General features: G+C 34.9%; 1 long non-coding RNA gene across 1 annotated transcript; it reads left to right on the forward strand.

Annotated features, from left to right (window-relative positions):
- The first annotated feature begins 26,972 nt into the window (after positions 1–26,972).
- LOC141523741 (uncharacterized) lies at positions 26,973–55,604 on the forward strand. Its single transcript, XR_012478575.1, has 3 exons — positions 26,973–27,104; positions 51,223–51,392; positions 52,708–55,604. It is a non-coding gene; the product is annotated as an uncharacterized LOC141523741 (long non-coding RNA).
- The last annotated feature ends 16,485 nt before the right edge of the window (positions 55,605–72,089 follow it).

Consider the following 72,089-nt stretch of genomic DNA (forward strand, 5'->3'; position numbering starts at 1 on the left):
CGATAATTCAGAGTTTTGCAGCTATGATATTTTGTCCATTTCTAGATTTAGTACTATAGAGTTTTGTACCTTGGCACCCCCAATATCAACAGATTAAACATTTGCCATCTGGTGCCACAGGGTTGTGACCCCTGCTAGACTTTTGCTTCCAAGGGGATAAGTCTGCCTGGCTACCTATTGCAGCCAGGGTAAGTTTCTGTAGCCTTACAGCTATGATTTCCAAAGTCTTAGAAAGATGAAGAGGGCACTATGTTTTGGGATGGGTATTATTGTAAGTCTTGGTTGCTCACCTTGATCTGACAAATGGAGCCTTGTTGCTGGTAGCATAGGTGATGGGTAGAAGGTGTGCTGAGTGAGCTCAGGATTAGGTTAGCAATGTTAGTTTATGGTTTTTTTTTGTAAACTTTCCTTTGGATTCTTGATATTCTAGATCAGGAGTGGGGAATCTGTTTTCTGCCACAAGTCTTTTAAATATATCATTTGCTGGCTATGTTTGGTCAAACATTTAAATAACTCACTTCTTAAAAAAACTTCTAGATGTATTGAATTAAGAGTCCCACCTGCGTTTACCTTGTCATGCCACATTCTTACTGCTGCAGGTTGGACATCCCACTCCTGTATTCTTAAACAGGAAGAAAGCTGAAGTTGCTTTATCTTTATTGAATAATTTCTATTTGGGAAAGATTTAAGCAGTTATTGGGAACAGAGAAACTGTCCAGGCTTTTTATTGCTTATATGACCAGGAAGACTGATATATTTATTTTATTTTATGATAACAAAGGAGTTCTTTATCTAGTGTCCATATTTTAAAAAATATACCTTAACATAACTTGTTTCCTTTTAAATTCTATTTATTTTATTTTGTGTAATAAAGTAGAATTTTGAACAATGGTCCATAGGCTTGTGAATTTCCAAAGCAGTTCATTCAACAACAATCTCAGGAACTCTTGTTCCTAAATCTACCACAGTGCATTATATTTCATATACATACAAACATACATACATACATACATTTTATTTCATAAAGATGTATATATATATAATCATATATTTACACATACAAAAACATGCATATGAACGTACACATGTATAATGAAATCACTAAATTCTATAACCCCCCATTTCCTCCAAAAGCAAAATGTTATGTGATATTTATTCAAAGAAGATGAGAGCAAATGAGAAATTCCTTAAAATAAGATTGTTGGGGATTAATTATTCAAGAAAGGGGAATTCTTCCATAGGAATCTCCCCTGCTCTAATGAGATTTCCACTGCTTTTTCCCCCTTTTTAAAATTCATTCATTTATTTATTTTCATCCATATGCACATAGATGTTTTTAAGTTACAAAATTTCCTTCCTACCTCCCTACCCAACCCCATCCCCCTAGAAGGGAACAATCAGATTAGCATTGTACATGCATATTTTGATAACCATGTTTAATAATTAGAAATTTTTGATATGAGGAGTTAGGATTAAGGGAAAGAGATACATAAGAGATGATTTTTATAAGATTCAGAAGGGTTGGTTTTGTGTGTGTGTGTGTGTGTGTGTGTGTGTGTGTATGTGTGTGTGTGTGTGTGTGTATTTTGTGTTATTTTGTTTTTCTTCCTCTGGAGGGGGATAATATAGTCCATAGCCTGTCTAATACAATTGTCCTAGTTCTCTGGACTGCTGAGAGGAGCTGCTTCCATCAAGGGTTGTTCATCTCACAATATTATTGATGTGTACATTGTTCTCTTGGTTCTTACTCCGTTTACTCAGCATTAGATCACATAAGTCATTCCATTCTTCTCTAGAGTCTGACAATTTATGGTTTCTTATAGAACAATAGTATTCCATAGTATTCACGTACATAACTTGTTTAGTCATTTCCTAAATGATGAGCATCCCTTTAATTTCCAATTCTTTACCACTATAAAAATCCTACTTTGAATATTTTGGATATAGGACTTTTCCTATTTTATATAGTTTCTCCTGTATATAGATGTAGAATTGGAATAGCTAGGTCAAAGGCTATGAACAGTTTTATTGCTCTTTGGGCATAGTTCCTTATTGTTCTCCAGAAAGATTAGATCCATTCACAATTCCACCAGCAACACATCAATGTAGCAATCCTCCCACAACCTCTCCAACATTTTTCCTTTTTCTCATCTTGGCTAATCTAACAGCTGTGAGATGATATTTCATTGTTGTTTTAATTTGCATTTCTCTAAACAATAATTATTTGGAACATTTTTTCATATGACTACATATATATAGCTTTAATTTCTTCATTTGAAAACTGTCTATTCATATCCTTTGACCATTTATAAATTGGGAAATGACTTGTGATCTTATAAATTTGATGCAATTCACTATATATATATAGTAGAAATGAGACCTTTATCAGAACTTCTAGTTATGAATTTTGTTTCTCAGTTTTCTGTTTTACTTCTAATTTTGTCAGCATTGATTTTATTACTGCAAAACCTTTTAAACTTAATATATTTAAAATCATTCATTTTGCAGTTTATAATGTGCTATAATTCTTGTTTTGTCATAAATTTATCCCCTTTCCATAGATCAGATAGAGTATCGTTGGTCTATTAATTTATCTATGGCTCTTTATGTCTAAATCCTGTATCCATTTTGGCCTTATTTTGGTATAGGATGTAAGATGTGGGTCTACACTTAATTTTTGCCATATTTTCCATTTTTCCTAATAATTTTAGTCAAATAGTGAGTTCTTATCCTAGAAGATGATGTCTTTGGGTTTCTCAAATAGTATCTTGCTGTAGTCATTTACTGCAGTTTCTTTTGAGCCTTTCCTAAGCCAGAGATCCATTATTCTATTTCTTAGCCAACATCAGGCAGTTTTGATGATTGCTACTTTATGGTATGGTTTTAGATCTGGTAGAGCTAGGCCACCTTCCTTTACATTTCTTTTCAACAATTCCCTTGACATTCTTGCCCTTTTGTTGCCCTAGATGAATTTTGTTACTATTTTATTCTAGCTCAGTAAAGTAGTTATTTGGTAGTTTAATTGGTATGGTGCTGAATAAATAATTTAATTTGGGTAGAATTGTCATTTTTATTATATTAGCTTGACCTAGTCATGAGCATTTGATATTGTTCCTAATATTTAGATCCAATTTTATTTGGGTGAGGAGTGCTTTATAATTATGCTCATACAGTTTCTGGGTTTGTCTTGGGAGGTAGATTTCCAAGTATTTAATGTTGTCTAAAGTAATTTTAAATGGAATTTATCTTTCTATCTCTTGTTCTTGGGCTTTGTTGTTCATACATATAAATCCTGATGATTTATGTGGGTTCATTTTATATCCTGCGACTTTGCTGAATTTGTTAATTGTTTCAAGGAATTTTTTTAGATGATTTTCTTGGGTTCTCTAGGTCATCATCTCATCTGCAAAAAGTCAAAGTTTTGCTTCCTCATTGCCAATTCTGATTCCTTAATTTTTTTTTCTTCTCTTATTGCTACTGCTTTCATTTCCATTACTATATTGAATAGTAATGGTGATAATGGACTTCCTTGTTTCACCCCGATTTTATTGGAAATTCTCTGAGTTTATTCCCATTACATATAATATTTGTTGATGGTTTTACATAAATACTATTTATTATTTCAAGAAAAACTCCATTTATCCCTAAACTTGCCAGTGTTTTTCATAGGAATGGATGTTGTATTTGATCAAAGGCTTTTTCATCATCTAATGAGATAATCATATGATTTCTGTTGGTTTTGCTACTGATGTGTTTAATTATGTTGAGTTTTCCTAATGAAGCATCACTGCTTGCCTGGTTTAAATCCAACCTAATCATGATTTATTATCCTGGTAACAAATTGCTGGAGTCTCATTGCTAAAATTTTATTTAAGATTTTTGTATCAATATTCATTAGGAGATTGGTCTATAAATTTCTTTTTCTGTTTTGGTTCTTCCTGGTTTAGGTATCAGCACCATGCTGATGTCATAAAAGGTGTTTGGCAGAACTTCTTCCTCTCTTATTTTTTTTAAGGTTTTTGCAAGGCAAATGGGGTTAGGTGGCTTGCCCAAGGCCACACAGCTATGTAGTTATCAAGTGTCTAAGACTGGATTTGAACCCAGGTACTCCTGACTCCAGGGCGGGTGCTTTATCCACTGTGCCACTTAGCTGCCCCCTCTCTTATTTTTTAAAATAGTTTATGTAGAATAGGAATTAATTGTTCCTTAAATGTTTAATTGAATTCACTAGTAAATCTATCTGGACCTGGAGACTTTTTCTTAGGGAGTTTATTGATGGTTTCTTCAATTTATTTTTTTTTTTTTGAAATGGGGTTATTTAAGAAATTTATTTCCTCTTCTGATAATCTGGGCAGATTGTATTTTTGTAAATATCCTCCATTCCCCTCAAGTTATCCAATTTATTAGCATACAGCTAGGCAAAGAAGTTCCAAATTATCTCTTCATTTTCCCCAGATTGGTGGTTAGTTCACCCTTTTCTTTTTTGATACTGGCAATTTGGTTATCGTCTTTCTTTTTTTTTAAATCAGATTAACCAAAGACTTTTCTATTTTATTGGCTTTTTCATAAAACCAGCTCTCAGTTTTATTTTAGATTAGTGATTTTCTTGCTTTAAATTTTTTTAATCTTTCTCGTGATTTTCAGACTTTCTAATTTGGTATTTAATTAGGGATGTTTAATCTGTTCTTTTTGCAACTTTTTTTAGTTACATGCCCAATTCATTGAACTCCTCTTTCTCTATTTTATTCATATGGGCATTTAGAGATATAAAGTTTCCCATCAAAACTGTATTGGCTACATCCCATAAATTTTGGTAAGACGTTTCTTTAGTATCATTTTCTTGGATATAATTATTGATTATTTCTATTATTTGCTGTTGATCCACCCATTATTTAAGAAAAAATTATTTAATTTCCAATTAGTGCTTGCTTTATCTTTCCTTTACCTTACTTACATTTAATGGTCTGAGAAGTGTATATTTATTATTTCTGTCTTTCTGCATTTGATCATAAGTTTTTTTTAAATAAGGCTCTATTACATGGTCATTTTTGGTTTAGATGCCATGTCTGCAGAGACAAAAATATATTCATTTCTATCCCCATTAACTTTTCTCTGGAGTATATTTTAGATAAGTTTTTAAAGATTTTGTTAACCTTCTTAACTTCGTTATTGTTTATTTTTTTTTTGTTAGATTTATCTAATTCTGAGAGAGGGAGATTGAGGTCTCCCATTATTAAAATTTTACTGTCTATGTCTCCTTGTAATTCACTCAGCTTTTCTTCTAGGAATGTGGATGCTATACCACTAGGTGCATACATGTTTAGTAATGATATAACTTCAGTACCAATGGTGCCTTTTAAGAAGATAACCTTTGACCTTTCTTTTAATAATTTAACTTTCAGTTTATTTTCATTTATACCTTCACTTCCCTTTTATCAGTCACTTCTTCCCTTATCTTTCCCTTTCCCAGTCCTACCTTGACTGTAGATTAAGTTAGATTTTTAAACCCAAGGGAGAATGTATCTTATCCCCTTGGTGGGCTAAATTTACTGAATAGAATTTACTCAGCATTCACATTCTCCCTCCTTTTCCACTAAAATTTTACATCATTGTTCCTCTTCTCTTGGTGTCATTTATCACTCTAATGCTATTTATTAGGTAGATCAATCACATTTTTGTTATTCAATTGCTTGATAAGTTTGCTTGATTAGCAGCACTCACTCAAATTGCATCAAATTATAATTATAATCATTTTTTACCTTACCTTCTTTTCAATTATCTTTCTTTTTTTTGGTTTATTTATTTTATATTACAAAAATCTTGTTATGAGAGTAAAAATAACCCCCCCACACACAAGGAGATGAGATACCTCAAGAATAGTGAGACAGAAAAAATATACTTCAGTCTGTATTCAGAGACCTTCTTTATAAGTCCACCAAAGAACTTGCTTCAATATTTTCCCCACAGTTACTATACTAGCTGTATTTCCCTCCACTCTATTCCTTTCCACTCTCATTTATTCTATTCTTTCTTTCCTTTCACCCTGTCCTTGTTCAAAAGTGTGTTGTAACTGAATACCCTCTCCCATAATCTTCCCTCTCTTCTATCACCTACTCCCCCCTTCCCTCCCCCCATTCCCCGTTATGCCATCCCTTTCTTCTCATTTTTCACTAGCATAAGATAGATTTCTATATCCTATTTAGTGTGTATGATATTTCTTCTCTGAGCCATTTCTGATGAGAATAAAGGCTCATCTGTTCCCCCTTGCCTCCCCCTATTCCATTCCATTGAAAAAGCTTTACTTGACTCTTATGTGAAATATCTTAGCTCCTACTTCCTCTTCTTTTTCTTTCTCCCAATACTTTCCTTTATCACCCATTGACTCCATCTTTTACTATTTTATACCATTATATTCAGCTCCTTCCTATGCCTTATTTATATATGCTTTTTTTAACTGCTCTTATAAATGAGAAAGTTCATATGAGTTATCAGTATCTTCTTTCCATGCGGGAAAACAAACAGTTCAACATCATTAAGCTCCTCATAATTAGTCCTTCTAATCCATCCTCCTCTATGGACCACCTGAGTCCTGTACTTGGAGATGAAACTTTCTGTTCTGCTCTGGTTTTTTCGATAGGAAAGTTTGAAAGTCCCCTGTTTCATTGAAAGTCCACCTTTTCCCCTGAAAGAGGATGTTCAGTTTTGCTGGGTAGTTGATTCTCAGTTGTAAACCAAGATCTTTTACCTTCTAGAATATCATATTCCAAGCTCTATGAGCCCTTAATATCGATGCTGCCAGATTCTGTATAATTCTGACTGTAGAGTCATGGTAGTTGAATTGTTTGATTCAGTCAGCTTTTAACATTTTCTCTTTGACTTGGAAGTTTTGGAATTTGGCTATAATATTCCTGGAGGTTTTTCTTTAGGGATCTCTTTCAGGAGCTGATCAGTAAATTCCCTCAATTTCCATTTTACTCTCTGCTTCTAGAATCACAGGGCAATTTTGCTGTATTGTTTCTTGAAAAATGAAGTCTAGGCTCTTTCCAGGTTGTTACTTTCGGGTTGCCCAATGATTTTTAAATTATCTCTTCTGGATCTCTTTTCGAAGTCATTTGTTTTTACACTGAGATATTTCACATTTTCTTCTAATTTGGAGGGGGTGGGGTTGAATAGTTTTATTTCTTCCTGATTTCTTTCAAGGTCATCAGCTTCCTTTAGTTCCATTCTGCATTTGAAGGAGTTATTTTCTTCAGAGAGCTTTTTTACCTCCTTTTCCAGCTGGCCAGTTTTGCTTTTTAAGGCATTCTTCTCCTCATTTGCCTTTTGTGTTGCTTTTTCAATTTGGCCTAAACTGGCTTTTAACATACTATTTTCTTCAATATTTTTGGTCTTTCTTTCAACAAGCTGCTGATTTGGTTTTCATGATTTATCTGTATCATTCTCATTTCTTCTCCCAATTTTTCCTCTCCCTCCCTTAATTGCCTTTCAAAGTCTTTTTGAGCTCATCCATAGCCTGAACCCATTTTCTATTTCTCTTGGAGCTTTTTGGATATAGAAGCTTTGATTTTGTCATCTTCTGAATCTTCCATGGGACCAAAGTAATTTTCTATGGTCAGATTCTTTTTTATTGTTTGTGCATTTCCTCAACCTATGACTAATTTACTGCTCTTCCAAGGCTTTGGAGTGGTTTTGGGACACCCTAGGAACCTTAATTCCTCCAAGGTCTTATGAGAGGCTCTGACTTCTTTCTTGTCTCTTCTTTGATATGTGGATGACAACAGGTGCTCCCCTCTGCCCTTGAACTGTGAGGAAAGTCTCAATTCAGCTATGGTAGGATGGAAACCCAAACTGCAACCTGGAGTGTGGGCAAACAGCAGAATCCTGCCCCAGAGAGATCAAAGAGACCTCTTAAGTCTCCCCCAATCCCCTTACCATCTGTGGGCTGTGTTTTGGAGGTACAGGATGGCTTCCTTGATTCCTGCTGCAGTTTCTCTCTGTATGGATGCTCTGAGGCCTGCACTCACTCTGTACTCACTCTGGTGTGGCAGAGGTCTTACACCACCCCTTCAAGTTGTTTCCAGTGATCCCTGGGCTGCACTGCACTGTGGATGCACTGGGAAATGAATTTTTGGGAATTCCTGCCTTCACACCACCATCCTGGCTCCATCAAGTATCTTTCAAATACACACAATCTTTCTCACAAGCCTCATCATCCAAGCCATCATCCAAAGTCATTCATTTCTTGAACTTTTTGTACCCCTCCCCCAGCCTATTTTCTTTCACACTTTACTCCTCTCCTTCCCATCCAGGGTATTTAACACCTTGTTAAGTGAAACAAGACCTATCCTCTCTCCCACATTGCCCTCTCCCCGAAGGGGACTTAACCCTTGTTAATTGTTAAACATTGTTTAAGTCAAATACTTATCTAATTAACTAAAAGAATTTTAAAGATCTCTGGGAGGCTCTGGAGGTTTCACCTGAGAACTTTACAAATGATTGTAAATTACAGAGACACTGACTCAGGTCCTCACAGTTTATGAAGCCCTTATTAGACAAGGTGCTAAACAAAGTTGGATTAAAGTGGGTTAAAGGATAATGAGACACAAATTTAAACTTAACACCCCTTCTTTTCTTCAGGGCTTTTTATCTGAAGCATATTGATGTCATCTTGAACCTATTCAATTGAGAGATAAGATCCAATTATAGCCATATCCTTTAGATTCATTCTCTTCAATTATAATCTACCCTTTATTAATTTAGGAGAAGAACTAAACAATTAGAAGTGTTATATCTTCCCCTTTAGAGTTGTATACAATTTGATGATCTTGACTATCATGTGTTTTGTTTTGTTTTATTTTTCCCTTCCCCTTTACATTCACCTTTTTTAATGCAAATATTGAGCTATATATTTGACAGTTGAATCCTCTGTTCACTTCTGAAGCCCTCTATTTCATTGAACACATCTTTTTTTCCCTGACAGTATATGCTGAATTTTGCAGACTAGTACATTCTAGGTTGTAATCCTAGGTCCTTTGCTCTCCAAAATATGCTATTCCAGTTCTGATACTTCAGTGTTGAGGCTGATAGGCTCTGTATTAGTCTGACTGGGTTTCCTTTGTATTTGAATTGTTTTCTTTTTTGTTGTTTGCAATATTCTCTCCTTTATTTGAGAGTTCTGGAATTTGGCTATGACAACCCTTGAAGTTTTTATCTTGGGGTCTCTTTATGGAGAGGTTCTGTAGATTCTTTAAAGGGTTATATTATTATCTTGTTTTAGTATATTTATTTATTTATTTATTTATTTATTTATTGCTCTTATTTTGCAAGGAGATGGGGTTAAATGACTTGCCCAAGGTCACACAGCTAGGTAATTACTAAGTGTCTGAGCCCACATTTGAACTCAGGTCCTCCTGACTCCAGGGTCAATGCTCTATCCACTCAGCAACCTAACTGTCCTTTTTCTAGTAAATTTACCCTTTTAATTTCTTGCATGATGTTTTCCAGGTTCTTTTCTTGATCGCTGCTTTCTGGCATTCTGATGATTTGTAGATTGTCTTTCCTGAATCTATTTTCCAGGTCATTCATTTTCCCCAAAATGTAGTTTATATTTTCTTCATTTTTTTTCAGGCATTTTATTTTGTTTGACAGAATCTTATAGTCTTGTAGATGTATTGGTTTCCACTTGTTCAATTCTAAATTTTAGGTTTGTATTTTCTTCAGTTAGCTTCTGTGTTTCCTTTGCCAATTGGTTCTTTTTACTTTTAATGGTATTGATAGCTTTGGTCAGTTTTATTAATTTTCCTACAAGACTGTCATTTCTTTTTTCCATTTTTCTTCTTCCTCTCTTTGGTTTTTAAATTCTTTTTTTATACTCATCGATGAACTTTTGTATTTGAGTCCAATTTATAGACTGTTTTGATATTTCCCCTGTGAGTGATTTTTCACTGCTTTCTTCTTCAGACTTGGCATTGCTGTTATCTTTGTCTTTGTCTGTAAGGTAGTTTTCTATAGTGAGCTTTAGCTTTTTTTGTTCTTTGTTGTTTTAACTATGCTCCTAGGATACAGGAAGTATAGATCCAAGTTTTTGTTTTGCTGGAAGTGGGGTCTGATCCCTGACTTGACTGTTGGCCAAGATTTTAATGATTCAGTCCAGGTCTTGCCTTTGCAGAGGGCTTTTTTCTTTATTGTCAGCTTCTGACTTAACTGAGGCTTGTTCCCACCCCAATCCTGTCTTTTACCCCGGTGTTGTCAGAGTTCAGACTTTGTTTGGTTCTGGAGTCCTCCCCTGCTCTCTTGCTCTCTATATGCCAGGACTTCTGCTGTTGTTAAGCTGTCAGTACATTGATTGCACTGTGGCTAAAAGATTCCTGATGACTTTTCCACTCTTCCTTCTCCTGGAATTTACTTCCTCTTTACCCCAAAAGAGATACAGAACTTCATTGAAGATCCTCCATGATACAGTTGAAAGCTTCTCTGAATCTTCTTTTTTTTTCTTTTTGAGTTCTGTAGTGTGAATGTCAGAGTAGAGGATTTATTTATCTTTGCTAGAGAAAAGCTCTGAGATCATGGTAGCTTCATGCACCATCTTGGCTTTGCTCTGGAAGTCTCTTCCATTGCTTTTTAAAAATCTTTTTTGTTATTGTTAATGTTTTTCTATTTCCTATTAAATACAATCCATCATATGTTTGTTGAGGAAATGGGAATTCATGGAAAGAATTTTGCTCCTGGATTAGGAATATCTGAGTTTAAAACCTAATTGTGGTACTTACCAGCTATTTGAACTAAGTAATTTATATGTTTTTGTCCTTCACTTTTTTCATCTAAAAATCAAATGATAATACTTGTGTAGCTTAAGTCCCCCAAATCCATGGTTATGAGATTATTTCCTCTCTGCTGGAGATCTATGCCCTACACTTATGTGAAGTTTAAATGAAATTAATAAGAGCAGGAAAGAAAATACAACTTGTCTCTTGATCATTTGGGCTGTTCTCGTCCTGACAGATGAGATACATGGAAACCTAATATTTTTTCATGCCTATAAATGGAGAAAAATGCTCTTCAAAATGAAATAGTTCCCAGAAAAAAGATCAGATTTCTCTTTCTTACTCTCACCAATTGTAAATCCAGTACAAATTCTGTGAGTCCTTAGCTAATAAAAGGGAGCAAGATGTTTCAAAAGCAATACATCCAGGGCGGCTAGGTGGCATAGTGGATTAAAGCACTGGCCCTGAGTTCAAATCCGGTCTCAGACATTTAATAATTACCTAGCTGTGTGGCTTTGGGCATGCCACTTAACTTCATTTGCCTTGCAAAAAAAAAGAAATACATCTTTATTGTTTTCTAGGTTTTTTATTCAGAGAGAGTAAAGAAATCCTGAGGAAGTTTGGAGAGAGGCTGCTGAAATCTTCAGGGTCAATCAGGGGACTTGTCCTATTTCCTCTCCCCACCTTCCAGGTAAAGAAAGACCCCTTGAAATTTGGCTGTCACACCTGTAGGACCTGATGATGAATTTTCCCCATTGAAATGGGAGATGGAAAGCCTTATAATAGCCACTATGCATCTTGTTGGGTGCTGGAACTTTAAAGGGTTGGATTTGGTGGACTGTGAGCCAACATAATCTATCTGCATAACCCAAGTTTACTTATCAGTTTCCAAAGTTCCTTCTCCACTTCTTCCCCTTGTTTGGTATTCTCCATGGCTGCCATTGCCTATTGTCTTCACATGCTAGCTCTCCACTCCTGTCTCTAACATGGCAAGGTCTGACTGCTCACCTCACCACACCATACCATATGGTCTGCCCCTTCTCCTGTACATTTATGGGGGTAGAGAACAAAGCCAGAATAATGCTAAGACTTTTATAAGTATGATCAATTATAAGAAAGATGTGTAAATGGCCCCCAAATTCCATGCCCAAATAGGCCATCAGCCTAATTTTATAACCAATCTCCTAATGTGTACCTTTTCTGATCAGGTTGTTGCTGGTGGGATTTAGGGTCACCAGGTAAGCATAAAAATTTGGGGGCCACTGAAAAGGTTAATGAATTCCCACACTCTCTCTGGGATGTTAAAACTTCTCAGAATTTTATTTTGAAATATAGCAAAGTAAACTGGTTAAAAACATTTTCTTCCTGAAAGGTCAACAAGTACTTAAGACACAATGAATACCAAAATCCTAGGCTCAGGTGCCTGGTAGGTAGTGAGTGATACAGAAAGAGAGGGAGATAGGTAAAGAGAGACAGAGATAAGGAACAGTCAAACAGAGTTGACTGGGCTAGGTAAGCGGACTACCCTGAGCAGTGGTTCAGCTCAGATTGCATAGCACTTCCCCTTATCTGGGCACTGAGGGCAAAAGGGGAAATCCCTTCCTCTTACATGACTAGAATCGGGTAGAGGGTTGAAGTCTTGGGGGTTGATAATGAAAAGATCAGTATACAAATTTTACATTAGACAGTGAAACAATGGGGGTCAATTTACAACTCTTGAATGAGGAATCTCTAACCATTGAACAAGATTTAACAACATTTAAGATTACAGAAATTTTTTCTGCTACATTAATAATTCTCTCATAAGTTTCTACATTAAGGTTGGACCACTGTTATTAAGGGAGTTTCTTACATATCCCAATTCCTGCCAAATGGTTTGCCTGACACTGCATCTCTGAATCAACATTAGTTCACAAATTAGAATAAAGAACAATATTATGCCCAACATCCACAAACAGCAAATAGTAATAATCAAAATTAAAGTGAGCAAGGACATTTGATATCTAGATGCATAATTGAGATAAGCACAAACTTAGCAGTCAGCTGTTTTATACTTATTGGGAAATAGCCAAAGACATAAATTCTGGTAGCAACTTGGCTGCTGCATCTCTTTGAAGCCTCAGGAAGACTTCCATGTGCCTTTTCCACAGGGGCAGACATTCTGGGCACCAAGTTCAGTCCTGGCCAACAAAATGGTAGTCACCCATATACTAGTTACTGGTCTCAAAAGAATGCCACAGAGAGATTTTTTGGGGGAACAGATTCTTAGTCCTTATTTTTCCATACTGGTCTCGAAGAAATCCTGGGAATACTACAATTGCAAGTCCAATTCAAATCCTGTAAATACTTTTCCTATAAGTCTCTAGGGAAAAATAGATGTTTCAGACAAATCCAGTCCTCATTGCTTTCTAGGTTCTTTATTCAGAGAGAACAAAGAAATGCTGAGGAGGCTTGGAGGGATAAACATCTTTATTGTAGTCTTGATTGTGGAAGGCTGCAGGGTTAAATCCATACATACATCTATCTGCATAGCCCAAAGTAACTTTTAAGTTTACAAAGTTCCAAGTCCACTTCTCCCCCTTGTCTAGTACACTCCATGTCTGCCATTGCCTGCAGTCCATTCTGTATGGTAGCCACTCTTGTTTCTAGTATGGCAAGGTCTGACTGCTCACCTCACCAGACCACATCATCTGCCTCCTAGCCTGATCAGTTATTGGTGCAGAGAATAAAACCAACATCAGGCCAAATCTTAGACTTACATAAATATCAACAAGATGTGTAACTGGCCTCCCAAATTCCATGCCCAAATAAAGACTGAGAGTCCAGCTTAATTATATAATCATAATCTCCTATTGTATGCTTTTTCCAATCAGGCTTAATCACTGTGATGAAGAGAGATTTATATTTGAATTCCTGCCAAATATTTTATATTACACCAGTATTGTCCAACCTTCATGGAAGTAAAGGGCATTAAAAAAGTTAACATGTAGAGGAGTTGCCAATTTATATTTTGTCAGCTTCTTCTCAGTAGCTATAGGTTCCTTTCAGCCTTAAAAGAGAGGTTGAATTCCCACACAACTTTTCTCTTAGGCTGGAGGTCAGATCTCTCTTCTCCCAGTTTTCACCAACTCAGCTCAGCCCCTACACAGGTATGGAAAATTATTTCCCTCAGATGAGGAGAGATTTCCATAATAAACTTTGGGCTCCATTTACATTATTTGGGTAACAGGCTGAACTTTTTCTATAAGTTTTGACTTGACATTAAGACGAGAGATATTTGGAATCCCATATCTAATACTTATTAAATTTTGTGACTATAGGCAAAAGACAACTTCTTCTGGGCTCAAATTGTTTATCTATAAAAGGTAATAAAAATACCTTTGGTAACTTCCTCATATAGGTATTGTGAGGAATATATATACATATATATATATATATATATATATACATATATATATATATGAGATAATTCATGAAAAGGTTGAAAGTCATAAAAAAATGTAAATATTAGATAATATTTCTAAAGTGCTATGTAAAATTGAGTTTTTTGTTATGTATTCAGTTGATAGATCACTGAGATTAGTCAAGAATACTACTCATCTTCCTGAGTTCAAATCTGTTCAGATATTTTATACTTGTGTGACCTTGAGCAAGTCATTTAACCTTGTTTCCTTCAGTTTTTCTCATCCATAAAATGGGCTGCAGAAGGAAAGGACAAACCACTTCAAGATTCCTGCTATGAAAATCTTAAATGGACACACAAATGGTTAGATATGATTGAAATTACTAAATTACAGTAGCAAAATTAAAATCCCAAGAGACTGTCATATAACTAGTTAAGAGTTAGAATCATGAACAGAATGTAGGTGACATTGATTAGCCAAGGGTTTTTTTGGTTTTTATTTCTTTCCCCCCCTTAGTAGTTAAAACTACCATATTACTTCCCATTTATTGGGAACAAAATTCTTTTTGAAAATTCATTTTTTTCCCTTTCTAGCCTTAAGAGAGAGGGGAAATAATCCATCATATTACTTTCTTTTGGCTTATGTATTTATTTATTTTTTTCTGCTCAGATATACTTCAACTAAAGTCAAATAAAGGATTAAACCTAACTGCATTTAGGGATCAGTACAAGATAGAGATAGACAAGCTGCTAATGTTTGTGTTAGTAAGTAGGAAGTATCTGTAAACACAGTGTGCTACAGCACTGTTAACCTTGGATGATAATATATTTCTTATGGTGATAGAAGCTCTGAGGAAGACAATCATTACTTCTGTAAGCATAGAATCTTTTAGGCTATCATCTCTACTATAATTCAATAAACCCAATCATATTGTCTCTTATATGTCAGAATCACCAATAGAAGTGAATGGGAGCTTTGTTCACTAAAGGGTATTTCAACCTTTCTTTTTTGTTTCTTTTGTATCAGGATACAATTATACAGTTGTGGAGTGCAAATGTGGATCCCCACACGTTAAGAAATGTCTGGATGCAAATAAAACCCCAAAACACTAATATCCAGAGTGATCAGCCCTCTTGAATTCCCACTGTCTTTTATGTCATCACTAAACCCTTCATACTAAAAGCATAATGAAGTGAAAAAAGAAATTTTTGTTCCCTCTTTCTTTACATTTTTTGTTTTCTAGCATTATATATCATTTAAACTTCTTGCATCTGTTCCCTCCTCATCTATAAAATAGAAATGTTAATAATTGTTAAATATACCTATTATTTTTATAAGATCATCACTGTGTAGTTTTTAAGGTCTATATAAATGTGAACCATTATAATAGCTAAATTAATTTAATTAATGATCATGAACTATATGTAGTTAGATAATAACATAACCATGTTTGATAATTGATATACAGATGAATATCTTGATCATATTTCATGTAAAATAATTATATATAAACATTATTCCTAATTTGATTAGATTGATAATATTTCTACATAATACTGATTAAGCAACATAATTTTATATGCTTCTTTATACTGATCCACACCTAATATCTTCTATTTGAGTCATCCTATTCTCCTCATAATTTCCTAGTTGACAAATCCTACTGCTTCTACTTCTATATCTCACAATAGTCAATCAAGTAATATTAATACTAAACTTAGATACATCAAAGAACATAGCATCCAAACTATTAAATGAACTAAAGGAACAAATACAAAGCAAACCTATACTAGTGAGGAACCTCAATTTTTTTCCTTCTCAGAACTAGATAAAACTTGAAATATATAAGGAAATCAATAGAATTTTAGAAAATCTAAATAAGAAAAATCTGTAGAGAAAACTTAATGGGGATAAAAAGTAGTATGCATTTTTCTCAGTTATACATGTCACCTTCACAAAAGAACCATATATTCATGCTCATAAAGTATCATAATAACATGCAGAAAGTCATAAATGTTAAATGTATCTTTTTCAGACTAAAATTAATTAATATTACATTCAGAAAAAGTCAAATGAGGCATATATATTTAAAAATAATCCTAAAGAATATGTCAAAGAACAAATCACAGAAATGATAAATAATTTCCTTAAAGGAAATGGCAAACATGAGGCAATATACTAAAACTTGTAGGATGCCACCAAAGCAATAGTTAGAAGAAATTTTTTCTGTCACTAAACGCATATAGCAATAAAAGAGAGAAAGGGTAGATCAGTAAATTGGGGCATACAAGTACAAAAAAGAACAAGAAGAAATTAAAATTTCCATCTTTGGACTGATTTAAATAAAAGAGTTCAAACAATGACTCCCTAACTCCTTTCCAACATTTCTCTCTACAATCTAAAAGTTCTTCCTTGCATGTCTATTATGTGAGAAAATATCTCCCATTCTTCTTCTCCCTCCCTTCTCTCTGGGAATCCCTCTTTCTTTCACTCCCCCAATCTGTGACCATATAAAATCATCCTAATTATACTAGTAAGAATAAAGTTCTTAGAAATTATCTTCTAAATATGTATCATCCTCCTATTAAGGAATATCTATAGTCCAACTTTATTGGGAGCCTTATGATTTCTCTTTCCTTTTTATGAATTGCTTAAATTTTGCCTTTAAAAATTAAATTTTCTATTTGAATGTATTATCATCAGGACAGGTTGAAATAAGTCTATTTCATCAAATATTCATTTATTTTTCCTCTTAAAAATTATTTTTAGTTGCCCTTTTTCTTTGTTATGATCCTAACTCCTTTGCTCTCTGAAATATCATATTCTATTCCTTCAACTCCTTTATGACTGTAAATTTCATATTGTCCAATAATACTTAAATAACTTCTCCTTGTTCTATTTTCTAAGTTATTTGTTTTTATTTTAATTAATTAATTTATTTACACATTACTAAAGTAGTCTTGTTTTAAAAGTAAAGATTATACTCTCCCCCCACAAAGGTGTTAAACGGTAAAGAGGTAAAGAGAAAGCACATGAAAAATGAGAGGAAAAAATAAAAAAAAATACTTCATTCTATATTCAGATAGCATCAACTCTGTATTCTGAGATGGCTCACATTCTTTATCATAAGTCCCTCAGAAAAGTTGTTTTATTATTTTTTCCCATAGTTGTTATTGCTAGCTGTATTTCCCTCCATCTATTCCTCCCCACTCCGATTTATTCAATTCTATCTCTCATTTCACTTTGTCCCTCCTCAAAAGCATGTTGTGGGACAGCCAAGTGACACAATGGACAGAGCACTGGTCCTAGAATCAGGAGAACCCAAGCCCAAATCCAACTTCAGGCACCCAACAGTCATCCAGCTTTGTGACCCCAGGTAAGCCAACTCCACTGCCCTGCCAAAAAAAACAAGCAAACATAAAGTGTGCCATATCTGACTATGCTCTCCTGAGATATTCCCTCTCTTGTATAATCTATAACCACCCTCCCCTCCCTCTGTCCCTTTTCCTCTCCTTTTCCTCTATTGAGTATATCTGTTGTTTCCTCTGTGAGCCATTTCTGATGAGAATGAAGGCTCACTCATTCCCCCCCTTCAAGTTTCTCCTTTCTACACCATTGAAAAAGCTTTTACTTGACTCTGTTATGTGAAATATCTTAACCTATTCTACCTCTCCTTTCCCTTTCTCCAGTACATTCCTTTTTTGTAACCCACTGACTCCATATTTATATATTATACTTTCATATTCAGATCCCTCCTGTGCCTTTTCTATATATGCTCCTGACTGCTCTAATAAATGAGAAAGTTCATGTGAGCTATCAGTATCATCTTTCCATGCTGGAATACAAGCAGTTAAACATCATTAAATCCCTCATAATTTTCCCTTCCTGTCCACCCTCTCTATGCTTTACCTGGTTATTTCAACAGTAAAGTTTGAAAGTCCCCTATTTCATTGAACATCCATCTTTTCCTCTGAAAGATTTTCAGTTTTGCTGGGTGGTTAATTCTGAGTTGTAATCAAAACTCTTTTGCCTTCTGGAATATTAAATTCCAAGCCCTAAGACCCCTTAATGTAGATGCTGCTAAGTCTTATATAGTCCTGACTGCAATGCCATGATTGCCAGAATTGTTTCTTTTTGGCTGTTTGTAATATTTTTCTTCTTGATCTGGAAGTTCTGGAATTTGGCTATAATAATCCTATGAGGAGGTGATTGGTGACTCCCTCTTCAGGAGGTGATTGATGATCCAAAATTTCTATTCTACCTCTGCTTCTAGGATATCAGAGCAATTTTTGTAGAGGAATTCTTTAAAACGAAGTCAAATGAAGTCAGTTATTTTTTCAATGAGATAGTTCACATCTTCTAGTTTTTCATTCTTTTGTTTTTGTTTTATTGTTTCTTGATTTCTCAAAAAGTTGTCATCTTCCCTTAATTCTAAAAATACATTTGAAGGAGTTGATTTCTTCAGAAAATTTTATCTCCTTTTCCACCTGGCCAATTCTGCTTTTTAAGGCATTCTTCTCCTCATTGGCCTTGCACTATTTTTTTCCCATTTGACCTAGACTGTTTTTAATATGTTGTTTTCTTTGACTTTTTATCTCCTTTACCATGGTTTTCATGACTTTCCTGCATTGCTCTCATTTCTCATCCCAATTTTTCCTCTACCTCCCTTACTTGATTTTCAAAATCTCTTTTGAGCTCTTCCATAGCTTGAAACCAATTCTTATTTTTCTTGGAGGTTTTGGGTACAGAGCTTTATCTTTATCATATTCTGAGTGTGTATTTTGATCCTCCATGGGACCAAAGTAATTACCTATGGTCAGATTCTTTTTTTTTCTGTTTACTCATCTCCCCAGCCTATGATATGGTTTTAAAGTGCTTCCCATGCTTTTGAGCATTTTGGGGACACCTCCCCTGCAATGACTTCAATTCCTTCAAGGTCTTATGAGAGGCTCTTACTGCTCTTCTAGCCTGTGCTCTGGTCTGACCCCAAGCACTCCTCTCTGCCCTGGAGCTGTGAGGAGAGTCCCTGCTCTACTGTGGCAATAGGGGGCCCCAGACTATGATCAGGGTCTGAATATGACCCAAGCACAAAAGTGCTGTACCAGGAATAACAGAAAGATCTTGCTAGTTTTCCCCCACCCCACTTGCTGTCTGTGGGCTGAGCACTATTGAAATAGCTGCCCAGTGGTTCCCTGCTGGGTGGTTCAAACAGGTCTGTTACCAGACCAGGTTTGCACTGAGGCTTAAGCTATACTGGGCTCTGTACTCACTCTGGCAGAGTTTTCTCTCTGACCTTCCAAATTGTCCTTGGTGGTCCCTGGGTTGGGAGATCTGGAAACTGCTTCTGCTGTCAGGAACCCTGGTGGTCCCCCACCCCTCGAAGGACCTAGGTGCCCAGAGGGCTGTTCTTGAAAGGCTAGATCTCATTTACTTTTACAGGCTGGGCCATGGCTTGCACCGTGGCTTTTTCCAACCCCGGTGAAATGGAGCCTTTCCTTGACTCTTCCAAGTAATCTTGGGCTGGGAAATTGTTTCACTTAGTCTTTCTGTGGGTTTTGCCACTCTAAAATTGGTTAGAGTCATAATTTTAAGGTATTTAGAGTGGTTTTGGGAATTCCTGCCTCCATCCTGTCATCTTGGCTCCACCCTCTAGTTTTTTTCTGATATTTCACATTTTCTTATTTTTTTAATGTTCCTTTATTTTATTGTTTCTTGATATCTCATTCCTTCATTAGCTTATACTTGACCAATTCTAATTTGCCTAATTCTAATTTTCCTAATTATAATGTGGTGATGATTCAAAAATGATGTCTAAGTTCTTTTTCTTAATGAAGTTCCAAGATATAAAAGAAGCTCACATAAATCATCAGCATTTCTATATTCTACCGTCAAATCTCAGAAGGAAGAGCTAGAAAAATAAATTCTATTTAAAATAATTCCAGACAATTTAAAATGGGAGTCTACCTATCAAGGCAAACTCAGAAACTATATGAAGACATTTATAAGAAACTTTTAGCATGAATGCAGATATAAAAATTGGAGAAATTGAATTGTTTATGTGTAGGCAGAACCAAGTAATAAAAAAATCAATTTTGTTAAAGTTAATTTACTTATTCAGTACTACACCAATCAAACTACTGAAAAAATTTATACAGGTAGAAAAAAAACAATAATAAAATTCATCTGGAAGAATAGTTCAACTATATGAAGGTAATCAATGAAAAAACGTAAAGGCAACTTAGTAACACAGTTCAAATTTTTTTAATAATTGATAATCATCAAAGTGATTTGATAGTGACAAAGAAATAAAGTAATGTAATAGAGAAATATATTAGATACACAATATACTGTAGTAAATGAATGGAATAATTTGTACTTGATAAACACAAAATTCCAAATTTGGGGGGTAATGTTTGGCTATTTAACAAAAATTACTGGGGAAATGGAAAGCAGTTTAGAAGAAATTAGGCATAGACCAACATATCATATCTTATACCAAGATAAATCAAAATGATTGAGCTTTGAGAGGTGTTAATATATGCAAGTTAAGGGAACATGGAAAATCGCATTTCTCAGGTGTATGAATAAAAGTAGAGTTTGTTACCAAACAAGAGACAGTGTATCACAAAAATTAAAATGAATAAATCTGACTTACATAAATTGCTTTTGGTAGAAACAAAACTAATATAACCAAAATAAAAAGAAAGGGCAATTGGGATAGAAAATTTACATTTTTTTCTGATAAAAGCATCATATCTCAAATATAGAAGGAACTGAGAAAAAATTATAAAAATATTGATCATTCCCCAATGAGGAAATAGTCAAGGGATATCAACAGGTAGTTTGCAGAAGAATAAACAAAAGTTATCACTAATCACAGGAAAGATGCTCTAAACCACTATTGATTAGAAAAATACAAATTAAAACAGCTTTGATGTACTACTTTACACCTATCCGATTGATTTACACCTATCAGAAAAAAAAAGAAAAAATGAAAAATGTTGAGGGGCATATGTTAAATTTGGACAATAAAGGATTGTTGGTAGAGTTGAAATATGGTTCAACAATAATGGAGAATCATCTGATCATCTAGAATCAAGTATAAAGGATATATATATATATATATATATATATATATACACACACACACACACACACACACACACACACACACACACACACACACACACTTTTTGATCCAACAATGCTACTACTCTATCTGTATCTTCAAGAGATCAAATAAAAGGTAACAACAATTATATGTCACAAATATATTTATAGCAGTCCTTTTTTTCTGGGTTGCAAAGAATTGAAAATTGATGCTCCATAAGAGAACAAGCTATTTTATATTGGTGATATATGTGCAGTCATTTGAATCACATTTCTGGACCAGTTATGCTGTGCATAAAACTACAGATCTCTCACTCCAAGGGGGGGAAAAAGCAAGAAAAAGAATATTATGCTTGGATGTGCATTCAGACTCTATCAATTCTTTCTCTGGAAGTGGATAGCATTTTTCAACATAATACCTTTAGATATTTCTTGTATCTTTGTATCGCTGGGGACAGCAACACAGAAGATCATTATATTATATTGTCATGAGTGTATACACTGTTTTCATGGTCTTGCTTATTTCATGTTGCATCAATTTATGTCCATATTTCCCAAAAGTCATCCTGCTCACCATTTCTTTTTTTTTAAAGAAAGATTTTATTTATTTTGTTTTACAATTTTCTCCCCTACTCTTGCTTCCCTTCCCTAACTCCTACAGAAGGCAGTCTGTTAGTCTTTACATTGTTTCCATGGAATACATTGATCTCAGTTGAATGTGATGAGAGAGAAATCACATCCTTAAGGAAGAAAAATAAAGTATAAGAGATAGCAAAATTACATAATAATATAACTTTTTTTTCTAAATTTGGTCTTTGTTCAAACTCCACAGTTCTTTTTCTGGATACAGGTGGTATTCTTTATTGCAGATAGCCCAAAATTGTCCCTGATTTTTGGAATGAGTTGATGGAACGAGCAATTCCATCAAGGGTGATCATCATCCCCACGTCATTGTTAGGATGTAAAAGGTTTTTCTGGTTCTGCTCATCTTGCTTAAAATCAGTTCATGCAAATCCTTTTATGCTTTCCTGAATTCCCATCCCTCCTGGCTTCTAATAGAACAATAGTGTTCCATGACATACATATACCACAATTTGTTAAGCCATTCCCCATTGAAGGACATTCACTTAATTTGCAATTCTTTGCCACCACAAAAGAACTGCTATGAATGTTTGTGCAAGTGATGTTTTTATTCTTTTTCAACATCTCTTCAGGTTATAGACCCAGTAGTGGTATTGTTGGATCAAAGGGTATGCACAGTTTTGTTGCCCTTTGGGCATAATTCCAAACTGTTCTCCAGAAAGGTTGTATGAGTTCACCTGCTCAACATTTCTTATAGCAAACTACTATTACATCTTAATCATAACTCATTTAACCAATTCTCAATTTATGAGTATCTCCTCATTTTTGCCTTCTCAAAAAAAGTTTTAAAAGAGAGGTTCATATTCTTTTTAAGAATATTTGGGGACATAGATTTAATAGTGTTATTATTGAGGCAAAGAGATTTTATAGTCCTTTGGACATAGTACAAACCCCAGTGAGACAGACCTTTTCTGCTGACCTTCTAAGTTGTTTTGTACTAGAAGCATTTCATCCTATTCTTTTATTGGCTCTGTCATTTTAGTATTCTTTTTAAGGCATCATTTTTATAAGATTTAGAAAGATATTTGGGAGTGCTCAGGAGGAAGGTTGTTTTTATTATGTCATCTTGGCTCTACCTCAGGGAAATCTCATTTAAACTGATACAAAGTGATGTAGAGAGAACTAATGATGTCTGAGTACAAATTGAAGCACACTTTTTAACTTTATTTTTTTCTGTTGGGGGGGTGGATATTTTCTTTTGTACAGTGACTAATATGGAAATATATTTTGTGTCACATCACATATATAATCAATATAAGATTACTTGCCTTCTCATGGGGTAGATGAAGAATGAGAAGAGAATTTGAAACACAAATTTAAAAAATTAATAATAAAAAATTTTACATGTAATTGGGAAATATTTCATAAAATAAAAAACACATTTACAAATAAAAAAAGCTTTTGCAGTTCTCTTACCATGATTAAAGAGATTTGTCATAAAAGCATTTAGTATTGTTGAAAAGAAGGGAAATTATCTTTGATTCTATATCATTTGGTTATTAATATTAAAATGTGATATTCCTTTTCTGATGAGTTCACCTTTCACTCTTACATTGAGAGAGAGATACTTTTCCCATTCAAGCAAAAGAATGTGATCACATATTAGCACCTATCAAGACCTAGGCTCACTCTAACCTTAACTTGGTCCACACCATAAAAAAGTGACCTTTGCCCTTACTCCCTTCTTTACAGTTGTGAGTGACCTGGTCTATAAGGGAGAAACCTAGTCAGAGAGATTCTTAGAATCAGACAAATTCAAACAATTCTAATGTATCACTTGTAATGCAATAAGACAGAACAAACAAGTAAAATGATAAATGTTGAAGGACATAGGCATAAAATTTGGGCCCCAAATGATTGTTGGTAGAGTAACTCTACCTACAATCCTTTAGGGTCCAACAAAAATGACCCTGCTTTGCCCAGATTGATGGCAGCTACTGAATAGCAGGACAGGACAGGACGCATCCTCAGCTATCACTCCTTCATCTCAACAGGAAGAGTTGAGAAGCTGTAGTCTACCTCAAAATTATGTCAGTCATTCTAGATGATGCAGTTGTCAGTGGACATCATTGTCAGAAGGGAAAGACAGATTTAAGGTGGTCTGAGAATGTTTTACAAAAGGGAACATTATCTTCAATTTATTGGTGATTTGCTGTTTTAATTAATGAATTATTTTTTCATACCTGGAACTCTGTCTTTCATAAGTTCAAATGCTGTGCAACAAAATCAGCACTATTCTTTCATGTCTAAGTCTAAAGTCATAGACAGATTTGGTTTGGGTATACCAAGGAAAACTTCCTCATCACTGATTTCAGGTAAAATTTACAGAAACCTTTTGAAATAACCAACCATGCATTAGAGTTTCACATTATACTTGAGGTGTTATAACCAGACTCAAAATTAACAAACAGGAATTAACAATGGGGAAATTGAATCAAGAAGATCCTGATGTAACCTTTGTTATGCAATTTTGGGACCTTTCTAGTCATTTACATTCAACAGCAGCCACCTTTTCTGGGAAATTCTTGGCAATTCCTTTGGAAGGTGGAGTACTAAATTGATACCTCAATTATAATTGAATTAAAAACAAAGCAAATAAATCTCAGTTCTAATTCACTAATATTGCAAGTTCTATTTCTTAAGATATATTTCCATACATATAAATTTCTTTGCTGGACTAATAGTTGGGTTAACCTTAATAGCAATTAATAAAACATTTTTCCTCAGTGCTTATTGCTTATTGCTTACAAATTCTTTTCATAAATAATACTTCAACATTTTATGTATTTAGTATAGATCCATCCTGATACGAATGGAAACAAATAAGGAGAAATTAAGAACATGTCCACATTCATTCTTAAACTGAAAACATGATTGCTCAATCAAAATCTTTAAGAATAATGAAGAAAAAACTGGTCACAATTGCTGTAATGTACAAAGGAATTGAATTAAGAAAAATTCTGTTAATTTGGAGGAATATTGATTCCAAATTGGTTCAAAAATATAAATATATAATATTCTCCATGAACTTTCATAATTTTTGTCATCACTAGTCATAAAATTCATCATGTAAATTATTTCTATGCAATAAGCAAACAAATCATCTCTACTTTGAGTGGAATATTCCCTCTTAAGAGTTAATAGTCTTAGTGAAGTCCTCTCAGGGTTAAAAATCATTAAAACAAAGACAGACTGTTATTCTTAGACTATTCTTAGAAGAGGGAGAGAGGCCTTGCATTCCCAGTCAGACACCCTCCCAATTCTGCTAGCGAGTGAAACAGTGGACTATTTCCAGAAAGACCTTGCATTGATTCTGTTAGGGAGGAAAATAGTGGAATACTTCCAGAGAAGAGACCTTGCAGTCTTAGTTAGCCATCTATTTGATAATGGACTATGAGAACAGTAGCCTGTCTTTTCTTATTTGTTAAGTGCTACTAGGGTCCCTTAGAAAACCTTGCATACTCAGACATTAATTCATTTAACAGAAGACCATTAGAAATCTTCTTCTGATACCTTAGCCATCTGGATGGTGAGTTGATATTTTATGAAAACCTTTTATTCTTCTCTTTGTTGCTGGTTAGATTTTTCATATAAAGATTGTAACTCTGAAAACCTTAACCAATCAGGTTGGAAGAGAGGGGGTTAGGAAGAAGGGGAATTGCTCTAGGCCATTTAATCTTGCTTAACTGTCACCTCAGGACAGTTCCTTGATCTTCACTAACTTTGTGAGACTTGGAGTATGCCCTTTTCTTGAGAAAAGCCAAAATAAATTTTCCTTTTTGCTCACAGGAGTCTCTGTATTTTTTAAAGTGGATTTTTATCTCACACAGTTTATGGTGCATTGGTTAGTAATCTTAACCCCTTCCCTGAGACTCTCTTGTGCATAAGCAAAAGCAGGTGCCATGCTGGGATGTTATCAACAGCTTGTGATTTAGTGCCCTGGCAGATGCCTTGAGGAGTGAGGGAAAGAACCAAAAGAGAGACTAACTTGAGCAAAACTGAAAGCCAGAAGACCTCTGGAGGCAGGGGATGGCACAGAAAAAGATCCGAGGACTGCAGCAGGGTCTGTAAGTTTGTGTACACCAGCCTAGTAGGTTCTAGGTGACCCTACTCTTGTCACTTTCAATAAGGGATCCAAATCTGCAGGTTGGGTTCATTTGCCGCAGAAAAAAAGGACAAGAGTGGAAATACTCCCACACAATTAAATTGCAATATTCGAGCATTTTGAGGCAGAAGGGCCAATTTGTACAGTCGAGTCTACAAGAATTGTCAGGCAATCTGTGGGGAGAGATTCCAGTTGCCCAAGCAGTTAAAGGCTGAAGGTCAAGCCCATGCAGTTAGAGGCTGAAGGGCACAGGTGAAGGGTCTGTCTGGAAGTGCCAGCTTGAGAGCTCTGGGGTATAAACAAAGTAAATAAATCTTCCTAGGAGAAATTCCAAGAGACAGCATTAGATTGAAAAAAAAACGGGAAGGTTAAATTTAAGGCACAGCTGCAGCAGTAAAGTATTGTAATCCCTCCCTGAAGTGCCAGGAGATAGTCCCTTGGGACTTCAATTTAGTAATTGGAATAAGGAACCAAAATATCAGGGAAAACTGCAGAAAATGATAAAATGATAAAATGCTGTTGACGTTTTCTCTTCCCCGCTTTTTCACTGTGATTCTGTATTGCTAGAATGCTTTCTCCTCCTCCCCCACCTGCTGCTTTTCTCTGGCTGCTTGCCTGGTCTTTTTTTTTTGGGGGGGGGTGCTGTTATCTCTTGACCTTGGGAGAGAAATGGGAGCAAAAAGGGAATTTATTAAGAAAAAGGGACCTTATTTTGAAGTTAAAGAGACAATGAAGATTGCTAAATATGTTAAATAATGAAGTCACAGAAAGCAATGTTATTTTATTTGGAAAAAAAGGTTTTGGAAAAAGTAAATCCCAGAAAGTCAAGAGAGTTAGGTTAATTCTAAAGTATATAATTTGGTTACACAGAAATGCCAGAAAAAGGAAACTAAATAGTTAATCTTTTACCAGAATGATATGGCAACATTTTAGTTTCGAGATTCTGGTAATGTTAGTTATTACAGGGAGTAATAGAACAAGGGGGGGGACCTAAGAACAGAAGACCCCTCAAGAAAGATTTTGGACCTGCCTCCTTTTGACAAAAGTTATGTGGTTTATTCACTCTGAAGAAAGGAGCAGGTAATATTCCAATTAGTCTGTGAGATTTTTTTGAAGTAGTTGTTTGCCTTCTCAAAGGTTTTACCAGTTAAAATCAAGAAGTGTTAATTATTAAATCCTTTGTATGGAAAATGTTTTCTGGAAAGTGGAATCATGACTGTGGTTTATATAGCCAATTCAGGACAGTATCAACTATAGTTAAAAAGAGTTAATGAAAAAAGAATAGTGGAACAGAATATTAAAGGAAAATATAAGAGGTTCTGAAAGTACTAGGAAGAGAATCAAGGCATGAAGTAGGGTTTTTGAATCATTTGCTAAGTATGGAAATTGGTTAAAGCATGTAGACAAAAGATTTGAGTAGGTTTGATATTTATAAGTAAAATGATTAATTTGGTGGATTTGGGGGTCTTGGGAAGTGATTTCAAATTCAATTAAGGGATTTTGTTTTTTGTTCTATTTTTAATGTTTTATGGCTCCTCCAGAGTCATTAGGAGGAAAAAGAATTAGTGGAAATGCTGTAATAGATAGGGACAGAATGGCCTTGGTGGAGACTGGCAGTCAGGATTGACTGTGAATTAACTTAATCAAGCTTTAGAATTACCAAACAAGGAGAATTGGGAAACACTGATTCAAAATATGTTTGGGGTATAGTTCATATATCTGGAAAAAAATCTGGGGTGAGTGAGTAATGATAAATAGTAAAGGTAAAAGAATTAATATAATTACTTTAATATCACAAATTGAGGGAAATCTCCAATTCCCAGAACATAAAGTGTTCTAATATTAATGTTGGTCAGTAAGGATAGAAAACTCTTATAAGTTAGAGCATTGAGAAGATAGAATTGCACTCATAAAGATAAAAAAAATTTGCAACCTTTTTGGCTTTGAAAAAGAAAATGATTTAAGGTTATTTTGAATATGACTTTTGGAATTTGAGAGAAGTATAAAGAAAAACTTGTAATCATAAAAAAGGGATTTTTGGCAACAACTGTTTTTTAAGAATTTTTCTGTGTTGTAAAATTCTAGGAAGTAAAAGGAAACTGCATGAAATTGAAATATATAGTGAAAAATTAGTAAACTTAAGCAAACAAATTTTTGAGAATTTAAAATTGTGTTGCAATAATGAACAATGAATGGAGGTCTGTGATTTAAAAAGAAGAAATTGTATATGTAAATGTAACACTAGCAGGTGCAAAAAGTGTACACTGGACTTTTGAAATTATATGTATAAGGCTAAAATCCATGGAGAATCTTATTTTCTTTGTTTTGAAAATAGAAGTGTATGTAGAAGAAGAGATAAATAAGCCTATAAAGCACAAATTTAGAAGAGGTTTGTGTGTAAAAGATATTTAATTAGAAGGTTAAATTTAAGAAAACCTGTTGTTTTGTTTTGGTTTAAGAGAATGAGATATCAACATGAAAACTTTATGTTTCATGCAGGTTAAGGATTTAATGTTTAAATTTTAAAGAAGTAAACTTGCAGATTTCTTCCCCCATGTAGATTCAGAAGGAGAGTGTAACTGCAAGATACCCTTTCCAATAATGTTGTATAAATGTGAGGGGCTTTGGAAAATGATTAGGAAATTAAAAACTAAGTAATCCTAATTAGATGACTTATCAATGAATAAGATGTTGAAGAGTGTTATCAAACATGATCTGCTTTTGGAAATATAAACTATTTTACTGTAATGTGGTCAAACCTGGAATTAATGATTGATCGCTTTGTAGGAATAATGAGGGAAGCTGTCAAAGAACCTCTGGGTTCCCTGAAATTTTTAAATGTTGTGTCGGACCTTGCTCTAGAAGGTCCAGGTATAAATGTAATAATGAAAAGATTGTTTTGTGAAATCTAGCTCTTAATGTGTTACACTTATTACTGTTTTGTTAAATTTAGAGATATTCTAATGGGTTGAATGAATTATGAAAAATAATAATTTGTATTGCCAACATGGCTAATAATTAAACAGGTTTATTATAGGGTATTGTTTGCATAAGAACTTGACAATTATATATATATATATATATATATATATATATAAATTGGAAGTTTTGTGGTAATGTATGTATAAATATATATATTTCTATTTATAATCTCTAAATTGTGGTTGTTTTCTTTGAAGTAAAAGCACCTATGCAACATGGGAAAGAAAATAATGATAATAATTTGTGATTTTTTTTGTGACAGTCTCTGGCTAATTGTTATGTGAGAATTCTTAGAATAATCTGCTAGTCAAAGGGGGTGTTTATTTATTGTAGCAGGCTAGCAAAGAGTCCTCTAATATACCATCTTTGTCCAGTAATAAAACAGATATGATTTCAGACAAAGGGATGTGGGTCTGCAGATTAGAAGTTAGTGCCACCAGGACGATAGACCTTCTAGTTGAATTATGAAACATATTTGTAAAGAAGGTTTTTTTTTTATGTCAAGGAATACTCCGATGCTAGGGGAACATTACTACTTTTTTAATGTTTAGAAAGTCACTTTATTGAATGTATTCTGATGACAGGGACACTTGGAGTAGATAGAGGTGATATATGTGTAGGGAAGGGGACTGATTGATTGTACCCACTCCCAATCCAGATTAGAATTGGCATTTAGTCCTTGTGATGTGGATTCATTTGGAGATATAATTAGATAGAATTACTATTATAGATCATGGGACTTTCAATTGGCTTTTGTTTTGTGTCTAACATCAGGTATGATCAGCTAAGGAAGTGCTGTTGAGTCAATACTCTCTTGAAGTCTGGAAGCCTGAAGGAGGTTTGGACACTACACAGGTGGCAGATGTACTAAGCCAAATGGGGCAACTTTTCAGTGCAACCTGAGGTTGGACCCTTTTGACTTGACTTCCCCAAATGTGACATTTGAATTATGTCTCAACAGATAAATCTAAGATTTGACTTTAGGTATTTGCCTATTCACATGACCTCTGCCTGGAAACTGACACTCAGAATTATATCTATAAAGGAATTTTCCTTTGATGTCCCAGATCTTTATAGTAAACCATTAAAGTCAATTTGATATAGAAATTTTAGGTCAAGTGGAAGTTAATAGCAAGATAGTCCCTTAGAAAACCTTGCATACTCAGACATTAATTCATTTAACAGAAGGTCATTAGAAATTTTCTTCTGATACCCTAGCCACCTAGATGGTGAGGTAATAGTTTATGAAAACCTTTTATTCTTCTCTTTGTTTCTGGGTAGATTTTTCACATAAAAGATTGTAACTCTGAAAACCTTAACCAATCAAGTTGGAAGAGAGGGGGTTAGGAAGCAGGCCATATAATCTTGCTTAACTGTCACCTCAGGACAGTTCCTTGATCTTCACTACCTTTGTGAGACTTGTAGTCTTTGGAGTTTTTCTCGAGAAAAAACAAAATAAACTTTCCTTTTTTTCCTCAGAGGAGTCTCTATATTTTTTTTTGAGTGGATTTTTATCCTCTACACACTGAAGTAGTGGGGATGCTGGATGTTACCTACAGTATGCCTGGGTTTCCACTGGGATCACCTGGAGCTCATGGTTCAGAGTGTCCAGATCAGTGGAGCTGGCCAAATGGCTGTCCTGGTTAGCCATGCTGGATATCTCTCAGTTTGACCATCTCTCAGACTCCCACGCTGGGGTTGTCAGGTTAGTCTACTGCTTTACTTTGCCACCTGTGCACTGGTCTCTGCTCTCTGCCCTGGGCATGCCCACACTCCCCCTGTGATAAATTTTGCAGGGAGATGTTCCTCTCTGTTCTACTTTGGGTTTTGTGTTTCTCAAATCTGTTAAGAGGCTTGATTCATGTCTGTTAAAACAGTGCTGGACTTCTCTCCACCATCTTGCCTGTATGTCTGAACCTGTATTTTTCTGAGGCAAATATGTAAATAATGCCCAGAGATGAGGGAGCTGGGCAAAATAAATGATGTTTAATGATGCTGGATTGCTGACATGAGTTGGAAGAAGAAAGGGATGGGCAAGCTATGGAGGAGGAAGTCAGTTTAGGTAACATTTGTTGTTTCCTATTTTAACTCATTTTTTTCTGGCTATGTAGATGCTAAATTACTTTCCCCTCTAGGTGCTGAAGAAATGTAAATGCTGCTAACATCCTCTAAATCTGTCTCGCTAAAATGAAACTTATATTTCCACACTAGTTAGCTCTCTGGTATATCTTATGTCAGGGCACCTAGGTTGTACAGTAGATTAGAATGCTGGGCCCAGAGTGAGGAATACCCATGACTTTTTGATTTTGTCAACCACACCAGTATTCCTTATATAAAAATAATGTTATTTAAAAAAGGAAATTAACTATAATTTGTAGTTTTTGTGGGAAATATTCCAATATTTGTTTGTCTCTTTCTCAACTTGAACAGAATCAGTTTTTGGGTGGAATCCTTTTTAAGTCTTCCAAGGATCTACATATGTCATATGCTTAAGAATATAATGCAGCTCATTTTAACTTTCTTAAAGTTCATTTTATATATGACTCTGGGTACTTTTATTATTTTTAGAAAAAAAAGGAACTTACACTTTAAGGATCAACTTCAATGCTATTATTTAGGATTTGTCAATTTGAACCTAAAAGCAAAATATGATACATGAATTCTTTTTTTTAACTCTATCAATATAATTAATGAAATTACAATAAAAATAATGAATAGAAAATATAATTATACACATATATTCAAATTGTTTTTAAAATTGCCTCCCCAATTACCATCACTTCATTTTTTATAAAATATAAATCAAGAAAATGTATTTATGGAGTGGCTAATCACATTAATCTTCCCTATAAAACTTAAATTATTACCAGTATTTTTCCTGGAATAAAAAATTCCATTGGAAATGAAAAGATTGCATCTTTTATCCTTATCTTCAATGAAAGAAATTGAATATTTCTATTCAATAAAAATTAGTAATGACATGTTCTTTTGTTGGTAATCATGTTATTTTATTAAATCTATCATTTTAGTAACTTGTATAATTAAAATAACAACAGCAACATAAGAGAATAGTGGAGTTTTCATGTAGAAATAAAAAGGTTGTCACCAGTGATTTTCAGAGCAAGATGAGGCACTTGATCTATCTTTAGGAAGATCTAAGGATATTTAATTTTTAAGGAACTGAATGAAACAACGTATATACAGAGACACGGACACACAGGCATATAAACATACACATATATGTATGCATATATATATATATATATATATATATGTAAAGCATACCTTTTCCTCTGATTGGACAAGATTGTTTAATTAATTATAAATTAATATATCCTTGAAACAGAATTTGCCATGCCATTTCTGGAAACTATTTCAAATTACTGTGTATTGCCTAATGTGGTTCCAAACCATTGTTTGAGTGCTTCAAATTCCACATTGTAACTGTTTAACATTTTTGATAAATTAATTTTTCTAGTAGATACTTTCTACCAATACTTTCTAATCTTTTTTCACCATTGTATCAGAACAGAACTTGTAAGAACTTTTCTTCTCATGTATAATGAAATAAGTGTTTTCATTGCTTCAAAATCAAATCCTTTAACATATGAAATGAATCTTTAATTCACCAGTATAGAGAATTATGAGCACTCCCTCTACCAAAATAGATCATTTAGAATCTAAATTCTAAGGATCTGTTTGTGGGCAAGAGTGGTTAAGTTCTTTATCCAATGACATACAGCTAATAGATATAAGAAAAAGGATTTGAATACAAAACTTTTTATTCTAAGCTTGGCACTCTTATCAACCAAACCATAACCTCCTATGTAGATATGGTAAGTTATTTTGGAAAAAAATAAATTAGCTATACTTTTTAATATTTGTGGAATTATTCTAGTGTTTGTTTGCTGATAATATTATATCATCTTACTTTTTGCTAATATAATTCATATAGAAGTGATAGAATTTGTTTAGCCAAGCCATTCATGAATTCATCAATTAAAAGCTAGAATAAATCATTCAGACACCTTTCTCATTTTACAAATGAGGAAAGTGAGGCACAAGGAGGTCAAACAATTTTCCAGGGTGATGCAATTGATATTTCTCTGAGGTGGTAATTACATCCAAGTTTTGCTGATCATAAATCTAAATCTATCTTTTATACAATTTTATTTCTCATATTTTTATTAATATTCTGTATAATATTATTATACATAATAAATACCTTTCTCTTTCCTCCCTCTAACTCTGCTTTCCTTCCTTCTTGTATCCTCTCTCTCTATGCCTCTGTCTGTCTTTCTATACATGTATAATGAAACCTATGAAATATATTCTTAAGAACTGTATCATGTAGGCACTATAAAACCCAGTCAGCAAACATTTAAGTACTTTCTATATACCAGGAACTATGGTAAGCACTGGTAATATACATATATTTGTCATATTTATAAATTGCATGAATAAATAATATTTATTTACATATAATACATATAATATTTGAATTGAATGAAGAGAATTGATTTAATTTAATTGTCATTTTCTTTCTTTAGTGAGTCCCATCTCTGATACTTCAATTGCCTTGTCGGTAAAAGTATTGTGTTATAATTAGATAATCTCTGAAGTCTCTTTCTACTCTCTAGAATCTACTATCTTATGATCTGATTCACCTTCAGTGATCAATGAATCTAAATTTTGATGAAATTCCTCAAAAATTAATATTAGTGCATCATAAAAATAATAGTATTATATCTCATTAATACTGAATCTCTGAATATAATCACATAAATAGCTTATTGTGCTCTGAGGACCAACAAACTACTTTGATTATTTTTCATCTTCACAGTCATCCTTCTAGATATGATAAGTCATGACAAATGGTTGGAAATGCATAGTTTTGAAAATAGACCTATGATAAAATGAATAATAATAGAGTTGGTATAGAATTTAATAATGATCTCTGACTCCAACCCCTTAATTCTATAGGGAGAGAAAATGAGACAGAATGGAAAAGTGATTTGAATAGGTTGACACAACTCATAAAGCAGGAGGAGGGGGACTGAAAACTATGTTTTTTACAATTTCAAATTCAGCCCTCCATACACAAGAACAACTCCTGGATACTTAGGCATATATGTTTTAATTATATTCCTGCATAAGTATGCACATGTAAATATGTCTTGTAGTTTTAATCATATAAATCAATTAAGAGATTATGTTTAAAAGTTCACTTTAATTAGCTTTTGTGGAAATTGCTTTTCCATAAAACACTTTACCATAGAACTATTTGCATGTTCCTTGTGTATCTGAAATATTGTACATAAGTTTGTTTTCTATATAATGTTGTTAATGAAATATGATATAGGTTAAAGAGGCCACATAATCTATAGTTAATAGAGAATTTTATGGCAAGAAAAATAGAATTCAAGTCTTGTCTCTGATCCATTCTGATTGTGTTAACCTTGACAAGTTAATTCAATTCTCTGTGCCTCATATTTCTCATCTATAACAAGAGGGAGTTGATTTCAATGATCCCTTCAGCAATTAAAGCATATTCAGTCAACTTATCAACTGAGTCCCATAACTTATATAATGTTCCACACCCACCATCCCTCATTTCTTCCAAGAAAGGAAAGGGGGTAGATTAACATATTTCTTCATTAGAGCCCAATCTGGTCATTATTATACCACAACATTCATCAATGATTATTTTGTTGTTTTCCTTCCTCTTTTATGCTTGAAGCTCCACAGTAAAAAAAGCATCAGTCCCTGATTTTAAGGAGCCTCCATTCTAATATGGGAAGCAACATTTAAGTAGAACTAAAGCAAGATGGAATGGGGAAGAAATTGAAAACAGAATGTCTGGAGATGCTCAAGAAGTGAGGTAGAGACCCAGAATTAGGCTTGGATTAGATTCATAGTTCACAGATATCTTAAGAATCTATGGCTATAAGAATTCTCAGTGGTCTGTGGCTAGATTTCAGGAAGTCTGTCAACCTGAACAGGAAAGATAAAGATATCTATTTCTTGATTTAGATAATAAAGTCATAAAGAACAGTGACAAGAGTCATGGAGTGCTTTTTATACAGTGTTTAGTACCACATCACATTGCAAGAAAACAATTTTTAACAATTGGTTTAATTGATAGTGCATTTCTGCCTCAATTTTTGAATTTATAGTTTGGACTATTGTTTTCATTGAAAAATAAACAAATCAACAAAACAAAATAAAAGACTGAGAAGTAACCAGGAAGAGTTATCAGATCGTGGGATACAGCCCTGGGCTTGGAATCAGGAATATTCAACTTCATAAGTCCAATTTGGCCTCAGATATTTAGTAGCTATATGACCTAGAATGAGACACTTAACTCTTATTTGCCTCATTTCCTCATCTGTGGAATGAGCTGGAGAAGAAAATGGCAAACTATTACAAGTACCTTTGCTGAGAAAATGCCAAAATGGGGTCAGGAAGTGTTGGACAGGAATGAACCCATATGACACAAGCGTTAAAGAGAGAAACATAACATTTCAAATATTGACGTATCATGCAATCAATATTTTAAGCATAGGCATTTTCTAGGTCAATATCCTTGTTTGCAGAAATGGTATAATGTCAAGAGGGAGGAAGTCATTTGCCAGAGACAGTGAAGTAATGATGAGACATGGGAGACTGTCACATTGTCTTCTCTAAAAAAAATATGACTCAAGCTATATCTTAGGAATCTAAGCTATATCCAAATAGTTATGTATTGCCAAGTCAAGCAAAGGGAATCTATTTGCAGGGGGGAGGGGGGAGAGCTCCAAGAATGTCATACTCCTCAGTAGATTCTACTCTCTAAGGGAGTGAGGGTGCTGAACTGGGTGAAACTGTCTGCTTACATAGGGAAAAGGTGCTGTATTTTTAAAAATGTATGCTAATTTTTCAGTAATTATTATGAAGGGGCCATGCAGTCTTGGTGGAACTGTACCTGTAGTTACCTTACTCAATACGATCATAACTTCACATAAATTAAGAAAAGAAGGATAGAGCACAAGCATTGCTCTGGGGCAAGTTCCTTCTGTGATTTATAGTCAAGGATTATGGTACACATCCTGGTGTTGTTCCTTTCTTATTGGTTGACCTTTGTGAAATGTCTAAACAGTTTAATGAGGTCAGGTGATATAGTTAGGTAAAAGTATACTTTTCTATTCTAATGAGCTCCTATGAAGGAGTCAGGGAATTGGTCTGAAATATAAGTTAGTATCTCATCAATAGAAGACTGCTTTTTTCTTTTTAGGTTTTTGCAAGGCAAATGGGGTTAAGTGGCTTGCCCAAGGCCACACAGATAGGTAATGATTAAGTGTCTGAGACCGGATTTGAACCCAGGTACTCCTGACTCCAGGGCCGGTGCTTTATCCACTGTGCCACCTAGCTGCCCCGAAGACTGCTTTTGAAGACAAAGAAATTGTGTTTGAAAATTAGCTCTGGAGGCAGCTAGGTGGCGCAGTGGATAGAGCACCGGCCTGGAGTCAGGAGTACCTGAGTTCAAATCTGACCTCAGACACTTAATCATTACCTAGCTGTGTGGCCTTGGGCAAGCCACTTTAACCCATTGCTTGAAAAAAATCTAAAAAAAAATTATCTCTGTTATTTAGTTTACTTCTAGTTGTTGTTGTTTTGATGTTCAAAATGAACATATTTGACTAAATTTCCTTAAGGTCCCTTTTAATTCTACTTCTATTATTTATTGTCTCTGTGATCTTGGAATATTTGCTTAAGTGCTTTGTCAATTATTAAACACTGACTATATGTAAGGCTTTATGCTAAATGCTGTGAATATGAAAAAGTAAAAAATGTTTAACTTTGGGGAGCTTACATTCTAATGGGAAAGATAATACAGAAATAACTAGGTACATGTAGCTTATATACAGAGTAGATGGAAGGTAAATTTAGCATGTATAGCATTAGAACCTGGGGCACCTAGAAAGCCTTCCTTTAAAACATGAAATTTTAACTGCATTTTGAAGGAAATTCAGGAAATTAATAGAAAAGTATGGGAAAGAAACAATTCAGACATATAGGCCAGTCTGAAGATGAGCATGCCAGTAAAAAAATATTTGATGTCTTTTAGATATTTAGCAGGTCCCCTCTCTGATACCTCAATTGCCTTCTCTATAAAATAGGAAGTTTTCTATTTCTATCATGTCTTTCTATTATCTCTAAAAGTCATTGATCCTATGATATGATTCATCTTTTAGGATAATCAGTGATTCTAAATATTGAAGAAATTCCTTGAAAATGGTTTGCTCCCCCCACTTTCCCTTCTGTCTTCCTTTTTCCCACTTCCTTCTTTTCCCCCTCCCATCCACATGCTTCTCTGCCTCCCTCTTCCCCAACCTAGATGATACTGTTGAAGGAGGCCACAGTGCTCACCAAGACAGATATCACAGGGCTCTGCCAGGGATATATTCTCCAAAATGGTCACTACTGAAGGCTATAAACTGCTTGAAAATATGAGTTTGAAGAATCTGGAAATGAACGACATTTCAGTATAAAGAGAACTAGAAATCTAAAGGACTTAAACCAGAGATATACAGCACTTCAGCCTTATCAGATCACTTTAATTGAGAAGCAAGTAACAGCTCTTGAGCAAGCAGCCTTTAAGTTGGATGCATAGTCAAAGGAACTAGATGCTAAGTACAAGAAGATAGAGAGGTGTTGAAATAATTCTTTAACACGAAGACTTTAACTTCAGTAATGTTTTTTAAGAGCTAGAATTCAAGGAATGGAACTTGAAAAATCTTGTATGCTTCAATTCTGTAAAAGAAAGCAGTGCTGCTCATTCAAGGAGTATGCTAGCCCTGCCTTTGGTAGGCTGTGTAACTGGATACCCCTCAATGTTCTTTTAACACTCTACCCTGTCCCTGGACCTTCATCTTGTCATTTGCTCTGGACCAAGGCTCAGAAATAAGGATCAATCCTGTCTGAAGCAGATGCAGAGGAGAGGCTCTGGCTCCCTGTCTCCTCCCTTCTCCCTTCAAAACCCTATCCCCCTCTTTCCAACCATAGCCTATTGTTGAACTGAAACAATAAAAGGAAATATAGAAATTCCTTGAAAATGAAGGAATATAAGGGCATCAGAAAATCAAATTCAAGGGAATTCAAGGCATCCAGTGTTGGGGATTATAATGGGTAATAAGACTAGAAAATTAGGAAGAGATCAGGTTTTAAGGAAGTTAGAATGTCAAATATGAAGGGAACTTGATACTTGATCATAAAAGTTATAGAAATATATTGTTTCTTATTGAATGGTTGTGGGACACAGTAATATAATGAGATTTGTATTGCAGGAAATTTTTTTTTATAGCAGCTGAATAGTACACAGATTCAAGTGGCAAAGACTTGAAGTAGGAAGATCAACTAGAAAGCTATTTTAGCAATCCAGGCAAGAAGCAATTAGAGTTTGCACTGGGACTGTGGATGTGTGAATCAAGAGAAGGGGACAAAGAGATATACTGTGATGGCAAAGAAGGCACACTTTATTAATTTGATGTGTGGGATGGGGAGAAGTGAGGACCAAGGTTGTGAGTCTGGATCACCAGGAAGATAGTAATTCCCATGATAGTAAAAGCAAAATTCAAAAGAAGGAAGGGCATTGGGAAGTGATGACAAATTCTACTTTTGACATTGATGTGTTTGTGATGACCACAGGACTTATCACAGGACTTTGAGATATCCAAAAGGTTGTTGGTGATGTTATATTAAGAGCTCAAACAAGAGGGAACTGATTAGACAATCTACTGAAATGTTATAGAACAAATGTGTATTTAATTTGAGACACAAAAAAAATTATCATGCATTTCATTACAATCAAATTCCTCTACAATCCTAAGTACTTTATTTTATATAATCTTAAAACATTATTCTGAGAAGGTGCCTGTAGGCCAAAAGAAAAAGAAACCCCATAGATTCATAATGAATATCACTGAGCATTGAGCACTAGAATTAGAATAAGGAAGTCTTATCTTCATTAGTTCAAATCCAACTTTAGATCCTTACAACTGTCTTACCCAGAGCAAGTCACTTACTTGTCTCATCTTAAAATGAGTTTAAGAAGGAAATGTCAAGCCACGACAGTATCTTTGACAAGAAAACTGCAAAAGGGGTCACAAAGAGTCACACATGGTTGAAAACAATTGAACAGCAGCAGTATAGTATTTATTGGTTTCCTGATTTACTCTAACCCTCTTTAACAGTATTTGAAGAAGGATAAAGTTGATAGACAATGGGAGGACTTGAGGTATGGGATTGGGAATAATCAGTCATAAAACAAGAAACAAGGAATTATAGAGCCTAAAATAGTCTAAGGTTGAGTTGATTCACCAAGGAGTTGAATATGAAAGAGAATAATGTAATCAGAGCAGATATGATGACCTGGAAAAGAACTTAGAGATAGAGGGAATAGAGTCACTATGATCATCAGAATTAAAGTTCTTAAGATAAAAAGAAAAATAGAATTTTATTTTTCAGCTGGTTAATTTAACTTTTAAAATCTTGTTTTCTTTAGTTAAGTTTAGTTAGCATGACTCATTTCTTTTCTCCATTTTTTTCTTTGGCTTTTAATATTCTTTTTGAGCTCTTCCAAAAGGCCTTTTTAGAAATGAGACCAGTTCATCAGAGCCTCTGTTTTCCTCTTCCAAGATGGTGTTCTTTTTTTTATCACTTTTATTACTTTTATAAGAATAGTAGCTATGAATGGTTAGTTATTTTTTGTTATTGTTTTTCTGGGCTCTTTGTCAGTTGAATTGTGATCCTATGATATAGGATGTATAGTCCCAAACTGTTTTTGCTGCAAGTTGAATTTCTGCTTTGGCATGTCTGCACCTTGCGGTTTACTCCTTGACCTAGGGTTGTCTTGCACCACACCAGCTTCCTAGGGCTCAAAACCTGGCTCTCCAAGCTGCAATTGTAATCCTTACTGCTGGAACCTTACCTGGGCTGTGCTTCTTGCTGGTTCCCCAGTTTTCCTGCCTTCAATGGGCTATACTTCCCTTTTAACCGTGTGACCAATCTTTTCCTGTAGTTTCTCCAATATTTCTTGCTGTAAAGTCATTTCACTGTATTTTTTTGGTGGGTTCTGTAGCTTTATGACTATTTAGAGGCTTCATTCAAAGTTGTTTTAGAGAAAGCTCTGTGTGGGAAAGAATCAAGTATTTTGCTTTCACAAGGGTGAGAAGGCGTATTGCCAGAATCTCACAGGTGTCTATAAGGATAATATTTAACAAAAACCAGGATGTCTGGCAAGTCAATAGATGCCAACCTGTTTACAGAAAGGAGAGAGTTAAGACAAAAGGAAAACTTTAGATAATTTTGCATAGGTTGAATGGGATTGCCCCTTGCTCCAGAGAAGAAAGTAGTTGTTCTTGTTCATCAGTATAATGAGTAAGATGGGAAAAAGTATGGGGGACTGTGAATTAGGTTTGTGACCCCGGCCCATGATTGGCTGGAAGGGGCAGAAACAAAGCCTTTGAAAGTGCATATAACATCTAAAATTTGGAGGTTTCCGGCCTCTCTCCCACCTTGGGAGAGGTGTGCCATTTATTGAGATAGCTTAATAAAAAGCATTTCAATCACTCTGGACTAAGTATTTATGAGGCATTAATAATAATTTGTGCAGTAGTCCCTTGGATATTATTATGTAAATCTCTTTTCCTGGTATTTTCCAGGTAGAACACAAGAAAATAATGCTCATAAATGACTTAATTTCAAGCCCACTCTCTTGGTGTTCTTTGCTGGGGAAATATCTTAGAGATTCCTGGGAAGATTGACCCAGATTTGGAGCTGAGATTGATTACAATGACTGGGGAGTAAGAACTGTGGATCTCTAGGGTGGCATAGGTGGCCAGAAACATGCTGGACTGGTTGAGGAGAAGTCAGAGGGTAATAGGGTGCCCCGAAGGGAGGGAGGGGGATTTGGAGTCCCTCTCAGGAAGTTGCCCAAAATCCAAAGTCCACCAAGGGAAAAGTTATAGGCTGGACAAGGGTGGTCAGAGAGCCTCATGGCCTGTAGTCAGGAGCTGACAGAAGGTAGCTGGTAGTTTGAAGGTGGAAGGAAGGAAGCCATCGGTTGAATCCAATGTGAGTATGTTCCCATGAAGGTAGAAGGGTAGGGAGGAAATATGTGTTTCCTGTGTTTTGTCTTGTGTGGAAGTGGTTTGTGTTGGTTATTTCTAGGTTGGGGGACCCAGGGGTGCTGGTGGAAGGAGGGGGGGACTCTTAAAGAGAAAGCTGTACAGAAGAGAGTTTAAAAAGGAAGAGATAATTTGAAGGGAGATGATGATTAAGATTAAGAAGTTTGATTTCTACTTTAATTCTAAACTTAAATATAGCTGGAGGTGTGCCCCACCTGCTGGTCGAGGGTGGGAGGTGACAAGAGACTTAGCCTTAAAGGGAAAGACCCCACCACAGGTGTGATATATGATTGGTGTTAGGAGACACATTTATTGAAAGGAAATCATGTTTAATGAATGCCTCTGCTCTTTTTACTCGGCCTAAAAATGCTAACTCCCACTCCATTTTTTTAAAAAGTTGACCCCCTTTCTGAACTAGTTTTGGGAAGCACACTGAGGATTTTTAGAGGGTTATTAGTATTTCTACATTCTGACAACACTTTTACAGAATGGGAGGAATTAAATAAATTAGATTTTAAATTGGTTTGGGTTTTTAAACTATTGAAACACCTTTGAATTAAAGGAAAGTGGTATTGTGTTACTAAGAGGAAAAATATATCATGTTATCAAGGATATTTACTGATTTCCTTTGGGAAAGTGAAATATTGTACTACATTTTGTAATCTGATTTGTTGTGATGTTAAATTGATAATGATATTACTTTGTCAACAATTTCAATTGCCTTGCAAAAACAAAAATAATAATTGGTATAAATCTGGCTAGTAGCTAAATAAGTTTATGTTCAGAAGTTTTTAACTATATATATATATATATTTGAATTGGAAATATTTTGGATATGTATATAAATTCCAAAACTGGTTGTTTGTTTTGAAGTAAAAGATCCTATGTAATATGAGAAAGATAATTTGATATTTTTCTGGGCAATCTCTTGGGCAAAGGAGGTATTTATTTGTTGTAAAATACAACAGGTTAGAAGGAGGGTTCTCTAGCCAAGGGGAATCAGATACACCATACCATCTTTACATAGAGATAGAGTAGATATGATTTCAGACAAAGGGATGCCTCTTGTAAGAGGTAGGAGATAAGGCCTGTAGGGCAGGCAGTTAGAATTCTTGGTTTTAGCATAGACCCAGGACGGACACTCAAAGCTTTAGGTGGGGGGTTCATTAATTGGGACCCCATTAAGACTGTAGTTGGAATTTAGTGAATTAGACTCACTGAAGTTCCTATTGGGGAAAAACTATCTTAGATCATGGGACTTTTAATCAATTTTCTCTTTTTATGTCAGATACCAGGATGATCAGCAATAAGGAAATGTTACTGGGCCAATGTGTTATTCTTGGGGCCAAGGAAAGCAATAGGTTGAAGATGTCAGGTGACAGGAATGTGCCATCTAAGGGATGGCTTCTCCATATGGCCTGAGATTGTACCCTTTTGACTTGATTTCCCCAAAGTGACATACGGATAATGTCTCACCTGAAAGAATAAATCTGGCCTAAGACACTTGACTACCTACATGACCTCTGCCTGGACACTGACACTCAATAATTATATCTATAAAGGAATTTTCCTTTGATGTCCTGGATATTTATAGTAACTAAGAAAACCAGAAAAAAAAGTTTTAGATGAATTGGATTTAGTAGCCAGGCATAGGTTAAGTGTGTGGCCCTGATACCTGCTATCAGTATTGTAATGACAGCAAAAAGTTAAGAAATGTATATGCTACAAATTTAAATCTATGTGTTAATTCTCATTGGGAGTTTACTCATCTAGTAAAACACTAAAGGGAATTTATTCTGTTAAAGTGAAGTATGTATGTCAATATGACAAAGAGTAAGGCAAAATATAAATTGTAATAAGCTCCAGAATCTCATTGTCTTGTGATGAAAACATGTGTTTTGATATGAGTAAAATTTTAAACAGTTTCTTTACCAGAAGAGAAGCTCTCAACAAGTCACCTGAGCTGGAGAAGACCTTTTTGTAATAGATTCAGAAGATGAAGAAGGACTTTGAAAGTCTCCAGGAGAGAAGAAAAGAGAAGAAAGGAGAGACACTGAACCAGTTCATCTCCACCTCTTGCCTATGTGTCCATTGTTTAGTCAGGAGGTCTGTACCTGCAACTTTCACTTGATTCTGTAAGTGCAACATCCCTACTTATGCCCCTTTCCTTTTGGAAAGGAGGAGGAGAGGCAGGATGAAGATGTCTTCCACTGAGAAAAAAGGAGGTTGAGATTATTGAGTGGCATTACTGTTTTCTACATGAGTCTATATATCCTATCTAGGGAGAATCCTATCTCTGATTTAGACAATGGGGTATTAGTAATGGTGGGAGGAGAGTCTGATTGGCAGAAGTCATTGCCTAGGCTTGTGGTGTGGCTGACTGGTGGTTCTCAGAAGTGTGAGAATTGACCATGGATGGAAATCCCCCCGAGTCCAACCTAGATTCTCCGTCAGAGGTGCACAGTGGCACAGGATTCTGATCCAGAGGAGAGAGACACCAGTGGCATATGATTGAGTCAGTTGAGGTTGACTATTGTTTATAACAGTCTGGCCAGGATATTTTCCTGGGGATTTGCAAATGCCTGTAAATATGTTCAGAAGCAGGGTATACAGGGTATACAACTTAAAGAGATAGATGGACTGAGACTCATGTGAGATGTAATGATGGCACCTGGATCCCTTGTCAGGATGCATTATGGTAAAGAAAATTGTGATTACTGCTGCATATATCCATCTGTCAAGGCTGATTAGGGAGTTGTTATCTAGACTCATGGGCCTGCTACCTGGGCGCAGGTTGGGAGTTAGGGTTATGGAAGCCCAACTTATATCCTCATTAGACTCTAAGTTGTGGTGGAAACAATTACCAATTAGAAAGCTAGGGACTTGGAGTTGTTGACTGGCTAAACCATGCAAACAAGAGAAGAGATATTTGACATAGAATTGTATTAGACTATCTGCTGACTGGAGAAAGAGGAGTTGGTGGTAAATTGAATCTATCAAGCTTCTGCCTAAAGATAGATGACAATAGGCAAGTAGTAAAAAGCATCAGAAAGTTGGTAAACCTGGAAAATAGGATGGGTCCATGCCTGATAATGAGGAAGTAAGATCTTGATAGAGTCAGTAGTCATGTCAATAATAAGGTTTATGATTTGAAGGAAGCATTATTAGGAAGGTGTGGAAAGCAAAATTGATATAAAAGAAAAAAGGGGGAAATTGTGGGAAAGAATTAAGTGTTTGGCTTTCACAGGGGTGAGAAAGGGTATTGCCAGAATCTCACCGATGTCTGTGAGGTTAATAAATTACAAAAACCAGGATGCCTGATCTTTGTAGCAACTCAAGAGATGCCAATCTGTTTACAAAAAGGAGAGAGTTAAGATAAAAGGAAAAGATTAAATAAATTTGCATAGGTTGAATGGGAATCTCATTAGTATAATGAGCAAGATGGGGGGAAAGTATGGGGGGGGATGAATGTTATTAATCAGATTTGTGACCCCAGACTATAACTGGCATGAAACGGTAGGAACAAAGCATTTGAAAGTACTTGTAATATCTAGCATTTAGGAGTTTCGGGGCCCCTCTCCCATCTTGTGGGGGGTTGTGTGCCATTTTTAAGATAGCTTAATAAGAACCATTTTAATCACTCTGGGCTAAGTATTCACAAGAATAAGTATTCACAAACACATTCAACAAATATGTTGCTGATACCTAAACCAGGAAGAACTTTAAAAGAGAAAGAAAATCAGACCAATTTTCCTGTTGGATATTGATGCAAAAATTTTAAATAAAATGTAGCAAAGAGATTACATCAATTTATAAGGAGGATAATACATTATGAACAAGTGGGATATTTACCAGAAATGCAAGACTGGTTCAATGTTAGCATAGTAAATTAAGCTGATCAACTAGCATAGTTTACTATTTCAATAACAAAACTAGCAATCATATACTTACCTCAATAGATACAGAAAAAAAAAAACCCAACTTTTATTGTTCAAGAAACGTTAACTACAGCAACAAGGAAAAAAAAAAGAGAAATTTAAGGAATTAGAATGGGCAACAAGAAAAACAAACTATCACTCTTTACAGTCAGTGAAGGAAGAGATTGTAACAATCACGTTTTGATAGACTTGAGCTAAAGCACTAAATTTTTTTTTTAGTTTTTTGCAAGGCAAATGGAGGTTAAGTGGCTTGCCCAGGGCGGTACTTATTAAGTGTCTGAGGTCAGATTTGAATTCAGGTACTCCTGACTCCAAGGACGCTAATCTATCCACTGCGCCACCTAGCCTCCCCTAGAATGCTAAATTTTAAGAAAGACTAGAGGTACTCTAGAGGTACATTCATCCTTCATAATTATTTTCTTAGTCAATCATTGCCAGAGACACAGGAGCAAACCATTCTTGCCTAGTACAAGCTACACTGGGACAAATCCATTCTTATTCTTGCAAAGGTGTGCAAGTCCCCTGTGCAGACTGAAAGACTGCTTGCATGAACTGTCATGGAAATAGTACCTATAGTAATTTCAGGAGTAATTACAGAGACTCATTAATCATGTAAGATATTTTCATGTAAAAATAATAGTCATATCACCCAATATAGTAAAATAAAAAGACCTTATAAATGGGGTAAGGGTGGAAGGGAGGTTGCTCAAGAGCTTTTCAGGAAAAGTCAATTGTATGAAAATGTAGGGGGGAAAGGGGAACTGTGGCTCTTGGAGAGGGCCTTTTCATTTTTTCCAGAGCCTGATATCCTGATCCCAGTAATCCCTGTCCATTTTTTTCCCCACAAAACAGTGACCTCATGTTATTCTTAAGATTGGGACCATAGTCTATGATTGTTTCCTAAATTCTGGTACCTCTAATTTAGTTCTAATAAGTATGTATCAAAAAGTTTCCAACTATGTTTCTATTTGTTCTTTAAATATTGTTGAGGTTTCATGGAATTTGCAGCCTGTCAATAAATTCTAGCCTCAAATGATTTCCATGAGACTCCTTTCTGTGGAGCATTTATTTCTTTTTATTACCTATAAGCGTATGGAAATAAGATATCCTATGCAAACCTATGGATAATATTTCTTATTTCCTTGATAGCACTCTCTGATTACCTGAGGACTCTTCCTTATACTCAGTTCTTTTTCAATATGACAAGTCATTCAGAGACACTTTTATCATTTTATCCTTGACTCCCTATGAGTTCTTTATCCTCAGACATCTCCTAAAACCTATTGTCCTTTTTAATATTAAAACCAAAGGATTCCCCATCTCTTCTCAGTATTCATTTTCCAGGGAAGCCAGTTAAAATATCTCACCTATTATTGTTGCATTAGAAGATTAAAGTATTTTTATTGCTCATAAATTTCCATGCAATATATCAATTTTCCCTTCTAAGATACCTAAAGCAGAACTTGATGGCAAGCCTATTAATCATTTTGTTTGAGATTTGCTTTCATTTATTGTTTATATTTTATTTGGTATCTATTAAACCATGCTACTCTCATTTCCTCAATTACTGCACCTGCTCCAGTGTAGTAGAAGTTTTGCTCAGCATTTTTTTTTTCAGTTTCCATGATCCATATTCCCAGCATCTATTTGCTTTTACCTGGAAACATTAACAAAGTGCCTGGACTCATTTGCCTCAGGGGTATATTGAAAACTCCACTTTTTCCCTCAATTTTTGGTTAAAGATTTAATTTCTATCATTTTTAGAAGTGCCACCTCAGTCCATTATATAGATTGTCTGCTTCTAGCGACACCAGATTTCCTACTAAGAAATTACTGAAACTTTCTTAATATTAAATATTAAAAATATTACTGGAGTTTCATCCAAGGGACCCTAAAGACTGTAAATCGAAAGTCCACTGGTGCCTTCTACAGGTGGAATATTTGAGGTTTACTATGGCTGTTGGGATTTGTTGTTTCTTCTAAATGCTTTGATGCTATTCAGCAGTTTTCTGTATCACCACAAAGTGGCAGCAGAGAGCCATCCTTGGAGCAGCTAGATACTATACACCATGGAAACCTTTGTTTAGTGATATTACCAAATCCTTTGTTTCTTGATTAAAAACTCTGTTCCAAAAACTTGCATCTAGATTATCACCTCTGAAGTAGCTCAAAAGTGTCCTATCATTTTCATCTTCCTAAGGAACTCCAAGATTACAGTAAAGCCTTCACTCTTTGTACAAGGACGGAAGGGAGTAATTAATGGTCTATCAGCTGAAGCATTAAAACCTACTCTCTGCCAGTTTCTTATTATCCTGTTCAGTTTGATGATGTGGCTAGTGAAGCCCCACCCTCTTTTGGGCCATAGATGCCATTGTTCTTTTGGTAGAAAAGATTTATGATTGGCTTTTGAGTTTCCTTTTGATAATATAGTATCTTCATTAAGTTGAGGCCTTTTATTTTTGTCTTTGGTTTCAGACCTCACATGGGAGAGTTGCCAAATAGAAAGTGATTTTTTCTGAACAATAAGAACATCACCTTCCAGTCCTGTGCAGTCCTAAGTCCCATCACATTGTTACCCAATTTGTCATTATTTGGGAAGTCACTAAATGACTGCATCTTTAGACATGGCTAACAATTCCAGAAATGATCTTCAGATACCGCTTTGTAGAACTATGAAGATATTCTTCTATCCATTCATCTATCTATCTATCTAGGTCTGAACAATGAAAGAATTAAAATGCCAGTATTCTAAATGGAACCATTAGCTTTCCTCCTAGGCATCTTCATCTGTTTAATGAACACTCAGGCCAACAATTTTTACAAAAAAAAAATTTGCAATTATGTGAAAAAATCACTAAATTTTTATCCAAATATGCCATTGATGAGTATGTTCACCCAGGAAGTCAAAGAGATAAAGGACCCAATATGTGCCAGAAGGGAAAAAAATGAAACCATAAATCAAAAGAATAAGAGTTTCAAGAAAATATTTTGATCATCTAGTCTAACATCCTTATTTTGAATATAAAGAAACAAAGATCCAAGTTGATATGTAACTTATCTAATGTCATACATATTGGGAATTGCAAAACCAGCATTTGAAATCAGGATCTCTGATTCCAATCTGAATTTATTTTATCTACTGATGGTTTTTCTTTTATTAGAGAAGGTACCTCATACTGGTGCTGCTGTAGTTTCTGAATTACTGCTTGGTGGTTTCTCTGATCTTTAATCTTAGCCATCAACTAGCTAAATTTATGGCCCTTACCCAAACATGTCATCTAGTCAAAGGTGAAGGGCCATAAGCTATGCAGAGTCGTCATATGCATTTAGTGACTGTCATGCTATTGGGTGTCTCTGGCTTCAGAGAGAATTTTTGATATCAGCTGGTAAATTCATGGTTAAAAAAGATTCATTGAAGATCTCTTGTATCTTCTGAAACTTCCTGCTGTCCTGGCTGTTGTTCATGGCTCTACCCACATAAGAGGAACTAATCATGTCTCAAAGGGAAATGAACCTGTTAATTGCTGCTTCCAAGTTTTCTACTCTTGAAGGCCTGGCATATTTTATTAACCTTTTTTTCCTTTTTCTGATCATAATATATGATATTTCTTATGTTAATTTTGAGGTTGATAAGTAGAAACAATTGTATATGCAAAAAATGCTTGCTGGAGCCTGGGTTATCTGTGCAAAGCAAAACACTCTTCCCCCTCAGTTTCTGTCCACAGATATATTTGTCTGTTCACCTAGGGGACCCACTTTGTTACTCAAATAGTTGTGGATTCACTTAGAAAGGTTTGGGTTGCCATAGGTGTCATGAATATAGCTACTGATCTATGTGCCTCTTGCCCTACCCACCAAGTTGATTCCCTCACTGGTATTGTCTTACCAAACCTTAATGTATTAGATCTCATCATAGACTGAGAAAGAGGGGATTGTGCAATGATAAATCAGACTTCTTTATACATTAACATATTAGGGAACACCCAGACCTTGCTACATATGCTGCAACAAATAATTGATTATAATTTACCATGTGAAAGATGGTTGTGAATAATGAAGTACCTCATCTTGATTCATTTAATTATAGGGAGCTGGCATACTAGCCACTCTGGTTAAATGGGTCTCTATTATCCTTGATCTTTTTATCCTTTGAAGGCTTTGCCTTACACGTTTCAAGTTTTTTTCCTAAAGGGAAACTTATGATTGTATATATAATGATAATGATCATCCCATTAAAATCTCATAGAATTTATAGATAATCCATGGGAGAAATTTAAATTAATTTTTACTTCATGGTGTTTTCAGTGAAATTTTATTACTTTATATTAAATCTCATGGTAAGACAATAAAGTTATGATAAGAATTTTGGTTTCGTGCATTATAGTCTAAACTGAGTCTGCTATTCTAGGAGAAAATACCATTTGCTTTGCCCAGAAAGATAGTGCACTCTATGAACTGCAACATAAAGAGCTCTGTTTCGAAAGAATTGGTAAAATGACTTTTGATTTGGACTAAGGTAGGAGTCTCTTGATTCAAATTCCCCATTGTGATAATATCTTTTTGAACAAGTTGCCATGTGTTCAGTTCTGACCCTAACTATGACACCTGAAAATCTTATGGAAATGTGTTACATGGTTGGCTGCTAGTTGTGACTTTTAACTGAAATCAAGCTGAGCTTAGGGAGTTTTTTCCCCTGTTGGATCATTGAAAGGTCCCCTGAAGGGTCTGTCTGAATAGTTTTATGACTTTGTCCTCTTTTTTAATAGGAAATTTCTAACTCAAGAACTTCAAATATCTAACCCTTTTATGGAGGATATTACATTTTAAATGGATATATTTGCTTCATTGAAGTACTAGTAATTATAGAATTGAAGTTTTCTATACACACACACACACACACACACACACACACATGTATGTAATAAATACCAGTCTTGAAAGGCAAAAGAGATTTGGAAGCTTTTTTAAAATGTAGTTAACATGAATGCTTCAATAAATGCTGCTTGCTGACTAGAAGGCTCTATTTTTTTTAATTCACACCCTCATGTATTTCTTTTTGGAATTCTCCCTTTAAGCCTATTAAGAGCATTGTTCATATGATATACAAGGCCCAGGTAACAGCATACAGTATGTAGAAACTTAAATTCTCTGAAATTTCAAGTGCAGATTCCTTATATAATGTTTCAATACTTCACTAAATTGTACTGAAATCTGTTTTGTCATGAATTGCTGTAGAAATCCAAGAATTTTCACATATAACCTGGATGCAGGGAGGTGATGTCATAATATACACATGAACTGGATTTGAATTAGGGGAATGCTATGTGAAGTTACCGGCCTCATTTTCTCCTCCAGAGTCATTTGATTCCAGTGGCCAGATATGAATCTGTACCAGCAAGGTGATACATACAGTATGAAAGGAGAAAGGGATTAGAGGGTATATTAAAGTTATTACAAAGACAGAAACTTCAGTAATTGATATTTTATTTTTTAGCAGTCTTGAGACAGTAAAGAGTCAAGTCTAAAGCAGGAGATGTGAGTTTGAGTGATCGAGAGGATGGCAATACTAATGAGTTATGGGGAATTTCAGAATAATAGAGGGTTTGCTGAGAAAATATTGTATCTAAAAAGTATAAGATATTTTTAGGTTGAAATGTCTAGCTGGCAGTAGGGAATATGAAATTTATGGACAGTAAAAACATTGGGGCCAGATAAGTAGATCTAAGAATTCCTTGTATTTTACAATGAGATGAGAAATGAAATCATAGGAGTTAATAACCAAATAAGTAGAAGAAAAGAGGACCTTGGACAGAGTTTTGGGGGACAAAAACAGTTATTGATTATAACCTGAATTATTATCTTGAAAATATGACAAAGAAATCAAGCATCTAGGAGAAAGATCAACTTCATGAAAACCTAGAGCAGACAGTCTGAATGTGAAAAGGGAGATTGTGAGTGTCAGAGGTTGAAAATAAATAAAATGCCATGAGATTTAGAAATTAAAGGATCATTATTAGTTACTAGAGAGAATGTACCTTTTCTCAAATAAACTCAGACCTTATCCACCATCCTTGGGTCTCATTCTCCTTATTCTCACCCATTCCTTTTCAGGCTGGGTCCTCCTCGACACCCCACTTTTCTGCCCCACGGGTCGGGGCACGTGGCGCCCATCGTGCGGCTCGAGGCACGGACTCTTGCCAGGCAGACCCCGTAAAGAAGAATCGTCGTGACCCCCTCTGATCGCGACCCCCTCTGATCGCTCCGGAGAGCCCCACGAACAGGTAAGTGACGTCTGCCTCATTCTTTTCTCATGGGTTCCAAGCTGTCTAAAGAACAGGTCTTTATATGGGACCTTAAACTGGCACTTAAAGACAGGGAGTTAAAGTAAAGAAAAAGGATCTTGTTAGATTCTTCCTTTTTATAGATGAAGTATGCCTGTGGTTTCTGGTAACAGGACCTGAGATCCACCTAGGCAAATGGCAGAAAGTAGGAAGAGATCTTAATCAGAAATTGAAAATAGAAGGACCCGATGCCGTCCCTGTTTCAGCCCTTTCTTACTGGGGTCTTATAAGAGACATAGTGGAAAGCGCCACCAGGGACCCCACAAAACAACAGCTTCTTTCAGTTACGGAGTCCTGCCTTCGCCCTCTTTCGCATACAGCCTCTATAAAGTCTTTGAAAGAAGAGGAAGCAAAACCCCCTAAAACTCCAGCTAGATCTCCCTCAGCAGCTATTGAAATTCCCCCAAGCAAATCCCTCTATCCTCCTCTCCCTTCTGAGATAACACCAGCAGAGGAGCCCATAACCTGCCCAGTGTTTACAAGAAATAAGAATCTCTGGTCCAGTCCAGAAACGGACCCAGATTCAGAGCCTCCAGACCCAGGCGATGAGGCAGAACTTGAGGAAGAAGCTGCTAGATATAATAACCCAGACTGGCCCCTAGCCTCCGCTCCCCCTCCATACCTAACTGCCGCTGCCTTCCTGCCCTTGGGGCCTAATGCCCCCTTTACTCTCTCCGCACTAGAAGCCATCTCCCGTGGGGGATATCTTCTCCCCTCTGAGTGGCTCAGGGTCGTCCAGGCAGTACTTACACGAGGACAGTTCCTCACCTGGAAGGCTGATTTTTTTGATCGTTGTCAAACCATTGCTTCAACTACCTATAAAACTTCTAAGGGAGCTTATGAAAAGCCCTCAAGGACAGGGCATTGTAGAAAGAGCCCACCAAACGCTCAAAAACATGATTACTAAATTACAGAAAGGGTCAGAGACACTCTACCCCAAGATTAACAATGCTAAAACTATTCTTAACCATGCCCTCTTTGTCCTCAATTTCCTCTCCCTTGATGCTAATGCCAAATCTGCAGCAGATCACCTTTGGCATCCCACTACTGAACACAACTATGCACAGGCTATGTGGAGAGATCCCATCTCCAACAAATGGCAAGGACCTGACCCAGTCCTTATCTGGGGTAAAGGACATGCCTGTATTTATGATTCATCAGCTCAAAATGCTAGATGGCTACCCGAGCGTCTAGTAAAATCACATAATCCACCCAGGGAACCCCCTGAGGAATCCCCCTCTGTGCTCTCTTGTAGATAAAAGATCCAGCATGAAGGCACTCGTCCTGTGCCTGTTCCTTCTGCTGTCCTGCTCATACCAACTATTTAACTACACTTGGTCAGTCGAAGAGGCTGAAGGATTCCGCATCTGGAGTACCTCGAAAGTTGACTCCATGACACCCTGGCTTCCCCTGTACCCAGATCTTTGTCGATTATCTGAATGGAACAGTGGATGGGACGCAGTATGGGGGTCCGATGATTGCATGACAGGCTGTGGCTCTCAAGATAGAAAAGAAAGGCTTGGGACCCTCTCCTTTTATGTTTGCCTGGGATACCATCACTCATTAGCCCCACAATGTGGTAGAACGGGGGATTTCTATTGTAAAAATGGGATTGTGAGACGACAGGAACTGGGTACTGGATCACCTCATTAATGCCTCTGTACAAGCTTTGACCCAGATACAGAATTCTTCATTGGAAGAATGCTGGATCTGCTATTCCTCTTCCCCTCCCTTCTATGAAGGTATTGCTCAATTCGGGAACATCACACACTCCAACAGAACAGATGATCTCAGATGGGGCACTGGGGAATCCCAAGGCTTCACTCTTGCAAAAATCTCCGGTCAGGGAAATTGTTTCCTTGGCCCACAAATGCTCCCCCCTCTTCAGCTAGACACAGTATGTAACCAAAGTACCCTTATTAATACTTCCTATAGATATGCTGTAGCCCCTCCTAATACCTATCTTGCCTGCTCCTCAGGACTAACCACCTTTGTGGACACCAAACAATTCCTTGAGAAAAAGGACTATTGTGTCCTTGTCTCCCTTTTTCCTCACCTAACTCAGAACTTCAAGCAGGGCTAGAACACCTAAAAGATTCTGTTGCCTCTCTAGCTGAAGTAGCATTACAAAATAGACGTGGTCTTGATTTGTTATTTTTACAACAGGGGGGACTCTGTGCGGCACTAAAGGAAGAATGCTGTTTTTTTTTAAGGATAAACTTGGCCTGGTAGAAGACAGTCTACAAAGGGTTAAGGATAGCCTGGAAAAAAGAAAAAGGGAGAGAGAGAAAGGTGAGGCATGGTATAAAAATTGGTTTTCCACATCCCCCTGGCTCTCTACTCTGCTCCCAAGCCTTCTAGGCCCATTAATTGGCTTCCTAATTCTAATTTCTTTTGGACCATGGGCCTTCAGGAGACTGACCAACTTTATCAAATCCCAAATTGACTCAGCCCTTGGAAAACCAGTTTCAGTCTTATATCACCAATTGAAAAGCCAAGGGTCCTGTGAGGACCTCCAAATGGAACCCTTGAGGTTCGCTGCTCTTATACCTCACCCACCTTGGTATGCGTGCATCTGCTCAAGGAAAGGCACCCCCTAAGGGCTGCAGTGATACCCAATGACGGGATTTAGTGCAACTCCATGACTTGGGAACATCAGATCCTACAGGAGATAACAAGGACCTCGCTAAGGTCCCCTCCTGGTCACGGATACCAAGCATGAAAATCAAGTTGCACAGCCTAAGACAGGGATCCTGCCCATAAATTTAAAATAAAAAAGGGGGACATGCCAGGGGCCAAGAAGCCCCCATAAAAAGAGCAAATAAATTCCAGACATACCAGGAGCCAAGAAGCCCCCTGTCAGATAAGATAAAAGGAGCAAACAAAATTCCAGGCATAAAGGAAAGAGGCCTCACCCTCCATTATCAAGAACAAACAGACCACAGACTATCCCTTCTCTCAGGCCAAGGCATACCAACTCCACCCCTAAGCTAATCCCCTTGTTCCTTCTCTACAAAATATAAGCAGGTATTTTTCTCAAATAAACTCAGACCTTATCCACCATCCTTGGGTCTCACTCTCCTTATTCTCACCCATTCCATTTCAGGCTGGGTCCTCCTCGACACCCCACTTTTCTGTCCCGCGGGTCGGGGCAATGAGACTAAAAGAGCAGTCAAGAAATTTGTTGAAAAAAGATATAGTCAAAGTTATTATTATTTGTCTATTTCATGAAAGAGAAACAAAATTCCATATGATTCTAGAGAGTGATGTTGTTTAAAATTTTATAAAGTCATTACTTTTAGACCTTTTATTCAAGGTCTCTGAAGGGTCCAAGATCTGAAGAGATATGCATAAATCTGGTCATGAACAGTTTTGCCAAATTTTTCTTTCAGTGAATTGACTATGACTTTATAGGATGGGTGGTCATAGTCTAAAGAGAAAAAAAAATGAAACTAAAATTTTTCAGCTTTAATTTTAGAATCCTTGTAAGTATATTGATGATAATTAGTCATACTGGAAAAATACTCATTTCTGGAATAATCCAGAATTCAAGGGATATTATAGATCTCCTATGAGGGCAGAATATTAAAATTTTCATTGGATAGCTATTTCAATCAACAGCAATTATTACAATGAACAGATATGATTATATTGAATATATGTGTACAAATCCCAATTTAATTTTAGTTATTTCTGTATTAGTTGGTCTTGGACATCAGTTTCTATTATAAAAAGATTCAAGAACTTGTATATCATCCCATAAGTAAGATTTTGATTCACCTAACTGAAAAACAAACAAACAAATTAAAAACCTTTTGTGTCCTAGCTTTAAATTTCTGGATCATTAAAAAAAAGGTACACACTCTATGATACTTTTTCTTCCTTACTTTCAAAAAATTTTGGTCTTCTATGTAAGCTATTGGATAATGTAGGTCACTAAAAAGTCAAGATCACTCTAATACTTCATTTTCTAAGAATAAAATACAGAAAGAATGTATCAACCATTATTCAAATTGCTTTCTAGCATGAGTAATAAATTCCACTTCTTCTGAATTTTTCATTATAAACTCCTCTGTAACTTTACTAATTTCAAGGTACTTGTAAACTAATTTATTTATGAAATAACTCTTTCTGGTTTTTGGATAGTGTCTGCAATACTGATAAACTTTAACCATGTCTATATGAAGATCAACTGTTTATACAAAATTCTTTCTCCAAAGTAGTTATGATAAAATTTTAATTTGAATCAAAAAATTTCCAGTGACTTTCTCTTTTCTTTGTCTCTTGACATCTACCCCTCTTGATTGCATCCAGTCTCTGGTTTGGAGAAAAGAACAAGTATGAACACCTTTACCATCTCACTTTCTCCACAGATATGAAAAGACAGTATATGGTATTAGATGTCTCTTTTGGATCTACTTTATAAGTTTATTTGTGTCTTGGTTTGTCAATAAGGTGCCCGTTTCTGGAAAAAAAAATGGCTTCCCTGTATTTGAGTTTAAACTCAGTCATGAAATATTTCTAATTTCATATATATGCAGAAAAAATATATTTAGAAAGTTGCATCACTACAGAGGTCTACTCTTTATTGTATTCTGTGCTCTGCATCCTTGTTGCCAGATAGTCAATAGACACTACAAGAAATACAATTGCATCAGAGAAAACCTTGACTAATTCTTCAAGGAAATATAACAAGAACCACATGCAGCAATAACCTGGAAGAAGAGAACAGGAGGAAATTGGATTATCAAACCAGTGTTGTTGTAAACTTTTAGAGTATTATGTATCATCCATTTCCACAATTTTCCCTACAAAACAATGCGATTCACAGATGAACTGGGCTAGTTTGACAAGGGTAAAGCAACATGAAGTGAGTGAAAAATAAAAGACAAATACTTATTCTATCATATATAGATAGAACTTCAGATGTGTTCTCCAGGGCACAACCCCAGTTGTATTTTCTGCCTTTATAGTCTTCAATAACCCTTTGGGCATCTCTTGACTTGATTTGCTTAGAGTATGAATGTCAGTGTCTATTTTTATGACTACTGTAAAAGGTATGTATAGATAGGCTCTGAATATTATAACCCTCAATTCAGAAAATAAAAGAGACATATGCAAAATCCTTTCTTATTTGCTAATTGAAGCACATCAATACTCCCTTTTCAGTCTAATACAGTCCTAAGAACACAAAACTAGAAGTTACATGATTCATTTGTGCAAGAGCCCCACTATAATGGTGGGAAAAAACACTTTTAATCAGAGGTTATTGCTATTTATAGCTAAATTGCTATTTTTTTTGTTTGAAGAATATTCGAAATACTGCAAGACATAAAAATATTAGTAAAAATAAGGAAAGAACTCTTTTCTACTGTTGCTCAAGCATCTTTAAATGAAGTGAACTTTCAAATGCATAATGTTGATGTGGTTGTACTGACTAGCCCTAGCAGGAAGGAAGAACATTCACATGCATATAACAAAGGTACTTTAGGGGAAGTATTAGTTCTGGGCAAACCATAATTCTTTCCATTTTATAATTTAGGGAACTGAGACAAATAGATGTTAAATGATTTTCCCAGGCTCACTTGGTTAATAAGTATCTGAGCTCATAATTGAATTCAGGTCCTCCTTCAGACCCATTTCTCTTTTCATTGTGTTACTAGCTACTCTATCATTTAACTGTTATATGCAAAGAAACAAGTTAATTCTTGGAGATATAAAAATAAATAGACACTATTCTTGAAGAATTTAATAATGGGAAAAACTACAAATGTAGGATAGTAAGACTGAATTTTACTTTGAAAATTATAGGGATAATAAATAGCTCCACTGGAAGTGACATCAAAGTCCTATATTCAGCAATAATCTGTTATTTGATCATGAATATTTGCTCCAAAACTGGAGAATAGTAGTTAGTGAAGGTCATGGCAAAAATAGCATGAATGTTTTGGTAAATCTATTGATAAGCATTTTGTCTAAGAAGTAGTCAGAGAGGAGAGACTGATGTGGAAACTTGGCCAGGACTTTTCTGAAATTGTATTCCAGGAGAGGATATCATAAATCAAGAGAACAAGGCCCTAGTTTGGAATTTTCCTCCAAGATATGGTCTCTGGTATGAACAAGAAATGAAATTTTAGAGTTAATTGACATAAAGGAGAGAATGATTATGTATTGTACCAAGAGAACTGTATAAATCAGTGGAATGAGAAAGTAGGAAGTGAAAAGATTGATTACAGTAGTTTTGATATTCTTTAAAAGATCAGCTTATTAGCTTACTATAATGGTGAAAACAGATATAGAGTTATTTTTAATAGTTTTGTGAGTTAGGAATGGAAAGAACTTTTATAGGTCATCTGATCCAAGTTCCTTATTTTAAAAAAGTGGAAACAAAGGTATAGGAAGCAGAATAAAGTGACCTACTCAAATACATTATAGAACAGGGATTCAAATTCACAATCTTTTGTTTAAATCAAATATTTTGTTATTATTTTTATTTTCTCACAGTTCACTGACAAAACAATGGAGATGAAATATTCCACAGTCCTCATAGCTATTTCCAAGATAATTTTCCACTCACTCCCAACAAAGAAAAAAATTTAATGCCAATAGTAATATTACTTATTTCCCAAGTGGTTATCTTATATGCTATCTTCAAAGAAATCCCCAATTTTTAATGACTTATCATTCCTAGTATCATAAATCTAACAATCTCTATGGCTAAATCAGATTTCTTTGTGCTTATTAATATCTCATTCTTTCATTATTTGCATATATTTCACTTGAAGTTTCTTGTGACTACAGAAATAAATATTCTTTCTTCCTTCCTGTAGTAAGCTTTAAAGATTAACAAACCCTTGCTTTGTTACAGTTACAGATGATGAAATACCATTTATGTAAGAGTAACTACTTCCAAAGAAATTAATGGGGAGTGCAATATCTAGGTCACGAGTAATTAATATTTCTCAATAAGAACTGGCTAATGGTATATAGAATTGGATAATGCTGAAAAGGCATAGAATTAAATACTATACAGGAAGGCATGGATAAAGCAGAATGAACTGGATCTAAAGCACTCCAACTACTGTCAGAATGTCTCATTTTTATTCCCAAAAGTAATGACACACTAGATAAAGTGTTGGATTTGAAGCATTAAGAATTGAGTTCAAATCCTGTTTCTGATACCTACTAGGATTCTCTTAGCTTCTCTGAGTTACAGTTTATTCATCTTTTAAGTGAAAGCAATAAAATTCAAGCTACCCCTCTATCTATGGGGAATCCTTCTGATGATACTCTTGGATCTCCTGAATATCTTCTGTAGCAGTGGGAGAAAATGAAGTCTTCTTGTTATTTTTTTCTCCTTCACTTATAAATATTAAACTCTTCTTAGGGCTCCTAATTTGTAAATAAAAAAAATGTCTACTTAAGTGTTGTCTTTACCCTTAGAAGGCAAGCTATTTGAAAAAGGAAACTGCCTTGATTGCTTAGTTCTGTATTCTCAGAGTGCCTGGCATAGAGTAAGTGATTAATAAATGTTCTAATTGATCATCTATCAATTTAGTTGGAAACTTGAGCTTCCTCAGCATACAAATTTTACATATATACAAAGATAGACAAAAAATTGGCACAGAGAAAGTAGGGCTGAATTGCCTTTGGAAAATTTAAATATATTTTTAATTAATTAATTTACCAACTTGCAAAGATACCTTTTTTCTACATTCATTTTTCTGTAAGACTTTGAGTTTTACATTCTTCTCCCTCTTTCCCTTTCAGCCCCCATCCCCTTGATGGAAAACAATTTAATAGAGATTATACATGTTTAATTATGTTAATTCTATTTATTATTAATCATGTTGTGAAAGAAAAAAATCAGAATAAAAAAGGGAAAAAAAGAGGTGGGGGAACAAAACCAAAAGTGAGTTTCAAAAATTGAAAATAGCAACTTTTTGTCTGTAGTCAGACTCCAAAGTTGCTTCCTTGGATGTGGGCCATATTTTTCATCACAAGTCCTTTGGAATTGTCTTTGATTTTTTGTACTTCTTTTTTCCATATTAAATATTTTATTTATTTATTTTTCCAACTGCATGCGAACAGTTTTCAACAATTATTTTTGTGAAGTTTTGAGATTCATATTTTTCCCTCTCTCTCTCTTCTCTCCACCTTCCCCTGACAGAAAACAATATAACTATGCATATTTATAATTTATAATTTATAACTATATTTATAACTATGCATATTTATCATTTTGTGAAAGAATCAAATAAAAAAGAAAAAAGAGGAAATTAAAAAGCATAATACATAAGACAACTTTTAAAAACTGAAGATAGAAAGCTTTTGTTTACATTTAGACTCCATAGTTCCTTCCCTGGAAGTAAATGTTATTTTCCATAACAAGTCTTTGATTATTATAATGCTAAAATAAGCAAGTCCATTACAGTTGATCATCACAAATTGTTGCTGTTAGTGTGTACAATGTTGTTATGGTTCTATTAACTTCACTCAGCATCAATTCATGCAAGTCTAAGGCTGTTCTGAAGTCCCATTTCACATGATGTCTTATAGAACAATAATGCTTCTTCATTACATTCGTATACCACAATTTGTTCAGTCATTGTCACTCAACCAGAGTTTGTTTTCCATCCCTCATAGTTTCTTATAGAACAATAGTGTTCCATCACCTTCATGTGTCACAATCTGTTCAGTTATTCCCCCATTAATGGACATCCCTTTAATTTCCAATTCTTTGCCACTATGAAAAGTTGGTATAAGTATTTTTATACAAATGAGTTTTTAACCTTTTTTTAATGAACTCTTTGAGCTATAGACCTAGTACCTGTAGTGTTGGATCAAAGGGTATACATAGTTTTATGGCTCTTAGGGCATAATTCTAGATTGCTTTCCAGAAAGGTTAGGTCAGTTCACAATTCCAACTATGCCTCAGTGTCCCAATTTTCCCACAACCCCTCCAACATTGATTATTTTCCATTTTGTCTATATTGGCCAATCAGACAGGAGTAAGTTGGTAGCTGAGAATTGCTTTAGTTTGCATTTCTCTTATCAATAATGATTAACAGCATATTTTTCTTATGATTATGGATGGATTTAATTTCTTCATCTGAGAATTGCCTTTTCATATCCTTTGACTATTTATAAATTGTGGAATGACCTGTATTCTTATATTTTTGACTCTGTTCTCACTATATTTTAGAAATGAATTCTTTATCAGAAACACTAGTTGTAAAAATTATTTCCCAGTTTACTGCATTCCTTTTGATCTTAGTTACATTGGGGTTTTTTTGAGGAGAAAACATTCAACTTAATGTAATTGAAATTATCCATTTTGCCTTTTACAAAGTTTTCTATCTCTTCTTTGCTCCCCTTTCCATAGATTCAACTGATAAAGTATCCCCTCTTCTCCAAATTGGCTTAATGATATTATCTTTTATGTTTAAATCCTGTACCTATTTCAATCTTATCTTGGCATAGGGTGTGAGATGTTGATCTATACCTAGTTTCTACCATATCATTTTCAAGTTTTCCCAGCCATTTTTGCTAAAGGGTGAGTTCTTATCCTAAAAGCTGTAGTCTTTTTGTTTATCAAATAGCAGATTACTACAATCATTTACTAATGTTTCTTTTACATCTAGTCTATTCAACTGATCCACCACACTATTTCTTAACCGGTAGCAAAGAGTTTTGATGACTGCTGCTTTATAATATGATTTTAGAGCTTGTATCTCTAGGCCACCTTCCTTTGCATTGTTTACATTAATTTGTTTGATATCTTGACCTTTTGTTCCTTTTGTTTTTCTAGCTCATGTTATTTTTTGGTAGTCTGATTGGTGTGGTACTAAATAAGTAATTGGATTTAGGTAATATTGTAATTTTTATCTTATTAACTTGGTCTTCACATCTGTAATTGGCATTTGTTTATTTGGATCTGGTATTGTTAAGTGTGAAAAATGTTTTGTTGTTTTCATATAATTTCTGAGTTTCTCTTGGCAATATTTCATAGTGTCAGCAGTTACTTTAAATGGGATTTCTCTTTCAATATCTTGTTGCTATGTTTTGTTGGCTATATAGAAATGCTGATGATTAATGTTTATTTTATATCCTGCTACTTTATAAAAGTTAATTGTTTCAAGTAGTTTTTAAGATGTTTTTTCTAGGATTCTATAAGCATACCATGATATCATTGAGTTTTGTTTCTTCTTTGCCTATTCGAATTCCTTCTTTGTTTTTTCTTCTTTTATTCCTAAAGCCAGAATGTCTAATATAATATTGAATAATAGTGTTGACAATGAGCATCCTTGTTTCACCTCTGATCTTATTGGGAATGTTACTAGTTTATCCTATTACATATAAATATTTCTGATAATTTTAGATAGATACTGATTTTCCCTTTAAGGAACACTCCAAGTATTCTTATACTCTTTAGTGTTTTTAATAGAATTGAGTGCTGTTGACAAATAGAGTATTGCAAATATTCATTTCACTTAGATTGCCAAGTTTATTGGCATCCAGTTGAGCAAAATAGCTATGAATTATCATTTTAATTTCCTCATGATTGGTCATGAATTGACCTTTTTTTTCATTTTTGATACTGGTAGTTTTGTATTTTCTTTTTTAAATCAAATTAAACAAAGGTTTACCTGTTTTATTTTTTCCCATAAAACCATTAGTTCAATAGTTTCTTATTTTCAATTTTATTGATCTCTCCTTTGATTTTCAGAATTTCAAATTTGGTATTTAATTAGGGATGTTAATTTTTTTTCTAACTTTTCTAAAATCCTATTATCCTCCTTAATTTCCTTCCTTTTTTCCTAATTCTAAGAGAGGGAGGTTGATGGCCCCACCAATAATTTTGCTATCTTCCTGTAGCTCATTTGATTCTACTCTAAGAATCTGGATGCTAAACTACTTGGTGAATAAATATATATATATATATATATATATATATATATATATATATATATATATTTAATAATGATAATACTTTATTGCCTATTGTTCCCTTTAAGATGTATTTTTCTAGGGCGGCTAGGTGGCACAGTGTATAAAGCATTGGCCTTGGAGTCAGGAGTACCTGGGTTCAAATCCAGTCTCAGACACTTAATAATTACCTAGCTGTGTGGCCTTGGGCAAGCCACTTAACCCCATTTGCCTTGCAAAAACCAAAAAAATAAGATTTATTTTTCTTCCCTATCCCTTTTAATGAGATATATTGTTGGTTTTGTTTAGTCAGAGATAAAGATTGCTACCCTTCTTTTTTCATTTCATCTGAAGTATAATATATTTTACTCCAGTCTTTTATCTTTACTCTGTTTGTATATCTTTGCCTCAAAAGTATTTTTTTGTAAACAACTTAGTATAGGATTCTGGCTCTTAATACACTCTGCTATCCACTTGCATTTTAGGCTAGAGTTCATCCATTCACATTCACAGTTATAATTACTAACTTTTTATTACCTTCCATCCTTTTTTCCCTCTGTTTGTATTTTTCTTTCACCTTTCAACCTATCCTTCATTAGCATATTGCTTCTGAAAACTGAATCCCTCAATCAACTGTCTTCTATAGACCCTATCCTTTTTCTTTCTGCTTTCCCCTTTTATTATTCCTATCTTTCCTCCTTCCCTTCTATCAGTCATTTCTTCCTTTTCCCCTCTTTTCCACTCATAATTCCTGAAGAGTAAGATAAATTTCTAAACACAACTGAATGTCTCTTATTCTTTCTTTGAGCCAAATTCTATGAAAGTAATAATTAAACAATTTTCAACCCCTCCCTTCTTTCCCTCAGCTGAAATAGGTCCTTTGCTCCTATTCATGTGATGCAATTTAACCAATTCTGCCTCCCCCTTCCTCACATCCTATTACAATCTATTTTTTCAAATGTCTAAATTTTAAAAATTAATTTAAATTCAACATTCAATCTAATAGTTACAATTCTCAAGAGTTATGAATATCTTTCTCCCATATATGGCTGTACTCAGTTTAAACTTATTCAATAACAGCCTTTTTCTTTTCTCCATTTTCCTTTTTCAAATACCTCTTGAGCATCCTATTTGAAGATCAAATTTTCTGTTCAGCTCTGTTCTTTTCAGCAGAAAATTCTGGAAGTCACCAATTTCATTAACTATGCTTCTTTTTCCCTGAAAGAATATGCTCAGTTTTGGGTAGTTGATTCTTGGTTGTAATCCAAGCTACTTTGCACTCAGGAATATCATATTCTATGACTTTCCATCCTTTAATGTTGTTGGTGCCAAGTCCTGCAAAATCCTGATTATGCCTTCTTGGTATTTGAATTGCATCTTTGTGGTTGCCTGCAAGACTTTTCCTTGGTCTAATAATTCTGGAATTAGGTTACACTATTCCTTAGCATTTTCATTTTGTGGTCCCTTTCTGTGGATTGCTGGATTCTTTCAATGGTTATTTTCCCCTCTGGTTCTATGATATTGGGACAGTTTTCCTTCCTAATTTCTTGAGAGATAATATCCAGGATATTATTATGAACATTTTTGTGCAGTATGATAATTCTAAAATTATCTTTTCTAAATGTGTTTTTCAGGTCAGTTACTTTTTTCCCAATTAGGTAGTCTACATTTTCTTCTCTTTTAGTTAAAAATATGCTTAATTGATTTTTTAATTGAAATTTCATTTTATTTGTCCAAATATATTCCAAGTAAGTATTCTTCATTCATTTGTAATTTTATAAATTCCAAATTTTTCTACCAAACTCCCTTCTCTCCCCTCTCCCCATGTCAGTGAAAAGTCTTGTAAAAGTTATACATGTACACTTCTGTTTAACATATTTCCATATTAGCATGCTGTAAAAGAGGAATTAGAACTAAGGGGAAAGAAAAATTCATGAGAAAGAATGGGTAAAAATATAAAAGTAATTTTTAAAAATTCATCATAGCACACTTTGTTCTGCATTCAGACTCCATATTTTTTTTCTCTGAATGTGAATGGCATTGTCCTTAGCAGGACTCACAGAACTGTCTTTGATTTCTGAACTGCTGAAAGAAGTTACATCCATCACAGTGGATCATCTCACAAGTTGTTAATGCGTACAATGTTCTTTTCATTCTGCTTACATCATTCAGTATCAGTTCATGCAAGATTTTCCATACTCAAAATCATTGGTGAGTTGTGGTGGGTTGACCCCAAGCATGTGAAGTCTTCCACTGGTGGAATGGGTGAATGAGAAAACTTCATTCCAAGGTACATGAAGACACCAGAGCAGGTACTGTGGAGAACTTAGAACTTGGTAAGCCAGAGACTCCAAGGTCATCCATTGCATCTAGAGCCTTCACCAGTTGTCTTGACTCTGTCTTACCATGCTGGATCATGATGACTTTGGAAGATGACTCCTCTGTTCAACTCTACCTCATTTAAATCTAATTCATGTATATATCAAAAGACTTTACCTTCCCTCAAAGTCCTGTAGTGATAGGCAAGTGACAACAGGTATCATATCCAAATATCAGCCCTGAGTGAAGAAAAACTGGCAAATCAAAGCCAACTTACTGAATTTGGAACTGGATATACATTTTCCTGGAGTGGCTGCAGTGAAGGGGAGCACTACAAATTTGAGGTAGGTTTTGCAATCAAAACAATTCTAGTCAACATTCTCTAAAGTCTGTCAAAAGAAATGAATGACAGTCTCATTTCAAAGAAATTGACACAACCAAGAAAATGTCATGCCACCATCATCAGTGCCTATGCTCCCACCATGATGAACCCTGATGAAGTCAAAGAAAAATTTTATGAAGCCCTGGAGACCCTTATCATAAATGTAGCAAAAAAGCATAAAATTATAATTCTGTGTGACTTTAATGCTAGAATAAGCTCAGATTATCAGACATGGAAGGGATTTCTTAGGAGAAATGGAGTTGGAAAGAGCAACAGCAATGGTCAGCTACTACTGAAGACTTGCACATCACAAGACCTTCTCATCACAAACACTGTCTTCCCTTTACCTAAATGCAATAAAACTTCCTGGATGCTTCCTTATATCAAACATTGCTATCTAATAGACTATATGATTATAAGGAAGAGACAGGAAAGACATGAGAGTGATAATACGTGGAGCTGAATGCTGGTGGGCTGATCACAAACTCGTCCTCTCTAAGCTAAATATTAACCTTGAACCAAAGCAGCAACCCCAAGGCAAAATGACTAATAGAAAAATTAATATCAAAATATTACAGTGTCTCTCTGAACAGAAATATTTTGTTGCTATCTTGGAGGGAAAGCTGAGCCCACATACAGTTGGCAATAGGGGAACAAAAAAAGAGTGGGCAGTTTTCAGAAATCTGGTGTACAGTACTGCATTTACTTATTTGGGTCAGAACACATGCACAAATCAAGACTGGTTTGATGAAAATGATAGGGAAATATAGAAGTTGCCAAATGTAAAACAGGAACTCCACAGAATTTAGCAGCAGGATAGTTCATCCATATCTAAGAAAGGAACATTAAATTCATCAAAAGTAACAAACAAACTTGTCCTGTGACAAATGTATGACTCTTGGCTCAGTCAGATAACATTCACTTTTATGCAGATAGTAACAAACCAAAGTGGTTTTATGATGTCCTGAAGGCTATTTATGGGTCAAAGACTCATGTTATATCTCAGCAACACAGTACTAATGGATCTACATTAATCAAAGATAGGGACATGATCCTAGAGGGATGGGTTGAACACTTCTTTAGTGTTCTTAACAGACCATCATCAATTAATACAGAAGTCATTGACCATTTACCTCCAATTAAAGTCAATCAATCGAAGCAGCTAGGTGGTACAGTGGATAAAGCACCAGCCCTGGAGTCAGGAGTACCTGGGTTCAAATCCAGTCTCAGACACTTAATAATTACCTAGCTGTGTGGCCTTAGGCAAGCCACTTAACCCCATTTGCCTTACCAAAAAAAAAACAAAACCTAAAAAAAATGTCAATCAATCCCTAGCTGAAGTTTCAACTGAAGAAGAGGTTTTGAATGGCATTAGGCTCCTTTCAAATGGGAAAGTATCTGGTGCTGATTCTGTTCCAGCTGAGATCTACAAGGTGAGGGTCCATTGCTCATCCAAAAGCTGCCTGAAATATTTCAGATTATATGGCATGAACAGAATTGAAGGATGCCTCTATCATATATCTGTAAAAGTAAACGGAATAGATATCCTGTGGTAATGACATGGGTATTTCTCTTTTAGTTATTGCTGGTAAGATTCTTGCTAGAGGCCTCGATAGACTAGTCCTTCCCCTGGATGTTGATCACCTCCCTGAGAGCCAGTTTGACTTCAGAAAGGATCAAGGAGCATTTATATGGTGTTTGCTACCAACAACTCAGGAAAATTGACAGGAACAGAAAAGAAATCTGTATGTAACATTTGTAGATCTGACCAAGACCTTGGCCAGGCATAAGAATTTATGGAAAATTATCTAAAAATTTGGTTGCTAGAGAAATTTATCAGTACTGGTTTCTGGTTGGTTGATGATGCTCTTAAGATTTCCTCATCACCAATGGAGTGAAACTTGGATGTAGTTGTGCTGCCAATATTTTTAGCATAATTATTTCAGTCATGTTATCAAATGCTTTCTTTGAGGATGAAGATGATCTCAAGGTCATCCATCACAGTAATTGCAAATTCTTCAACTTGAAAAGGCTACAAAACAAGACCAAAATGGAGGTAGTGTTAGTGCATGATGTTCTGTTTGCAGATGAGGCAAATATGAATTTATCTTCAGTCTAAAGAGACTTCTTAGATGAAATCAGAAAGGAGTTTAAAAATCAAATGGAAAAATTGGGGACAAAACAATAGAAAATTAACATTTTACAAGAAAACAAATTCTTTGAAAATACAATTTGACAAACGGAGAAAGATAAAAGCTACTCCAAAAATAGAATTGACCCAATTGAAAAAGGAGATGCAAAAGTAAATGAAGAAAACTCTTCTCAAAATAAAAAAAGATGTGAATCTGTGGAAACTAATGACTTCCAGATATACCAAGAATCTATTAAAAAATTAAAAATAAACAAAATAGAAGGAAATGTAAAATACAACATTGGCAAAACAACTGAAATGAAAAATCAATCCAGGAAAGATAATTTGAGAATCATAGGACTACTTGAAAAAAAAACTTGAATTCATTCTTAAGGATATTGTGAAGGAAAACTGCTCTGATATTCTGAACCTAGAGGGCAAAATGGTCATTGAAAGAATACATTGATCCCCTCCTGAAAGCCATCCCCAAATGGAAACAACAAGGAATATTGTGGCCAAACTCCATAACTATCAGATCAAGATAAAAATCCCTGCAAGTAGCCAGAAAGAAACAATTCAAATGCCAAGGAGTCACAGTCAGGATTAGCCAGGACCTGGAGGCATCAACAATAAGGGATCGAAGGGCCTGGAAGCACCCCCTGAATTCACCATCCAACAAAACTGAGCCTTCTTGTTCATGGTAAAAGATGTACATTAAACGAAAAAAGGAGATTTTCAAACTTTCCCCTGCGAAAAGACCAGAGCTAAACAGAAAATTTAGTATTCAAACAGTAGATTCAAGATAAACATGAAAAAGTAAACAAAGGGAAAAGAAAAAAAAAAACTTTTCCAGGGAGGAAGATTCTCAAACACTCTTGAGAATTGTAACTCTATTATAGGGAATATACTTAGCCAGAAGGGATGGACATTCATGACATGTACATGATTAATGGAATTATTTAAAAATAATATCTCATTTAAAAAGGGGGAACAGGGGCAGCTAGTTGGTACAGTGAGGAGCAGCCAGGTGGCACAGTGAATAACACACTGACCCTGGACCCTGAGTTCAAATCTGACCTCAGACACTTAATAAATACCTAGTGACCTAGTGACCTTGGGCAAGTCACTTAACCCCATTGCTTCCCCCAAAAAAATATCCTAAAAGGGAGGACAGTAAAGAGATGGGGGAAAGGGTGAGATTGAATGAGGTAAATGATATTACATGAAGAGGTACAAAGGATCTATTGCAATAGTGGGGAAGAAGGGAAGAGATAAGAATTGCCTGAATCTTACTCTCATCAGATTTAGTTCAAAGAAGGATTACCATATACCCCCCAATTGAGTTTAGAAACATTTTACCTTTCAGGTATTAATAGGGGAAATGTTGGGGGGGGGAGGAAAGGAGGGACTGACAAAAGGAATGGAAAGAAGAAGGGATAAAGGGAAGGTTCTATAGAAGGGGGTAAATACACTGAAGGAGGTGGTATTCAAAAGGATGTAGGGATAAGATGGAAAAGGGGGAAATACAAATAGAAGATAGCATGGAGGGAAATAAAGAGTTAGTAATCATATTTTTGAATATGAATGCAATAAACTCCCCATAAAATGGAAGCAGATAGCAGAGTGAATTAAAATTTAGAATCCTACAATAAGCTGCTTAAATGCATTTGAAGCAGAGATACATACAGAGAAAAGGCAAAAGACTGAAACAGAATGTATTATACTTTAGTTGAAGTGTAAAAAACAGGGTAACAATCCTTATCTCAGACAAAACAGCTGCAAATAGATCTCATTAAAAGAGATAAGGAAGGAAACTGTATCCTCCAGATAACCATATAACATGTACCATACAACATGAAATAATTTCAATGCTAAATATGTATGCTCCAAGAGGTATAGTATCAAAATTCTTAGAGAAGGTGAATGAGTTACAGGAAGAAATAAATACCAAAACTCTACTAGTGGGAGACCTCAATGTCCCTCTCTCAGAATTACATAAATCTAACCATAAAATTAACAAAAAGGAAGTTAAGGATATGAATGAAATGTTATAAAACTTAGAAATGATGGATCTTTAAAGGAGATATAGAAATAAACGTAACTTTTTTTTGTAGTACATGGTACATTAATTAGGACATAAAAAGTTCATAATCAAATGCAGAAAGACAGAAATATAGTATGCATCCTTTTCAGATCATGAAGTAATAAAAATCATGTGCAGTAAAGGACCATGAAGAGATAGATCTAAAACTTATTGGAAACTAAATAACCTGATTTTAAAGAATGAGTGGATCAAACAACAAATCATAAAAAATAATGATTTCATCTAAGGCAATGACAATAACGAGAAATCATACCAAAACTTATGGGATACAACTGAAGCAATCATTATGGGATATATTATATCCTTAGATGCATACATGAATAAAATAGAGAAAGAGGAAATCAATGACCTGTGCATGTAGCTAAAAAAAGTTAAAGAAAGAGCAAATTACAAATCTCATTTAAATATCAAATTAGGAACTCTGAAAATTAAAGGTGAAATTAATAAAATTGAAAGCAAGAAAACTATTTAATACATAAATTAAACCAAGAGTTGGTTTTATGAAAAAGGCAATAAAATAGATAAAACTTTCATTAGTTTGATTTAAATAAGAAAGAAGAAAACCAAATTACAAGTATTGAAAATGAAATTTGTGAATTTACAACCAATGAGGGGGAAATTAAAGCAAGGATTTGGGAACTATTTTGTCCAACTATATGCAAAGAAATTTGATAATCTAAGTGAAATGGATGAATATTTATCAAAAATATATAATTTACCCAAATTCAAAGAAGAGGAAATTAAATACCTAAATAACTGTATCTTAGAAATAAGCCATTAATGAACTGCCTAAGAAAAAATCTCCAGGGACAAATGGTTTGACAAGTGAATTCTATCAAACATTTAAGGAACAGTTGGTTCCAATTCTATACAAACTATCTGAAAATAATAGGTGAAAATGGAACTCTGCCTAATTCCTTGTATGACACCAATATGGTGCTGAAATCTAAACAGGAATAGTCAAAGCAGAGAAAAAAAATTATAGATCTATTTCCTTAATGAACATGGATGAAAAAAATTTAAAAAACATATTAGCAAAGTGAGTACAGCAAATTATCTCTAGGATAATATACTAAGACCAAGCAGGATTTATTCCAGGAATTCAGGATCGGTTTAATATTATGAAAACCATCAGCGTAATTGACTACATCAATAACAAGCCTAATAGAAAACATATGATAATCCTTATAGTTGCTGAAAAAGCCTCTGACAGAAGACAGCACCCATTCCTAGTTAAAAACACTACAAAGCATAAAATAAATGGATTGTTGCTTAAAATGGAGCAGCTGGGTGGCACCGTGGATAGAGCACTAGCCCTGGAGCCAGGAGTACCTGAGTTCAAATCAGACCTCAGACACTTATAATTACCTAGCTGTGTGGCCTTGGACAAGCCACTTAACCTCATTTGCCTTGCAAAAACCTAAAAAAACCCCCAAATGATAAGTATTATCCATATGAAACCATCAGCTAGTATTATAAACAATGGGGACAAGCTAGAACCATTCCCAATAAGCTTAGGAGTGAAGCAAGTATGCCCATTATCACCAATACTATTCAATATTGAATTAGAAAATAGCTTTACCAATTAGATCTGGAAAAGAAATTGAAGGAATTAGAATTTGGAATGAAGAAACAAAACTCTAACTCTTTGCAGATGATAAGATAATACCTAGAGAACCCCAAAAATATCATCTAAAAACCTCCTGGAAACCATTAGCAATTTTAGTGAAATTGCAGGATAAGCCTATAAAAACCTCAGCATTTCTATATATTTCTTACAAGATACAGCAGCAAGAGATGGAAAGAGAAGTCCCATTTAAAAGAAATTCAGACAGCATAAATACTTGGGAGTCTACCTACCAAGGCAGTCTCAGAAACTATGACAACAACAATAAAATTCTTTTCGCACAAATAAAATCAGATCTAAATAACTGGGCAAATAACAACTGTGCAGAGATAGGCTGAGCTAATATAATAAAAAATAACAATTCTAATAACACTTCTAATTTAGTGCCAAATTAATCAAACTTCCAAAAAATTGCTTCAGTGAAGGAGAAAAAAATAGTAACTAAAGTCAAATTGAAGAGCAAAAAGTTAAGAATATCAAAGAATTTAATGGAAAAAAAATGTGAAGGAAGGCAGCTTAGCCATCCCAGATCTTAAGTTATATTATAAAACATTGGTTCTCAAAACTGTCTGGTACTGGTTAAGAAATAAAGGGGTGGATCAGTGGAATAGAATTGGTGTAAAAGAGAAGAGAAAATGATTATAGTAATTTACTCTTTATATAGTAATTTATATAGTAATTTACCGAAGAGACCAGCTTCTGGGATAAGAACTTATTCTTCAATAAAAACTGCTGGGAAAATTGGAAGATAGGATGATAGACCAACATCTTGCACCCCATACCAAGGTAAGGTCAAAATTGGTGCAGGATTTAAGACATAAAATACAATACTGGTACCAAATTAGTATAAGAAAATTGTTTACCACTTAGATCTATGTAAAGGGAAGGAGGTAAGGAGGTTATGACAAAAGAAGAAATAGAGAACAAACTAGTATAATTTTGATTACATTAAATTAAAAATCTTTTGTACAAACAAAACCACTTTAACCAAGATCAAAAGGAATGTAGTAAATTGAGAAACAATTTTTACAACTAGTGTTTCTGACAAAGAATTCATTTATAAAATATAAAGAGAACTCAGATTTATAAAAAATAAGGCATTCTCTGTAAACATGTTTATCAAAAATATGTATGGCAACCTGACT

Source organism: Macrotis lagotis, chromosome 5, assembly GCF_037893015.1.
Source record: "Macrotis lagotis isolate mMagLag1 chromosome 5, bilby.v1.9.chrom.fasta, whole genome shotgun sequence".
Lineage (NCBI taxonomy): Eukaryota > Metazoa > Chordata > Mammalia > Peramelemorphia > Peramelidae > Macrotis > Macrotis lagotis.